This window comes from Onychomys torridus, chromosome 5 (assembly GCF_903995425.1).
Source record: "Onychomys torridus chromosome 5, mOncTor1.1, whole genome shotgun sequence".
Lineage (NCBI taxonomy): Eukaryota > Metazoa > Chordata > Mammalia > Rodentia > Cricetidae > Onychomys > Onychomys torridus.
In genome coordinates, this window is record NC_050447.1 from 63,024,883 (window position 1) to 63,077,741 (window position 52,859).

Here is a 52,859-nt window from a genome sequence, read left to right on the forward strand (position 1 = left end):
CTGAAAGATAATTCCTTCCTTATTGGGTGCATTGTCAAGCATTATAATACCACATAAATAAGGATTAATTTCTGGATATTTTCATTTTATTCCTTCGAATTATACATCTCTATTACACTGTCCTACTCTTCTGATCAGTGTCACCTTGTGATAAATTTTGACATAAGGAAGTGGGAGTAGCACTGTGTAATTCCTCTTCAAGTTCATTGAGGCTACTAAGGTTTTGTGCCTCCTCTGTATGAGTAATAGGATGAGGTTTTCTGTTTTGAGAAGAGCATTAGTAATGTGATGAAAATTGAGGTTAGTCTATAGAAATAAGCAAAGCAATCCAAGCTCCAAAAGAGTCAGATATTGCTTCCATATGTGGAATCTATGGGGTAATGGTGTCCTGAGCATTAAAGGGAGATACTAGATAAAAAGAAAGGGATTCAAGCAGAAGAAAAGGAGGGAAAAGTAAGTTTGTGTGATGTGTAGATATATTTCATCAAAGCATCCTGCTGCATGTACATATGAGATTTTCATCTTATGAAAATAAACTCATTTTTCTATATAATGAATATGTATTCATAAATATGTTCAACTTCAGAGAAATAACTCTAAATTATCATTGGATGATATCTGAATTCCTTCTCCAAAGCTGAATAATGTTGCATATGCATGTGCTGTAGTTTTGTTTGCTCATTCATCTCTTTATCCTAATGTTGGCTGTCTCCCACTATTATGAGTTTAGTGAATAAGGCTACATAAGTACTACTGTGCAAATATTTTTCTAATGACTTGCTTTGAAATATTGTGAACACAAACCTAGAAGTGGAGTATCTTATAGTATTTAATATTTGCCTTTCTGAGAAAAGAGAATAACTTTTAAATACTTAAACATCCAGTTATCAAATGCAGACTATTTGTGATATATATATATATCCTAATTTTCTCCCCAAAGCTGAGAGTTTATATATATAGAATAGGTATCTGTAAAGTAACAAAACAAATCAGGACAGTGCAGTGTCTCCTCAGAAACTGTAAAATATATATACAATATGATGTTAAATTTTGACAAAGAATAGATAACAAGACCATTAGTGGATGTCCAAAGCTACTTCTTATACCCTTTGTTGTGTTGAGGAGTTTCCAAGTTTGCTTACTATTTCACATCTGAAAGTTACATGTTACCAAGTGGTTTTCTGAATCAGTTGACAAGATGATGTTTTCCCCAATATGTATTACACTTCACAAACTTTCTATATAGGATCATCCTTGAATTTCTTTATAGATTCTCCTTATTGTGTTTGATTCTTGTATACACTCCTCAATTTGGAGTACCTATGTATTTTTAAAGATTTTTCACATCAGTATTGATATTGTTTTATAGTCTTCACTTCTGTAGAATTTGTGACTGGATTAGTATTAGGATAATGTTGGCCTCATGAAACAAACTAGGAATTCTTTTGGAAGAATTAAGCAATCATTGTTTCCAATAATTTTTAAAATATATTTATTTATTTATTTTTTTTCATTTTACATACCAACACCAGTTCCCCCTCCCTCCCCTTCTCCCGCCTCCTCACCTCCCTCCCACTCTACCCCCATCCCCTCCTCAGAGTGGGTAAGGCCTCCCATGGTAGTCAACAAAGTCTGGCATACCAAGTTGAAGGAGAGCCTAGGCCCTCCCCATTGTATCAAGGCTGAGCAAGGTATCCCACCACAGGGAATGGGTTCCAAAAAGTCAGTTCATGCACCTGAAATAAGTCCTGGCCCTACTACCAGGGACCCCACAAACAGATCAAGCCACACAACTGTCACCCACATTCAGTGGGCCTAGTTCAGACCCATGCAGGTTCCCGAGCTGTCAGTCCATAGTCAGTGAGCTCCAACTAGCACTGGTCAGCTGCCTCTGTGGGTTTCCCCATCATGATCTTGATCCCTTCTTCTTCTTCTTTTTCTTTTTTTTTCTTCTTCTTCTTCTTCTTCTTCTTCTTCTTCTTCTTCTTCTTCTTCTTCTTCTCCTTCCTTCTCCTCCTCCTCCTCCTTCTCCTTCTTCTTCTTTGAATGCCAAATGCTGTTTATTGTAGGTTAGAGGAGGTCTTAAATACAGGATTACAGCATAATTGTTTCCAATAATTTTTAAATGATCACTTTAATTCAAAAGGAAATCTCTCTGGTCTAGACATTTTCTGTGTTGGAAAATTTTTCAGTGTGAACTTTATCACTTGTTTTACTGTATTTCTGTTTACAGTACTAGTTTTGATGGATCAGGTTCAAATGGTGTGTGATCAAATAAGATAGATAGCACTCATACTTCAGTACAGTTGAACAACTGTCCTGTGCCACTTTGGAATATAGATGGCAATATTTTTGTAATTTGCTATATCTTTATGACAGTGTCTATGAAAAAGTGTCTATTGTATAAAGAATAATAGATTTGTTTGAGAATAAAGAATTTTCTCCCCAAAGATGAGTTTAAATATGTAGGACAGGTAGCTCTAAAGTGACAAAACCAATTAGGACAGTGAACTATCCTCAGAAACTGTGATGACCAGAGTGACCATCCAAACTCTCAGGTTTTTTGTGTGTGTTTGTTTGTTTGTTTGTTTGTTGGTTTGTTTTGTTTGTGGGTTTTTTTTTGAGACAAGGTTTCTTTGTGTAGACCTGGCTGTACTGTAGACCAGGCTGGCCTCAAACTCAGAGATTTGCCAGCCTCTGCCTCCAGAGTGTTAGGATAAATAGCAGAATCCTCTCCTAAATATGTGTAAAGAATGAAGATATTTTGCATAGTTGAATGCAAGAAAAGAAAGATCTATCTGTATGTCTCCCCTCATGTAATTTTGTGGGTGGAATTTCTTTACACAATGTAGAGATGAGTCATTTGTCTCTTAAAACCAATAACTCAGCAATTTGTTCATGGATATGGAAACTTGTTCTCAATGAAAACAGATTGGATCAATATCAGTAATTTAGATACATAAAACCTCTTAATTTAGCTTTTGAGAATGTGATAGTTCCCATGCGGATTAATAAAGATGTTTGTTTAATTCTATAGCATTTTGTCTCCATTGTGGCCTGTTTTATGTCACTTTCTGTTATTTAAATCAACCTTAAATTTCACCTCAATCTCCAAAATGCTCTATGTAAGAAAATATAATGATATGTTTCCAATTCTTCATTTCTCTCAGAAGTATAAAGCACAATAAGAAAAATCTATATTAAAACTGTAAAATATGGAAAGGAGACAACAGAAACAAAAATTGGGAAAATGAACATGGTGTCCTGATCACCTTCAAAGGGAACTGGGGATAATTCCATCTAGAAAAGTATTTAAGATTTTTGTAGGCGTTACTTCTAGAGAAATTGAGCCAAATAAAAATTTAAGAGAAGCAGAGGCCACCATTATAGAATGTTGAAATATTCTGGTGAGTCACATAGTGTATGAACAATAAGCCTTCTTCATAACAAAAAATTAAGAACACATCTCAGCTTTTATACTCTGGAAATGGTCATTAATCACTCAGTCTCTTGCAGTAATCTAAAATAATGTGTGGAGTATTCTTTAACAACATATATTAAATAATATCATTTGGGAGTCACTATGTGGGAGTTTCTAAAAATTCTCTTTTGTATAAAAATAAGTGGACTGGTGCCAATTCTTTCCTTCCAATTAGAATACTGTTGAAACTTATTCCACCCCCATGCCATTGATTACTGATTAGTCATACATTTGGAGCTATAATTTGTACTTGTTCATTGCCTTGTGAGAGCAGCAGAAGAAAGAGAGTCTGCTAGGTCAGAGCAGTGAATGAGAATGAATTCCAAAGCTCAGAAAATGGAATTAAATGATGGCCACTCCATTCCTGTACTGGGCTTTGGCACTTATGCAACTGAAGAGGTAACAGGGATGGGTTGGGGTTGAGACTGGAATAAATACAGATCTAAAAGAATGGAAGTTACCAATTCCTGTGCAGTTCTCGTGGGCTCCTGGTCCTCTGCTTCACCAGATTAGAGCTATACCATCTAAGAAGAGAGAGGCCAAGTGTGTATGTTCTGTACCAGGATTTGATCATGTAATCATTCACTATTCTCATCCAAAGATCGAATATTTTCCTTCTATTTTGATCTGCTTCAAAGAAAAGAAGAAAAATTAAAACTTAGTTATTATGACTATCTTATAATTATACAACATAACCATTTTATTTGTTAACCATTGAAATATGTTTATTCAACCCATTCATGCATTTTTATGTTTAATTACTTGGTTTTTGTTATTTCTGAGTTTGATATAAATTCTGGGTATTAGTCTTTATGAGATAATTGGCTGACATTTTTTCTCTATTCTGTTGATTATTTTCTTTACACTGTTAACTGTTTCCATTATTATGCAAAAGATTCTTGACTTGGTATACTATCATTTGTCTACTTTTGCTATTGTGTCCTGGGTCTTGGAGGACATATCCAAAAATTACCTATGCAATGTTTTAAAGAGATTCCTTCATGTTCCTTCTAGCAGACTTATCATCTCAGTTCTTATAATAATGTCTTTGGTTCATTTTGATTGATATTTCTAGCAGGTAGCAGATTTCAGTCCCATTTCCATCCTGTGTGTAGAGATATTCAGTGTTTCTACTTGTCATTGGTTGGAAACCCTGTGCTTTTTCTTATTCATGCTTCAGTGTCTTTGCTGAGAGTCATTTAAAGCATATAAATTCACTTCTATGAAGTCTAGTATAGTTCATCTTTTTTTTTTTTTTTTTGGTTTTTTGAGACAGAGTTTCTCTGTGTAATTTTGGTGTTTGTCCTGGATCCCTGGATCTCACTCTGTAGCCCAGGCTGGCCTTGAATTCACAGAGATCTGCCTGTCTCTGCCTCCCAAGTGCTGGGATTAAAGGTGTGTGCCACCACCTCCCTATTCCATTCATCTATGTGTCCATTTTCATACCAGTAGCGCAGGTTGTTTTAGTTTCCTACAAAACTGCTAAAAGTAGACATCACTTTTCTGGATGTACATAAATCATGGCTTTTTAATTTTTTCCCTTTTATTGAGAATAGATTATTGTCTCATACAATATATCCTGATTACCTTCTCTGATGAGAATTGAGAGATGCATTAATCTATGGCTATAAGGATAAGTCATTAAGAGTTAGCTCAGTTCTATATCTATTTAGGTTCTTCTTTAGGGCCTAAGACTTGTCTGATCACAGGTTCATGACCCCAATAAGGATGCCAGGTATGGGATTTTACTTGTGGACTAGGGCTTAAATCAAAAAACAATTAGTTATTCCCATAATATTAATGCCACCATTGTAGCAATGGGCATATCTTGCTAAGTCATTATTGAAGCCTGCAGGTTTGCAGTTATATAAAATTGATGATTGCTTTTTTTCTTCCAGTACTCATGTTAAATTCTTGACTTAAAATTAAAAAAAAAAAACAAAAAACACTTACCTTTAGATCTCTATGAAATTACAAGGTTAAGAGCAGTCATATATATTCAACTGATAAGTTCCCATATTTGGAACTTTCCAAAGTGTTTAATAAAACATGGAAATGTTTTCATACTGGTTTCATTACTTTGCTAGTCACACAGGTACCTGTAGGAGCTCCCAAAGCCATAAGGTGCATTCAACAGAGCTCTAGCTGCTTCTCTCTGAGGCTTTTCCTTTAGGGCAGCCATCATTTGTTTAACTGATTCTTATTTAAGGAATATGGCTATTTCTTGTCTGGAAAAAAATTTATACTGTTTCATAAAAGAATGTTTACAGTTATTTTATTTTTCTTACCCTTAAAATTAAAGCATGAAATAAAAGATAAATTTTAATTAGTGAATAATAAATAAATAAGAATATGTATGGTTCACCATTTTTTATTTTTTAATCACACCTGATAAAATAGACAATAATTTTAAATTTTCCTTTATTTATAATTTTCCTAAAATTACGAATTTTGTTGTAAAATCAGACACTTGAAGTTTTCCTTTGTGATCTGGATAGTTTCTTACATATAAATCTATGTCTTTTGAGGATTAATCTTTATTGTGCATATTTATTTGTTACATGTATATTATTTAACAGCTTATAAAAAGTTTAACATAGCATACCAGTCACTATTTTCAGACTAGAGTCTGCTAATATCTGGGAACTTAGACCTCTTACCAATGTTTTTATTGATGTAGGAAAGACCCAGTAAAACTTGAATGGATCCATCACTCCAAGCAGAACTAACTGAAAACATGGAGGGAATTGTTCCTTCTAAAAGTCACTGCTTGTACCAAACTTAATCAAGGAGATCTTTTTTAAAAATATATTTATTTATTTATTAATTTTTTTTCATTTTACATACCAACACCAGTTCCCCCTCCCTCCCCTTCTCCCGCCTCCTCACCTCCCTCCCACTCTACCCCCATCCCCTCCTCAGAATGGGTAAGACCTCTCTTGGTAGTCAACAAAGTCTGACATACCAAGTTAAAGGAGAGCCTAGCCCCTCCCCATTGTATCAAGGCTGAGCAAGGTATCCCACCACAGGGAATGGGTTCCAAAAAGTCAGTTCATGACCTGGGATAAGTCCTGGCCCTGCTGCCAAGGACCCCACAAACAGATCAAGCCACATAACTGTCACCCACATTCAGCGGGCCTAGTTCTGTTCCTTGCAGGTTCCCGAGCTGTCAGTCCATAGACAGTGAGTTCCAACTAGCACTGGTCAGCTGTCTCTGTGGGTTTCCCCATCAATCATGGAGATCTTTAAATACTATTTATATCTGTTTCTTTAGCATCTCAAGAAGAAGTCTATGGATTCCACCAAAATAGCTATAGATGTTGGATTCCGCCATATTGATTGTTCTCACTTCTACCAAAATGAAGAAGAGGTGGGACAGGCTATTCGAAGCAAGATTGAAGATGGCACTGTGAAAAGGGAAGATATATTCTATACTTCGAAGGTATCATATATACAGTGCATGACCGTGTAAATTAATGAAGGGGGGTATATTCAGATGACATAGTACAATTAAATCTGTAGTTGGTGAACTGTGTTTATAGTCCATCTTTTATTCATGCATGCTCACATATTATATTCAGTATTAAACATGGGAGGTGATGGCTTTTTCAGCATTGCTAAATTTAAATTTAAAAACTTAATGTGAAGTCCACTTACTTATCTGAGACTCTGCTGAAAGTACTATGATTTAATGTGAACTATATTATCAAAGAGGACTCTGCTGGGACAACATGTTCCCTTATATGCTGAGTGATTTTCCAAAAATTATAGTTATGAATATAAATCATATTTATAGATAAGACAGAATATTAGAAAATAACGCTTTGGGCATTAAATTAAGAAATAGCTGTCTAATACTATGTCCACAATATATTAAAATATTTAAAAAACACTTTTCTTTAGTTATATAAATTAAAGGAATACTGAATCTTCCCCCATTGAGTTCAAAAGGTGAGAGAATTATAATATTAAATTGCTCTCTAAGACACAATTATAGCACAAATTGATAATGTATTTGTATATCAAGAATTTTCCTTCAATTTTTAGTCATATTTACTAATAAAAGCCACACATATGAGAGTTTATGTAGATAGACACCACCATAAGACATTCAGGATGAAAGTGAGTATTTTTCTTGTGGTCAGTTTTTAAGCAGTTGAAAATTTCTCAATACCAAGTGACAGAAAGCCATTGATTATGGTAACTTATTAATCCAGCACAACTTCCATTGTTCATACTCTGTAGCTTTGGTCAACTTCTCATCGTCCAGAGTTGGTCAGACCCAGCTTGGAAAGTTCACTGAGGAAACTTAATTTGGACTACGTTGACCTCTATCTCATTCATTTCCCAGTGTCTTTGAAGGTAAGTAATTTATAATATCAAATTATCTAACTTCAGCTGGCGACATGGTGTTCATTGTGTGAGTAGATTGATTTAATACATAAAATTCATAAATCTCACTTTACTTATACAAGTTATAAAACAACAAGGTGTGGCTGCAGAAATGATGGAAGGAAAGAACTGATTCCAACAAGTTGTCCTTTGATCATCCACTGTGTTGTATACACACACACACACACACACACACACACACACACACACACACACACACACACACACACTGAAAAATAAATAAAATATTAAAAGAAAACTTAAAAATACTACCCAGGATAACTTATGTGAAAAAGTTTACCACATCACATAAATGAACAAAGCTAAGGAGCAGTCTTTGCAAATATCTCCACTTCGCCATACCCTTCCTCTGTATTATTAAAAGTTTGGCCAGTTTTGTTTCAACCATTTCTATTGATAAGGCCTTTAGCTCAAAGCTCATGCTCATTACTATTTGATGGCTTCCTGTATGTTCCAATATCAAAGTTCATCTTGCAAAGAAACAATTGACTTTTTCCTCACTTTCCTGACTTTCTATCATTCATGCACTAGGAACATTAAAGGCCACAGATTAGAGCCCTGATTGTTTATCCTGTGTCAAGATTCCAATTCACAATTGCCTGAAATCAGTGAAATGACACTAATGACATTATCAGAGAAAAAAATGGACATTACAACAGGGAAATGAGCAGGTGTATTAAAAGTAATGTGTCAACTAGTACCCTGAAGTACATAGAAATACATTGTTTATTATCACATATAACATATGAAAAAGCAAAGTGAAAGGCACTTTATTAATATATGAAAAGTTGTTCCATCTAGGTTAGGGGTTTAATTTCTAGCCATAAATTTATCTAGGAGCATAGCTACAGGAAGAGATGTAAAAATGGTAAGATCTCTAATGACTGCTACTGTTCCAGCCAGGGGATGATATTTTACCTCAAGATGAGCATGGAAACTTAATATTTGACACAGTGGATCTCTATGCCACATGGGAGGTGAGTGACTATAATAAAGACCACAGAAGAAATAAAGAAATAGAAAGCAAGAGAATATGATAGGTAAGTGATCAGCCCTTCTAAGACTCTGGGGACATCTCAGAAGGAAGGTCAGGAAGAATGTAAGAGCCACAGACAGAGAGAAGAATGCTGTCTTCTGGGCATGACACAGAAAATGAACACATGATCCCTCAGGAGGTGCCCACCCACCCTCAAATAGGCCTGCACAAGATTGAGTCTGTCAATAGTCAATCAGCAATCCTAGAAGGACTCATGGGGCCCTATGTTCCCTGGTGAACTAGCTACTGATGGTAGATTCTGAGGAAGGAGCAGTCATCAGTTAGGTATCTACTCAGGAACCCACCAGACCCCAACAGATATTTCCAAATCCATGATCACATCAATAATCCTGGTTAAATTCTAAAAGCCTCAAAACAAAAGAAAATGAATGTGGGAAAGAGACTTGCAGAGAGAGGGGACAGATAATAGCTGTGGGAAGGGGATTACTAGAGTGTAAGAGGATTACAGTATTCTAAAAGCAATATATATATGACATTTTCAAAGAACCAATTCAGTAAATGTTACTGAAAACAGCGGAGAGGTCCAGTTAACACATGTAGAAAAAGGATGAGTGATCTTTGCTGTAGACATTGTAGTCTTTCTCATCAATGTTCTGCTTAAGTTGTAGGGAAAATGCATAGTAAAAACAAAGTGAATGTGGGGAAGATAACTGTATCCTGCTTTCCTCCCTATACAGTAATCATGATTGCCTAAGGAGATCATAGGACTTTATCTTATTGTCATCATCTTTTCTGCCATTTACTTCATCAGTTTTTACTGATAAATACAAGTCAACTTCACTTTCCTTTCTTGCCACTCTTCTTTCTAGCAATACAGCTTTTTGTTTCTATCAGTCAGATTCCAATTGTGTATGTTATTATCCACCAATGTTTCCTTCCCAGGCCATGGAGAAGTGTAAAGATGCAGGATTAGCCAAGTCCATTGGGGTGTCCAACTTTAACCGTAGGCAGTTGGAAATGATCCTGAACAAACAAGGGCTCAAGTATAAGCCGGTGTGCAACCAGGTGAGCTCCTTTATCTCTTTTCCTTTAGACTTTCTTTGCTTTCTGGATGTCCTATTGACAGGTGTCTGTGTATTCTTCCTACTTGTTCATCTTTCTGTTATGGAGCAAAAGGTGCTAAGAGTTGAGCCTTTATCCAGGGCTCTTGAACATCTTGTATCTTTGCTTGGTAAAGCAAAACAATAATGAGGGGAGACCACAGTGTGGACAGTGTTTAGAGAAGTCAAGGCTAACATTTGGAGATGAAGTCATTAGTCACACTTCAAAAGGAAGATCCACTTATCCCTGAGATAATAATGATGGCCATAGACTGAGTCAACAAAGGATCAGTGGAAAGTACAACAATATTGGTAGTAGTTGAAATCCATACTCAGAAAATTGTAGTAATAATTATAGTTGATCTGGTGCCTGATAACATCTATTGTGTGCTGATTCTGTGATCTGAGATACTTTTCATAACTTACATATAGGAAATGTGAGCTGGGCAGTTGTGACACACACCTTTAATGACAGTACTCAGGAGGCAGAGGGCAGATGGATCTCTGTGAGTTTGAGGCCAGCCTGGTCTACAAAGTGAGTTCCAGATATCCAGGACTACACAGAGAAAGCTTGTCTCAGAAAAAAAAAAAGGAAGAAAGAAAGAAAGAAAGAAAGAGAGAGAGAGAGAGAGAGAGAGAGAGAGAGAGAGAGAGGGAGGGAGGGAGGGAGGGAGGGAGGGAAGGAAGGAAGGAAGGAAGAATGGAGGGAGGGAGGGAGGGAGGAAGGAAGGAAGTGTTCTCTGTTGGAAAAATGTGACATGGATGTATTGGGTACATAATGACATTATTTTCAAATATAAATGTCAAAGAAATAATACAGAAGTAATATTTTACATCAGTTACATAACAAATCACATTTAAACTTTTAGAACATTTGGGATAATGATACAAATATCAGTGTGTCTAAAATAGTGGTTCTCAACCTTCCTAATGCTCTGATGCTTTAATACAGTTCCTCATGTTGTGGTGACTCACAACCATAAAATTATTTTTGTTGCTGCTTCATCATCTTGCTTGTAATTTTGCTAGTGTTATTAATTGTAATAGAAATATCTGATATGCAGGATATCTGATACATGACCCCTGTGAAAGGATCATTCAACCCAAAGGTATCACAACTCACAGTTAAGAATCACTAGTTTAAACTGATTAATGTATACCATAGTCTATAATATAGGCAAGTACAAGTGTCTACACCTACATACATGTGTTTAATGTTTTGATGAACCCATTGAAAATAAATTATAGAAATAACTATTCACTCTTATTACAAAACACATCTACTACAAAGTTAACTGTTCTCATCAATTACTATATATGTTAGAGTATTAGATCAAAGAAACTCAAAAATTAGTGGAGTTGTCAACTTTAGCTGAAGGCAGTTGGAGATAATAACAAATAAACCAGAACTCAAATAGTCTAGCAACTAGTGGTGTCAGATTTGATCATTTAGTAAAGCTAGCCATAGCCATATCTCTTCTTTTCAAAGGTAAGATTTTTTTCCTTTTACTTGAAATGCATTTCCTTCTCACATAATGTATCGTGGTTACAGTTTCCCCTCCTTCTACTACTCTATATTACCCGCTATGTTCCCTCCCATATGGATCCATCCCCATTCTATCTCTCATTAGAAAACAAAAAGGCTTCTAAGGGATAATAATAAAATAAAATAAGATAGAACAAAAACTAACACATCAGAATATGACAAAACAAATTAACAGAAAGAAAGCAGCCCAAGAAAAGGCACAAGAAGCAGAAACCCACTGATTTGCACACTCAGAAATCCATACAAACCACTAAACTGGAAGTCATAATACATATGCAAAGATCCTGTGAGGTGTATAGTTTATCTATATATAGATAGATAATAGATATAGATGATAGATGATGAATAGATAGATAGATAGATAGATAGATAGATAGATGATAGATAGATAGATGATAGATAGATAGATAGATAGATAGATAGATAGATAGATAGATAGATAGGAGAGAAAATTTTTTTTAAAAAACATGACATTATGAGACAAGGAACCTCCAAAGATGACAATTGAATTTGTTTTCAGTTGGCCATCTACTACTGGGCATGAAGCCTACCCTTAAGAGTAGTTTGTTTCCCCAGTGAGAATACTTTGGAGGAAACTAAATTTTTACTTGCAAGTGGTTATCAAGTGCAGATTGATTCTGTGTTAGGGATGGGGCTTCTCTCTACTTCTTTCTGCTCTAGGACACCATCTGGTACAGCCATGCACAGGCCCTGTGCAAGCTGCCTCAAACTTTGTAAATGCATGTTGATCCAATTGATTTAGAGGGCATTGTTTTCTTAATGTCCTCCATCCCAACTGGCTCTTATGCTCTTTGCACTTGCTCTTCCACAATTGTCCTTGAACCCTGGGGCAAGGGATTTGATAGAGATATCCCCTTTAGGGATAGGTGTCCCAAGGTCTCTCACTGTCTGTACAATGTCTGGCTGTGGGTCTCTGTATTTGTTCCCATCTATTGCAAGAAAAATCTACTCTAATGATGGCTGATTAAGGCACTAATCAATGAGAATGTCATTAGGAGTCATTGTATTGCTATGTTCTTTTGGTAGAACAGTATCATTTGGCTTTACCCTAGGTCCCTAGACTGTCTAGTCTCAGGTTGTGTACCAACCAAGTAATGCCAGGTATGGGTTCAATCTCACTGAGTGAGGCTTAAGTCAAGTCAGATATTGATTTGTTATTCCCACAAGCTTTGTGCCACCATTGCACTAGTATAACTTGCAGGCAGGAAACTACTCTAGAACAAAGGGACCTGTGTTGGTGTTTATATTTTTTGTTTGGTAGCATACAGAGTATCCCCCTGTGCCAAAGATGCTAGAACATAGGAGTGAAGGCTCAGTGAATTGTGTAGGTGTTGTCTTCAGCAATGGGGCCTTTCTGTCAATTTGTGAAAGGCAAGTTATAGCCTTGGCAACAGCCTGAGTTGTTTGGGAATTCCTGTGGAACCCCTTTGGCCAACAATTCAATTAGATGTAACCCAACACTAGTAATGGGAGCTTCATTTGGTGTCAAAAGATGGCCAGTTAGGACTCTGTCACCCCTTATTTGGTGATTTCATTTAGGTCACATTCATGTATGTATTTATATGAAAATATATTTTTCAGGAAGTTTCTACTGTATTGGGTTTCTTTTCTCCCCTGAAAATGACCCTTAATTTTAGCCTCTGCTCCCTGTATTCTCTCTATCATTGCCCTCTCCCCTCTGCCTCCCCACTTGATGCTCCTGTTCCAACTCCCATTGTCCGTACATAACTGTATACTCAGTTTCCCTTTCCTAACAATATCTATCTGGACCCCCTACTCCCATACTCGATACCTAACTTTTGTGGTTCTGTGGCTTGTACCTTGGTTTTCATTGACTTCATAGCTAATATCCACATGTAAGTGAATACATATCATATTTGTCTTTCTGGGTCTGGGTTGCCTCACTCAGAATGATTTTTTTCTAGTTCCATCCATTTGCCTGCAAATTTCATTATTTCATTTTTTTGATAGCTGAGTTAATACTTGGTCATGTAAATGTTCCAATTTTTTTTTAAATCTACTTTTCTGTTGAGGGCCATCTAGGTTGTTTCCAATTTCTGACTATTATACATAGAAAGATTGAGCAAGTGTCCCTATGATAGGATGAAGTATCCTTTGGATATATGCCCATGAGTGGTATAGCTGCATCTTGACATTGATTGATTTTCATCTTCCTGAAGAACCACCACTCTAATTTCCATAGTGGTTGCACAAATTTTCACTCCTACCAGCAACGGATAAGTGTTCCTCTTACTCCACATCCTCACCAGAATGAGCTATCACTTGTTTTGTTGATCTTAACAATTCTGACAGCTGGAAGATGAAATCTCAAAGTAGTTTTGATTTGCATTTCCCTGGTGACTAAGAAAACTTGAACATATCTTTGTTTCTCGGCCATTTAAGTTTCCTCTTCTGAGAACTGTGTTTAGCTCTGCACCCTATTTTTAATTGGGTTATTTTTTCTTGATTTCTAGCTTTTTGAGTCTGTCTTTGTTAAATGTGTGAATGTGATTTCAAGGTTGACTACTCTGAATTGGACAAGCAGTAAAGGAGCTTATCCCAGGGAGGCTAATTCTCCTCTTCCCAGAAGTATTGGTTGTCTGTAGTTCTTTGTCTAGGGATGAAACCTGTGAAATTTCCCCCTTTGATGTTAACATATATAATAATACTGCTATTCACTCTTCTTGCTTGATATATTAATGTAAAAAGAATTTGTATATAAAGTCCAAAAAAATTACCGACTTTAAGAAAAGCTACATTTTTATTTCTTTCCTTTAATTGTCAGTACTGTAAAGAGAATTAATATAATAACCACCATCATTAGAGGACAATACTTTTCTGTTCTCTCTCTCTCTCTCTCTCTCTCTCTCTCTCTCTCTCTCTCTCTGTGTGTGTGTGTGTGTGTGTATGTGTGTGTGTCCCTCCCTCCTTCCCACCCTCTCTGTACTTACTTTAGTCTCCTTTTAATTCAGAAACTAACTCAATATCACTGGTAAAATTTCTAACAACTTCCTGTTCTCTTTCAGACCTTACCTCAATTGAATATTTGATCAAATCCTTGCCTTCATCTACTATTCAATATTCAAAGCTCTACAAATTTGTGGAATTTGTTATGTCTCCCATAGTAAAAATTGGTGTTTAGCATCCAAGATCTGGCCTGCAGGGTTACTGAATCTCAAGAATGTTACTTTTTTAACTTCCCAAGATAGATATTAAATTTATTTGAAGAAAAAAACATGACATGGTATTGATGATACTCTCAATTCAAATTTCATGCTAATTTGATTATTTTTATTCAGCTTCCTTTCCTTTAATATCTCTTTGATATTACTAAGGGATTTCATGGAATTTTTATGTTCCTATTCTGTTTATATACAGGTAGAATGTCATCTTTATCTCAACCAGAGCAAGCTGCTGGATTACTGCAAGATGAATGACATCATTCTGGTTGCCTATGGTGCGCTGGGAACTCAGAGATATAAAACTTGGTAATAAGAACAGCAGAAGTCATCTATAAGTCACAATTGTTAACATAGTCTTAGTTCTACAACAGTCAGATTTCTGGAATTTACTCTCAGTACAGGTGGGGTTACATTTCTGGAAGGTCTCAGAGGATGATTATCTGTGAGTCCACTGACTACATTTGAGAATTCTGGACTCTTGTGGCCATTTTCATCTGTGTTCAACCCTGGCAACAAATTTCTGGAATTTGTCTTTCCTTCTAGTGTTAATGAGGACACCCCAGTTCTCTTGGATGATCCAGTTCTTTGTGCCATAGCAAGGAAGTACAAGCAGACACCCGCCCTGATCGCCCTTCGATACCAGCTGCAGCGTGGGATTGTGGTCCTAGTCAAGAGCTTCAATGAGGAGAGAATCCGAGAGAACATGCAGGTTATGAGGAAGCCAGACACCAGGGCTCTTAAGCTGCATCCTTCATAAATGCCACATCTTTCATTTTCAATTTTAGAATTTTCAAATGTACAACAAGTTTAATAAATTAAGCAGTACATCTCTTACCTAAACTTGCGAGCTTTTAATTTATTGATATTGTATTATTTCTCTATAACACTACTTTAGAGTAACACCAATCTATTAGTGAACCATGTATTAAAATTGTAACAGTTAGTGATCATCTTTTTTCATGATAAAATTGATTGGAATTATCTACAATGAGTCATCTTCCAGCCAGCTTCTGAGTCCTTTGACCAGGAATCATTAATGTTTGGGAAATCCCTACTTTAAGTAATATTGAAAATGATTTTTTCTCATCCTAATTCTTCATGGGTAGGACATACAAATGCAACTGTATCCATGAAAATTTCTGAAGCATATTTTCAAAACTGTCTGTGCACTTCTCTGGACCTTTCACTTCATGACATTATTTCTTCTGAATCAAGTCAGCTTTCCTTCTTCTCCAGATTCCTTTGAAATCTTTGTCTGTCATATTACATGTTATGTATGATGATATATTTCCATTTAATTTTTTAATCTGGTTTTCAGTATTTTACTTGATGACTTTAAGAATTGGAGGCAACTCCTCAGATTGTCTCAGACTGACAAATATTCTTCATAAATATATATTTAAAATAATATCTCTTCTTCTATAACAGGTTTTTGATTTCCAATTGGCTTCAGATCACATGAAAATCCTAGATGGCTTGAACAGAAATTTTCGGTACTTTCCTGCTGATATGTAAGTAACTTTCATAACTTTTATAATTTTTGATGGTTCTCCACTTATTTTCTGAGGAGAACATATTAATAGCATGTCTGTCAAAAGTTTCCTTACTATGAGGAAGTCAAAGAACGGAGTCAGAGAAGACACAGATTTCTAGAATTCTCTTTCTAGACTCAGAGTTTTACTCTTAGACACAGCAAAAGGGAGTGGATACAGGGTCACCTTGATCTAATGCACCTTTCCCTCTTGTATCAGTTGCATTGGATGTGCTGGGTCAGCCAACATCATTGCTGAGTCTATATCCTTCTTGCAGATTTTTTTATTCCATCTATATCCTATGGATATAAATTCTGGATATTTTAATGTCACATTTTGAAATATTATAATGATCAATTTACGATGTCATCTCAAAAATCTGCTCAATTTTTTTTATAGATCAATGGCAATTCCATGATCTCTGGTACAGGTCAATAGCTCTCACCCCTCTTCATATGCAATTGCTTATGGAATCTTGCTAATTTAATGGCTTTAATAATATCAAACCTCTTGTTTCCTTTATACTCTCAGGACTCAGACAAACATTTTTCTCAAAAATTTCTCAATTGTTGTTGTAAATAAAACGCTATTTTACTCAACAGAATATCATTACTCTCTTTCATGCTATCTACAAGTCTATATAATTTACAAAAAGATGCATAATATAAAAGAAGTTAAGAAAGGAATTGCTTCTTGTGTGAAAATTCATTCATAACTAATTCAAATTAAGCACTATAATGTATGGGAAGTATTAGAATGCACAATTGCATGCAATCCAAAATTGTAAAGTGGGTTATTACCTATATTAACAAAATATTTCTAATAATTTAATAGTATTGAGAAAAATAATGAAGTGAGCACACTTATTCAAAGATATGGAAATAATGGCAAGAAGTCAGTAATAATTGCTCCTATTAAAATAATAAATCGGGGTTGAGGATTTAGCTCAATGGTAGAGCATTTGCCTAGCAAGTGCAAGGCCCTGGGTTCGGTCCTCAGCTCCGGGAAAAAATAAATAAATGAAATGATTTTCATTTCATCACTTTCATGCTACTATAGAGCAAATTCCTTGGACATGGAATTTCAGTCCCATCAATGAAATTCCTTCCAGTTCTGGGTAATATAGCATTCCCTGCATCATAAGCAGCTAATAAATAATTAATGATTGAAGACAACTGACAGTAAGTGCTATCAATTACTTCATCATTTAAGAGTGGTTTTTAACTTTTCACTACTTTTTAATTGGTGTTTGTGTGTGCATGCACACACCATGCATATGAAGTTCAGAGGACAACTTGCAGGAGTTGATTCTGTGCCACTACCATGTGAGTCACAGGGATCTAACTCAAGTCACCTGGGATGACAGCAAGCACTTTTACCTGCTGAGCCGTCTCTCTGTCCCCCAAAAGTATTCATTATTGTCAAATACATAGTTGGACTTGCCCAATTCAAAACAAGACAAAATCAGTTTCTGCTTCATTGAAATTTACAGTAAAAAGAAATGGTCGTCTTTTTGTGTTATAGAAAGATGTATATATTTCTATATATACATCTGGGTTCTCTATGTGTTAAGTTCCAAGGAAAATATATTTGAATAGCTCATTTGTTCTTCCTTAGATCTATTATCAAGCACTGTTTCTAAAAATAAGAATACATGTCACATGGCTTATCAGAAAATAAAGTTTTCAACTTGTGCCTCAGTGGCATAGCTGTAGAAATCTTATACTAGAAACAGTCATCAGACACAGTGTGCATTGTTCTTTCTCATTTCAGGTTTAATGCTCACCCCAGCTTCCCATTCTTCGATGAGTATTAACATGTAGGCCTTTGCTATGAGCTCATGTGTGCGATGCTGGACTCTCATATGCCAATAGCTGAACATCACCTTCAATCCATGCTGCTTAGAAACTCACCCTCAGTTTGAGCTATGTCTGTACACCAGGGAGCAAAAGAACTAAATTTTGCCTCTTTTCTATGAATAAAAATATCTTACTTCAGTCTCACCTACTCCTGTGTATAACCTTGAATGTTTTACCTCCTCCTACCCCATTAAGCCCTCAAACTGATTAATCTGGATATTTGTGCACAGTACAGTGTTTAAGAGATAAGAGCTATTTTGTTGACAATTCTAGAGTAGGTATGGATAAATTTCTTACCCTCTAGGGAAGTAGCAATTAGGAGGGTTATCAATAAGTGTTTCTCCTGACCTTCAAACAACAAGAAAATATACATGTGATCTGGTAAGGCAAGATAAATGTGAGAAGAGCAGCCAACAGCCCTGGAAGCTCAAAGATTGGAGCTCGAAGAAGCTGGAGAATGCAGTCTCTGTAGAAGGCTTTTGAGGGAGCCAAGAGGGGAGTCAGTCTGCAAAGGTCGTGAGTTCCTTAGGATATAAACTGATCCACTATATCACAAGATGGAATTTCCAGATGAGAGATGGAATTCCAACTAAACTCTGGTGTGTCCTGATTCCAATCCATACAAAGGTCCCATATAAGAACTCCCTTCTGTAGAAACAACTCAAGCAATTCCCTTGTTTCTTCCGAGATACTTTAAGAGGTCTGTGTTTTCAAATTGCTTATGGATAAATGCTAATGGTCTAGTGGCATGGCCTGGTATCCCAAATATAGATATATAAAGTATAATATATATGTATATATAACTTTATTACAAGAAACACTGTAATGAGGGACCTATCTGCAGTATCACTATATTTGCTCATTCCATTTGGATTACATAGTCTCTCCTCATATAATACCAGAAGATTATGTAATATCATAGCATACATATTATAAAAAATTTAATTTATATTATCTAGGTCAGAGCCCCACAGTCATAAACAAACCTACCATGATTTGCTGGTAATCTGAGCTGATTTTACTCCTTGTCGAAATATCCAGCAATGACTGTGCTCTTTTATGCTGGTTAATCTTTTCTAAAGATACTCTGGAACATAAAGATATCCAAGATCTGGATAATTGGACCAGACACAGAGGTCATCCCTGTTGACATTCTCTAGACAAAATAGCAATTGATATATATCTTTTGTAATGAAACTCAGCACTAGTGGCTTTCTCAGAGAAGGGATATTCTCCATGACTAGATGCAGTATTCTAAATGGTGAGTCAATTTTATTTTCCCACTGTATCCCACATCAGATGTCAATGATAGGGTCAGGTGATGACCAGAGGATTCTTGCCTAGTCTACATGGCTTGTCTATAAGGACTCAATAATTAAGGGCTTGCTAAATCTAAATGGTACTGTGTGGCTGCAGATATTATAGACTCTCATCACCCATCTCCCCTGAGCTTTATAAATTTATGTCTCCAAATAAGGCATATAATGGAATTTTGACCTGCTTGATCACCCTCAAGAAGCATGTTTAATTGGAAGATACATCATATCTTTAAGTAAATACTTACTATGTAGATGATAATCAAGCAGAGAATCCCATAAGTAGATCTCCCTCCTAACTCTGGCTTTGGCACTATTAGGTTCTAAATTTCAAGGACATTTACAAGCCATCATATCTTCCTTTATTAGTTTTCAAGCAATACTTTTTAAAAAGTCCCATGCTCACAAAGATGTTGTCTCTATGTAATACACCCACTTCCTCTCACTCCCATTTTTAAAAGTCATTCTCTCTTCTTACAGAATGGATTATACAACTGAGGACAGATGGCATCATATGTCTCAATGTCAACACACTGTTTGAAAGGAATCCCAGTGGACCGTTATAGGACCCATGCAAATATATAACCCCACTTTGCTAGTGCTAGTATCTTTGCAAGAGATCACATAGTTAATAAGCTTGAAGACCCACCTCCTTTGAGCTACTAAAGAAAATTAAAATAATTGCATCCAAGACAACGCCAAAACAAAGATGAGAAACTTCATCTAGTAAATGCCAATCATATCAGGAAGTGATCAGGGAAGAAATTCTAACATTTCTTATGAGCCCCCCAATTATACCTTCATATTCATGGGGAGCCATGTGCTTATGTATAAGGCCTCCTTCCTCCGGTGTTAGTGCAGCTCCCATGGAAGAGAGCCTCCTGAACAAGAGGCAAGTGCATCAAACATTTTCAATTAAGACAGAAACACACAAATTTGACAGAAATAAGTATGCCATATGTTCTTATATTTGTCAAACGTCATATTTGTCAGATGTTGGTATGAAAGGCATCTCTTATCCCTGACAGGACTGGGAAAATACAGGAAACTTTTCAGAGTCCAACAGCAAACAAGGTTTTTAAGTTCCTTGAATGAATGATACAAACAGAACAAACTCTTGACTTCTGAAAGTCAAAGACTGGAAGTCACACGATAAAACCATCACAACAAACATTTAGCTTTGACTTCCCACTGAATGAATGGAAGTGTTTTCAAATTGCAGGAGCCTCCAATTCCTATCTTAATGACACAAGTATCATCACAACCTAACCAAAGACTGTTAAAAAGCCTTCACATAACTGTAGCTCAATCTGCAGTTCCACTGTCACATTAACCAGAACCTGGACACTTTTCCATAAGTGATGGATTTGTTCCCTTGTTCCTGCCCATCAAACTGGGGAACCTTTTTGAGCTCTCAGATGCAGGACATCATTGTTACTATCTTTGTAATATACCTATAGTATGCTTCATTGAAGCATGATGGATGTGTGTTAACTTGATCTCATTCTATGCACTGTAAGTTTCCTCCTCATACAGGTCTCAGCTGCCAGCTCTCCTTGACCTGTATTCACTTCTCACATATACAACTGCCAACAATGGTGCTGACCTCCACCACTTGGATTGTATTAACCATGATGTAGTATGTAGTAACATTAACAAGACAGTCACTCACTTTTCTCACATAAACCCTGATTTGCCCAGAAATGTCTGGAAACTATACACATCTCCAGACCACACCCTGTAAGAAGCAGAGTGAACATGAACTTTCCAGGTGTGCCATATTCACCCACAGCTAGATAGTTCACTGAATTGGGTTACTGTTTTCCTCCAGAAGGGAACCACAGTATTGATGCTGGCGTACAGTGTTTTTCTATCGCCACCTAGTGGCATGCCCATGCTTCCTACAATGGTGCTGTTCTCAGGGAACTGTTCATACTATAAATCTTTTAATGTTCTCAGCCATTCTGACTTGTGGGGAGGCTTTGGGTGCTTTAACCTCATGAAGACATGCATGCTGTAGGTATAACAGGTAGATCCAAAAGGGAAATTAACCACCCTGGTTCAAGTATTCATCTCAACTCAGACAAGTCCTCTGAATTGAGAATGTTCACCACCAAAATATTACATTTATTATGTAATAAACTCAAAACTCCAGTGAAACAAGATTCCCTTATATTTTTTAAACTTTATATCCATCATTAATGGTTTATATAAATTTGATAAAAAAAATCCAATTTAAGACAAGACTACTAGAATATAAAATGTATTGTATGCATGTATATATTACTTTGTGTAGATTTATATTTCAATATGCTATCTTCCCTATCACAAAAGTAGAATGCATTTTCTTCCACTCATTCACATATTATTTTATGTCTTCAATATCTTATCATTTTTTCCCGTGGAAGCTCTGTAACCAATGCCAAATTTATTCTTAGGTATTTTGAATTGTTATCAAAATGAAAGTGCTATTTTCCCATTCCAACTGTAGATGCCAAGGCTCAAACTTTATGTGTTTATGTTGTATCTACTCAGCTACAAAGAACTCTCATAAATTTGAAGGTTAGTTCTTTACTCAGCTCTCTTTATTTCCTTTGATACTGTGTTTCAGATTCCAAGGCAATTTTATTTAACTTAGTCAATTCTGAATTTTCTTCCCAAAAATATGGATATGGTTTCATAAGGCTATAATCTTTTCACTAGGGGAGTGGAAACAAAAGGATCACAAGTACAGGGGAATCCTCAACTATACAGTGAGCTTGGGGTTAGCAGAGAACCTGTTTCCAAAATAACAAAAAAAAATTATATCATTGAAGAAATAAGACAGGACATTAAAAATTCCTGGAGACATTTGAAAATGAGAGCACATGGTACCAGAACTTCTAGGATACAGTCACCAGAACTTCTGGGATACAGCCAAGGATACATATCCAGATGGGAGAAAACATGGGTAAAGTAGCCAGAAAACTAGAACACTGAGACATGAGATTTCAGTGGTGTAGCTATATAAAGTTTCCCAGGGAAACCCAAAGACACAACTTTCATGAAAAAGTTCAATGTCAGAATACAGTGATGGAGCTGCCCAAATCACCCATCCTTCTGTACATAATCCATCACCCATGTTCCTGTAAGTGATCCCAAAAACTATATCATTGGTTCACCAATATAGACTTTGTTTTAGTTAGGGTTTCTATTACTGTGAAGAAACACATGATCATGGCAACTCTTATAAAGGAAAACATTTAATTGAGGTATTGGATTACAGTTTCAGAGGTTTAGTCCATTATCATCATGGTGGGGAGAATGAAGGCTGGGAGTATGGTGGCATTCTGGCAGACATGGTGCTGGGAAATTCTACATTTTGACCCAAAGCCAATAGCAAGTGAACTGAATGTCACACTGAATGAAGGAGACCTCAAAGCCCACCCTCACAGTGACACATATCTCCAACAAGGTCACACCTACTACAACAAAGCCACACCTCTTAATAGTGCCACTCCCTTTGGGGACCAATTTCTTTCAAACCACCACAGACTTAGACAGAACTCTTCCTTCTTTTATTGCCCTTTCCATTGAAGATAAATGGGATATTCTCTCCCAGAATAGTTACACAATCAGAATACTAAATAATACTTCTTGATTTTCCTCTAGGAGATTTTTGGATGCTTAACATCTTGCTCCAAAATGATAGAGTTCAATAGCCTCAAAGACTCAGCCTTAAAACCTAAGTGGAGGTTCTGAACACATTTTGAAGGTGAACATAACAAGATTTTCTCAGAGTTTATACATGAGATATGAGAAAATGGAAGTAAAAACTCAAAAATTACAGGCTTTATGAATGGCAAAATATAGTCTACAATACCATGACTGGGAAAATTCAGCAGAGAGTAGAAGATACAAGGGAGCTTGGTTTGAAAGAAACTAAATTTCAAATATCCCTTGGATGAAAACAGAGCTGTGGAGTATACTATCCGGCTTCCCACCTAGAGTGTTTAAGGGAAAGCTGGCCTATACATACTGATTTGGGGTTTCTTGGTCTATAAATGGCATTTAAACCCACTAATACATCTAAGGTCACTAGGGAAGTAAGTGAATGTAAAAGATAATCCAAGAATTCTTCTAGGACAAGTGAAAGTTAGGCCTCCTCTAATTTAAGGAAGTAATCTCTTTAGAGAAGTGGATGTAATAATGTGGGATGCACATCTTGGGTAGTTATGCATCTGCGGATGACTGTGGCTTCAGAAAGCCTCTGGGATGTAACAAAACTAGTCACAAGAAGGACAACTGGAAGCTTCGTGCTAAAAGTACCCATGTCCTTAACACCTTTAAGTCTTTGACCAGTCCTCATGACACTATCTCCATCTTTGGGAAAAGATCATCTGAAATGAAGGTTTAGAGCCTCAAAACTGACTCATAAACTTTACATTCCTAAATTTGTTCAAAATGGTTGTGCATTTTTGTCAAAGAGACTGCAAAAGGCAAGTGGCTTTTCAAAGTGTCCTGCTATATCCTATGCCTGTTTTCAAAGGGCTTGTTTTTAGCTTGGAGAATTTGTCTCAAATGTATTATTTACCACTTAAATATTAATGTCTCACTAATGTTTAATGGCTTTGAGATTATTTTGTGTTTTGTATGTGTAATATTCTTGTTTCATTTGTAAGATACTTGAAAGAGAGTTGGCAAGATGTCTCAGCTCAACTCAAGGGGAAAGAGTATGTCATGGAAACCTGACAGCCAGAGTTCAATCACCAAGACATGAGGTGGAAGGAGAGGACCCAATGCACTGTTGCATACATGTCCCCACAATCACATAAATCATAAACACAAAAAAATAAAGCATTTGAAAACACAATATTTGTCAAATTCAAGTTTATTTTTACAACTAAGGAAGTTATAACTAAGCTGGTATTATTTCATTTATAGAAAGACATTAGGTTTACCCCTCAACTATAGCTCTTGGGAGGAAAGCTTTATTTATCTATAATAAACCTATCAAATACCTATATATCTCAGACAGAATTGTTCAGTTCCCTTCACCTCAATTCCATGTACCCAACTGCTAATTATTCTAAGATGGTTGTCCACGCCTTTCCCTGTCAATGCTCAAATTCTAGTTTTCTTGAGCTCAGATCTGAGTGAGTCAGATGGAAAGAAATCATAGAAATAAAAGACAATAGTGGTGTTTTACATGTACCTCATAGAAGCAAACCTCATTGTCTTCAGGGTATTACAAAAAACACCATGCCCATCTCTCTCAATCCAGTTGAATGTAGGTTGACACACATTGACCAGAGGTGATGTCTGATCAGCATCTATGGCATCTCCCACACAGCTACTGTCAAGGTGATATCATGACAAAGGTGTTTATGTTAATATTCATCTGAATATGGATAATTAGGGTGGACAGCAGTACTGAAATGAGAAAGAAAATGTATAGAACAAGCTTAGACTGTAGAGAGAATGACTCTTCTTCTGACTGCTATCACAATAGAAAGTTTTTATTTACTGGTTACAATGTGTCTTTCTGTCACAAAAAGACTACACAGTAAATGTTTGTTAATTGTAACTAAATCATTTCACTTTAGTTCCCCACTTGGAAGGTAGGAGAACTTGAATATTCAAATGTACAAACATTCTTTTCCATCAACTACTTCATTAGTCTAGAAGCAACATCTTATCCTTTCTCTTTCCAGACTTTCAGTGCAAACAGAACCTGATTATGACTTGTGTACAGCATTTCTACAGATATTGACCCAAATTTATAAATGTGTGAATATATAAATATATAGCCAGATGTATGTATGTATGTATGTGTATATATATATATATATGTGTGTGTGTGTGTGTGTGTGTGTGTGTGTGTGTGTGTGTTGTATGTACATATAATTCAGTTCTGATAATCCCAAATTCCTAATTCATTCAGCTATAACTCATTGTTCATCACATATAACACACTATAGTTAATTAGAAATAGAAAGGACAGAATTATTAGAAATGCTTCTGTGTCCAAGTAGTTCATTATATAGTTTGTAGGTCTCTACACTTGAAAAATAACACAAAATATAAAACAATAAAAATAATTTATTTTAAAAGACTAATTTGATTTTTTGGATCCTTATAATGAGGCTACAATAAAATCTACAATCTACTATATAGTTGTCAAGTCTAGTGGCTTACATGTTGGTATAAAGTTAGCAATATTGGCTGACCTGCAGTCTGTGGAATAATAAATACAGAAGCCCATACGTAGCAATCCAAGCTAACTCTGATTGCATGTACCCTGTTAATGTAACAGACAGACCTCTGTAAAGAATTTGGGACCAGAATTCCCAAACCTCCCGTCTCACACTGACCCCATTAAGGCAACTCTTAACAACCATATTAAATTTATCATCATAAAATAAATTGAACAATGTTTTTTCCAAGGTTACTTACACATCAGCAGTAACATATCGGTAATTTTTGTTCAGGCTATCTATAACTGCCATCTCTTCTGCTGTCAACTGGAACTCAAAAACCTGTCATGAAAGCAGACAGATTTTAGCATGACCATATATTTGCCAATCTGAAAAACACAAGCTAATCAATCAGACTAAAAGGTGTGGGGATAATAGCTTCCAAAAGACATTTAAGATAATGGCAACAAAAAGAATTCAAATTACTAAGAAAATGATTCTCAGCCTTTTGGCTAAGATCAAATGAAACTATTAATGAGCACTAAATAAAATTTGAATGCAAATATATTACAATGTATAATATATTTAAACATCACTATACTACAGGCAAAATCAGATCTCAAAAGAGACTGGAGAAAAAACAAAACTGGCATATGCAAAGATTATAGGATCAATTTTATACAAGGCCCAGAGGAATCTGGTGATCACTATTAAAACATAGGAGTTAACAATAATCATCATGGATACAGTTGGCTTTGTATATACAATCAAAGAATGATTAGAATGTAAAAAAAAATACCCTTTCTTATGTAATTAGAAATTTCTCAAGTACAGATTATACTTTTTTTAAAGAGCCAGGATCTGGCTTAAAAAGGATGTCACTCTTTAAATTTGTAACACTTTAAGCATCAAAATGAATTTCACTAATTATTAAACCATCAAAATGAGTAGATCCTTAAGTACACATTCTTTAAAAATAGAGGAAGAAAGAGAAACAATAAAATAAAAAGTATCCATAATGTATTAGTTGATGAATCTAGGCAATAGGTTTCACTTTGTTATTTTTAACTAACCTCTGTAAATTTGAATATTATCAAAGCAAAATGAATGTTATCAAAATTTGATCAAAATTATTAAGTCTAACAGAATATATACAGATTCTTTAATGAACAAATTAAGATTTTATTTAATAATGTTAAAAGATGATCTAAAATCCAGAAATGTATACCTAAATCATATTTAAAAGCTTAACATTGTAAAAAATTAGATTATGTTTCAATACAGTGAGGTAGTATTGGGAAAAGGTGATTTTAAGTTTTATCTGGCCAGAGGCAGTCAATAATAGCCAACACATTTAAGTAAAAAGTACAAAAAAAAAAAAAAAAGCAATGAAACAAGCTTGGTGGTATAGCTCACTGCTAGAGAACTTGCCTAGCATGTGTGAGGTTCTAGGTTCAATCCCTAGTACTAATACTAAAAGCAACAAATCAAACATTGATTTTCTAATATAATCATCACAACAGAGAAAAGTAAACACAACAGTTAAAAGTCAATTTTATTGCTAGGATACTTTAATTGCCATTTAAAAATTATGTACTTTTATATTCATCCTTGCTTTACATAGCACTAAAAACTTGCATTGAAATAAAGACCAGTGGGAAAAAAAATTATCACTTATATAGAATGTAACAAAATTCATTATGCTACCCATATAGGAAAGACATAATATTCATTGACCACAAAGTAAAATCATGAAAGGTGTAACCACAGCAGTAAGGGAGAGATCTTAGTACATATGATAGATAGATAGATAGATAGATAGATAGATAGATAGATAGATAGATAGAAAGATAGAGAGGTAGGGTGTATGGACAGATGGACACACAGACAGATAGAGTAGATAGTTAGGTAAGTAGATAGATAGACAGATAGGATAGAATATGTCAGTAGGTAAATAGATGATAGATAGAAAAAAGATTCCTATTCCATTCATAGCATCTTTTACCAGTTGGAACTGTATTCCTACATGGGAATAAAAGACAAATGTCAAGAATATTCCTACTTAAAAATGTAGCAAATTTTTCTTAAAGTTAAACATTTCAAGGTAATTTTGATTTTATAATTTAGAAAATCAATAAAAATGAATAATGAAATGAACTAATGTTCTGATGGAAAAATAATAAAAGTGTCTGAATATAGTACAGATATTTAAAAAAACTAATGAAAACATGGGTAAACTATGGGAAAGATACTTCAACAAATAACTCTTAATCTGAGAAGCAAATATTCAGAATATATAAATGTGGTAAATGGATTGTAAAATGCCCCCTTAATACTTCTAATTTCTGAGGACACACACTTTTGTAACATGAACTTGCAAGTTTTCCCATTATGAGATCATGTCTCTCTTTCATCCCTTGAGGTTTGCCTAGCCTGTAACTTATAATGGCCTAAAGAGCACGAAAATAATGGGCAGTTTTAAGCCTAAAAATGTAAAGTCAAGTATCTAGTCCTAAACTGAGTTTGGAGCACACCCGCAATCCCAGCTTTTGGGAGGCTAAGGGCAGAGGACAGTGAGTCTGAGGTTAGCCTAGATTGCAGAGAGACTGCCTGACAAAGAGGTAGGACAAGAAAGAGGGAACAAAAGCATTAATTTCTTTGTTTTAAACTTATATATCGAAACTGGCTGACTGGAAAACTATTAGTGGTAACAGTATCTCCTTACTTGAAAATAAAGATAATCAACCCACAGAGTGAATCAATATATAAATACTATTCTCTATGAGCATCAAGAACACACAAAATAAATTTTTAATGTAGGCTGAAAAATCACATAGTTTGGCTCCCTCATTTCATGAAATGAATGAAAGGTGTTCATTAATTTAAAGATGAAACCCAGTCAATTTTAATCCTCTACAGCCATGAAACCAGAATGCTATTGTAGAGAAGAAAATGTTCATTCATGCACTTAAAGCACATATGTCAAGGAAATGCCGGGGACAATCACTAGACACAAGAAAATTGGAAGGCTATACAGAAGCCTTCAAGGGAGAAACACTATGCAAGAGCCCCAATGCCCATAGCCTGCTCTTCACCTTCATATTCTCCTTGATCCGCTTCTCATTGAAACTCTTGGCAACAATCACAATCCCACGCTACAGCAAATATTGGAGGGAAATTAAGGCTGGAGTTTGTTTGTGCTTTTTGGCCATAGCACAAAGAACTGGATCTTCCAAAAGATATGGAGCATTCTCATCTATCCTGAAAAGAAAGGAGTATTGACTGCTTATGGTCAAGAACTTGGGATTTCAATACTGAAATTGTTCTGTATGTGTTTTAGATATGATTTAGTTACAATCCTTATTACCAGTTCTTATATCGTTGGGTACCTAGAGCACCATAGGCAACCAGAACAATGTCTTTTGACTTGCAGTAGTCCAGGAGCTTGCTCTGGTTGAGATAAGGATGGCATTCTACCTATATGGACAAGACAGAAAGATGTCAGATTATAGAAAACCTCATATTACCATGAAAAAGAAGTGTTCATAAGTAAAAGAAGTGGAATTGAAAAGTCTGCACTATGTGAAATCTAAATAGAAAGTCTCAACTTCAAGTAATGGTCTTCTTTTAAAAGGTAAAAACATCCCTGAGGTGAACTGACTCTGGCCCACTGAACACAGATACATTGAGAAAAGATGAACTATAGATAGGGCAAGGAGAAGAAGCCCACTGAGCCTTGGATTTGAACTGCACCACAAAGCAAGAATTTGGTTAAAGACTCACGAGGGCAGGTATGAAGAACAAAAAGTAAGTTTGTAGGGATTCTGCTAGCGACATTTGGAAATATTTGGGCATCAAAGCAATGAGAGTTGGCAAAGGGATAAAAGAGCTTGCCACACATTCCTGGTGGTCTAAGTTCAATTTCTAGGACCCACATAAAGGTGGAAGGAGAAAGCCAACTCCACAAGGTTGTCCTCTGACCTCCACATATATACCACAGCATGCCTGCCTATACACACAAGAGAGAGGGAGAAAGAGAAACAGAGACAGAAAGGGAGACAGAGAGACAGACAGACATAGACAGACAACATTCATACACATATACACAAAGTAAATTTTTTAATTGTGTTTTAAAAAATCTCCAGAGAGCCAAGCAGTGGTGGTGTACACCTTTAATCCCAAAACTTGGGAGGCAGAAGCAAGTACATCTCTGTGAGTTTGAGGCCAACCTGGCCTACAGAGTGAGTTCTGGGACAGCCAAGGCTACACAAATAAACCCTACATTGAAAAACAAATACACACACACACACACACACACACACACACACACACACACACAAAAGAAAAAAAAAAAAAAAAAAAAAAAACACCCTCCCGGGGAAGAATATGCCAATTGGTTGTACAATGTCACAAGGTCGGCCCTGAAAACATGCATACAAATAACAAACATACAAAATAAGTAAGTTGTACTTTGTGTATTGTATTCAGGAATATATATGTATATACATATAATAATTACATAGTAATAAATACACACAGAGAGAAAACACAAGTATCTGTTCCTAAAATGCTGATTATTACAGTAAACCTTCTCTCAGGTCATTGATAACTATGGAAAAGCAACAAGGTTTACTGCATTATTTAGGAATAGCTGTAGTTCATTTTAACTACTTAATCAAAAAAATTACTTAGAGTATAATTCAATGAAGAAAAAAACAAACAAGTATCTTAAAATGAAAAAATTAACTTCTGAAAAACCCCAGTAATATAGCTAATTCAGGTAAAAAAAAGTATTAGTTGATATTTAAAGTACATTTCAACTATGTGGATATTTGTCTTAAAACATGACCCCCCCCACATAGACAATTATCACCTGACAGGATAGTTATAACTGAAGCAAAAGGAAACATCTGCTTTTAAAAACCGATCTAACTAATAAGAAGAGAGGGGAAGATGAGAGAGAGACAAAATTATGTGAATTACATATGATAGGAAGTTATAAGAGACTGCAATGAAATCCAGAGGATTGTTACAGCATACTTTGAGAACTTGCATCCTAAAAAACTGGAAAATCTAGAAGTAGACCAATCCCTAGACTCATATGTCTTACCAAAGTAAGTCACAACATATCAACAACTTGTTGAAATCAGTAATAGCCTTCCAACTAAAACAAATGAGTAGGAACCTAGGCCCAGATGGATTCACTACTAAATTCTACCACACCTTTAAAGACAAGTGTTCAGGCTAGCTTTTTGTCAACTTGACACAAGCTAGAGTTATCTAGGAGGAACAGTATCAGTTGAGAAACGCCCTCTATTAGACTACCTGTAGGCAAATCTATAGGCCATTTTCTTTATTAATTATTGATTTTGAAGGGCCCAGCTCACGGGAAGACACCACCACTGGGCAAGAGGTCCTGGAGTACATGAGGAAGCAGGATGACCAACCCATGGGAACAAGCCAGTAAGCAGTCTTCCTTTGTGGTTTCTGCTTCAGTTCCTGCCTCTGGGATCCTGCCTGAGTTCCTGCTCTGACTTCCCTCAGAGAAGGACTACAAGCTGTAAAATGAAATAAACACTTTACTCCCCAAGTTTCTTTTGGTCATGGTCTTTGTCAGAGCAATAGAACAAAGGCAAGGACTAACACCAATGCTCCTCAAATTCTTCTGTAAAACAGAAAAAGGGTGGGACATTATAAAACTTACCCCACAAAGTCAGAGTTAACCTCATATAAAGGAAGCCAGATGCCCTAGAAATGGACTTGGGAGCTGCCATGTAGGTGCTGGGAACTGAACCAGGGATCTTTGGAAGAGGAGCTAATGCTCTTAAACACTGAGCCATCTCTCCAGCCCCTCCATGGCTCTTTCATTCTTACAGTCTCTAGTCATTCTTCATTATTAGAGAGTGCAGCTTTCCTTGATTACTTTTGCATTTCTAAATTCTTGCATTCACAGAAGCTCTGTGGCCCCCACCCTTTTCCACAAAGACTTTACTAAGCAGAGATACAATCAGCATCCTCTGCTCCATGAAGTTTAGATAAGTAAGAGAAGAGGACTATGGCTAGTAGTAAAGGAAGAAAGGAATGAAGAGCAGAAGAAAACTATGGATACTCACCTGGTTGCACACAGGCTTGTACTTGAGCCCTGGCTTGTTCAGGATCATCTCCAGCTGCCTGCAGTTAAAGTTGGACATCCCGATGGACCTGGCCAACCCTGCATCCTTACACTTCTCCATGGCCTGGGGCAGGGAGAAGGTAGTAAAGAATAATTTATAACAGTGACTGTAGATGGTTATGAATGCAATGTCATGTTGCTAGAAAGAATACTGTCAAGAAAGGAAAATAAAACTAACTACATTGTTTTGTAAGAAGAAAGAAACCAGTTTTAAATATGGACAGGAGAATGAATAAAGACAGAATGAATGCCTTTGCTCTCCTTAGGAGTCAGAGAGATTATTTCAGATAGTGGAAAATATTTCTCCCAATACTTTTCCAGTAGTCTCTAACATATTCAATTATGCCTTCCTCTCAGCAGCAGCAAAATAACCCTAGTAAAGACCATGGGTTTCTTGATCTGGAGGTGCATATCTGACTCTCACATGTGAAGCTGAGACCTGACTCCCTTTCTTAACTTCCCCTCTGCTCTATTTTCCAAGTACTTACCTCCCATGTGTCACGAAGATCCACTGTGTCAAATAATAACTTCCCATTTTCATCTACTGGATTAAGATCATTTCCTGGCTAGAATAGAAACAGCCATTATAACCATCTCACCAATGTCATGACTTCCCCTATAACAATGCTCCCTAGTATACAGAGGGCTTCTCCATAAATTAGGTAGACCAGCACACCACAGTTTATATTCACAAAAGTCTTTGCATGTGAAGATGTAGGGAATATTTAAGGCAACATGTTTCTTTCGCTCTCTCACATCTATTACATGTGTTAATTCACAACATTTCCCAGATCTCTATGGTATCCTATTTGACTTGCATTACTGTTTAATACCAATGCCATTTCCCCTCAAGAAACATCTGTCTGTCACTGAGAAAGTCAGTAGCTGTATGGTCATGATCCCAGCAAATAAGCAATTGCAGTCTTGACATGATTACAGAACCAGTATTCCCATCACTGTTACTTTCCTTCAACATGTCAAAGGTCAAAGGTTAGACATAGCAGCTAAAAAATGTCCATCAAGGGACTAGGATACAACTTAGCTGGTAGGTAGAGTGTTTGATATAGTATGAACAAGGCCTTAGGTTCAATCCGCAGCACTGCATATATCAAGTATAGTGGTACATGGCTGTAATTACAGATCTCAGGAAAACAGAGATAGAAGGATAAGATGTCAGGGGGATCAGAATTACTCTCTAATAATAATTAATAATTGTTTATAATAAAAATTAATAATGAATAGTTATTAATATCAGAATAACTGGATTATTTTCTCTAAAAATCAACAATAACTAAGTCAGGAAAAAATACTATCAATAATAACAACTATCAGCTGTAGATTCTGGAACATACAGAAACTCCTCAGATGGAAGAGTTCCATTGGCAGCCCTTTCAATGGTAGACAAAATATAGACAAACTAGGAAGTATGACCCATTAATTCTTGGGGATATGGATTCTTTTCAGAACACTGAATTTACTGAGGAATCTATTTTCCAGGTCTTAAAATCAAACATCCTAATGAGCAAATATTTTTCTAACCTTAACCAATGTCTCTCAACATTTTATAACTTACATCTATCATCCTGCGTTTATTTGTTAGGTTTTGTTTTTTTATTCATTCTTAGTTCAGCATGTCAAAGGCCATACAAAGGGGACTGAATCATAGGGGAGACAGTAGTTAAGTGTCATTTTTTTTGTTGACCAAATAATGTCATGATGGGTAAAATTCCATTATTGCTAGACATGGACTAAGATTTGTTCCATTATAGATTATTTTACAAGTATTAAAACACATACATTTACCAAGTACTGGCCATGTACCAGGCACTACATTAATTCATTTAATCTACTTTTTATCTGTTAGTTGTGTTATTCTTATTGGCATTTACAGATAAGAAAATAAAGTCATGGATTTAAGGAACTAATCAATAAAAACCAGACAATTAAAACAAAAAGTTCAAAACCATTCAGTATGAGTCAGGCCTATTGGTGCACGCCTGCCATCTCAGCACTCAGAAAATTGAAAAAAGATAATCAAAATCTTCAATGGAGGCCAACATGTCAGCATGGCTAGGACTCATTCAAAACTAAGAATGTATGATCTGCTAGGGCAGTGCTCTTATCTAGAAAACACCACTTTATTGATTAAAATATTCTTTTGCTGCCTGCCACCTGCCTAAGTTTGTACAGTTTTCAAGTAGTAAAAGGAAAATAATTATAAACAAAAACAGGGGATGATGACACATATCTACAATCCTAGTATATGGAGGCAAGAGGATCTGGATTCAATGTTAGCCTTGGCAACGCAGAAGGTTCAAAGCCAGCCCCATTTTTTTTTAAATATTCAAGACTAAAGAGATTCACTTAAAAACAAAAAGATTAAAAGTAAAAAGAGCCCACAGTTTGACATGAGGATAGACTCAATCAAGTTTATTTTCAAGATTAAGTTTTACACTGGAAGATACAGATAAGGCATTGAATATAAATAACCATGAACCATGAACAAGCCATATTTGCTACCAATGGAAAAGGATGGAACAAAGGAAAAACCTATAAACAGACACATTTCTAAAGACTTTTTCAAATCCATCTATCTTATGTGATTTGAGTTGCTTGTTTTCCACATGAATTATTTTGAGTGGTTTCCATGATACATTCATTAAATTTTTATCAGTTTATCTAAGTCTAAATAAATCATCAATGAAATTAAAGGTCATTCGGACCACTGAAGTAAAATAGGTATGAAGATGTTGATTGCTTACCTTCATTGACACTGGGAAATGAATAAGATAGAGGTCAACATAATCCAACTGAAGCTTTTTCAGTGACTTTTCCAAACAAGGCCGGACCAGTTCTGGCCTGTGACATGTGGAAGGAAGCTGCAAAAGTGATAGAGTGGAAGTTGTGCTACATTAGCACATTGTCCAAATTTGTGGAATTCTTTTACCCAAAATTGAGACTTTTTCAACTGGTCAGAAGCTGGTGACCACAGAGCAAAAATACTCTGTCCAATTTTTAGTTTTCCATTGTCTAATCCATTAATGTCAAGTCTGATACATATTTGGGGTTTATTGGTAAGTCTATGGGACAATGAAAAGAAATTAATACTTGTGTGAAAATTGGATATAATAACAGCCATTCTCTGAGTTATATTTCACATGAGTTTACAACAGAGGTTTCTATCTTATCCTTTCATGCATTAGCTTAATGGGGAAAAGTTAATATTCCTATCATTTACATAAATGAAAGGAAATATTGCTGATACTTTAACACATAGTAGAAAAATACAAGACTCTAGCATTGTTTCATGAAATACTCAGGAAGCAAAATTTTATTCTTCTCATTTCACTGATGAAAGTGAAAAATGAATGTTAAGAACCTTAAGAAATATTGGTTACCCAAGAGATAAGATATGAGATGAGATAGGTCACCCAGGAAGCCTTAGTCTTATAATAGTTCTGTCCAAGTTAAATCACACTATTTTGAGATAAGAATCAAAATCACAAAATAATTTTTACCCTAAAGTTACAAATTCAAACATAAAGGTGAGGAGAGATTCACCAGCTTCCTCTGTTTTCAACACTGGTTAAATATATGTAATTAAAGAGTAGACTAATATGCCTAATTCGACCACTGATCAAATTATACAAACATCAACACACCAATTTCATTCATTTGCACATCAGCATACCATATATGCACAATACCTTTGAAGTGTAGAATATATCTTCTCTCTTCACAGTGCCATCAGCAATCTTGCTTCGGAGGGCCAGCCCTACTTCTTCCTCATTTTGGTACAAATAAGCTGCATCAATATGGCGAAATCCAGCATCTATAGCTATTTTGGTGGCTGCTGTAGCCATACTCTTAGGAACCTAGAAGAGCAACCAGAAGGAGTATTTTGAGAGCTGTGTATTACTGTAATTAATGGGACAATTCCCACGTAATTTATCTGGTAATCAAGAGAGATTTATTCTGGGATAACTTACAGTCAATAGGGATTGGTTACAGATCCAGGAAAGATAAGGTACCATCCAGGGGAGAATTCTGGCTTGGTATCCCATCCAGCTTCCAGGACCATGAGGTATCCAGAAGAGCCAAACACATATGCACCTCAAGTCTTAAAGAGCTCCCTCTCAACCATGCCCCTTAAGTAACAGTGGTTGTTATTTATATAATGAGGTTATAAAGTAAAGGGAGCCCAAGACAATGTACATAGCAAGAAGAAGAGAGGAAACAATGTTGGAAGTCTCTCCTGGAGAAGTCACATAGAACACACTAAATTCCCCTCATGTTGTACCTAGACAACACAAGTACACATTGTTTGTAGGAAATCTGTTGAGAGACTCAATTCCTAATTATTTAGCTGAGAATTTAAATAAACATCCTCTTTCAGCACACTCTGAAATTTCACTCTCCCAAAGGAAAGCAGAACTCCATAAACTCTGCTCTTTGTGCAGTTAAAAGAACATGGCCATTCTTCTCTATTATCAAATGATGAAATTAAGGTTGCCTACTATCAGCCAGAATCTAGTTTAGAAATAGACACTTTAACACATAGCAGGATGCTGTCTTAACTCATCCCCCAGCCATCCTATCTGCATGACTGAAGAAAATTCTAGCATAAAAATATATACTGCTGGGATAGAGATTTAATCATCAGAATTACTTTTATGATATATAAAAGGAAGTATTAAAGTAACTTTGCCTTGATGCTCAGAGGAGACTTTGAATTTGGGCATTTGCTGGGGCTGTTGAGATTTGAGGGTCTCTTTAAAATGGATTAAATGAACTTGTGGTACTACATAGACACAACCCTTTGGGAATCAGGCACAGAATGTTATAGTTTTAATCTTAATTGTCCCCTGATGTATCAAGTGATTGAAACATGAGGACTTTAACCTCACTTGTCATCAGTCAGTTCATTAGTGAATTTATAATTTGATGATAGTATTGGGAAATGGTACAAATGAGGAGGGACAACTCGCTGTCACTATAATGAGGAGGTTGGCTAACATTAGACATATCATGGAGTTTGAAGTGATATTTTGACCAATGCACATCTTATGCACCAATCAAATTAGTGCAACTGGCATTTCCCTCTTCTTCATATTTCATTTAGGATCTTTGAGCTACTCTCCTCCAGATATTAATAAAATAGAACTAGACCTGGCAGCACAGGTTGAGGCAGGAGATTCCTGAGTTCAAGGACTGACTAACCAACACAGTGAGACCTTTTCTCAAAATGTAGGGCTTTTTGTTAAGCCTGGAGATGTGTAGAATAACTTTACATGATAGAATATTTGCAGAGCATGTCCAAGGGCTTAGGTTCAATCCCCTTTTCAGAAATATATATCACTGTAAAATATAGTCATCATTCTATTGACATGCCAGAACTTAGTCCTTATCTATGTTTTGATACCTATGCCAAATTTAATAATCACTATTCTACATTTAAGTCAAAAATGTAGCTTTCATACATGTGGTATTTGTATTTTTGTGTGTGTGTAAATTTTTTAAATGTCCTCCAATTCATGTACTTTATAAAAATGACAAAATTTAATCCTTTTTTGTGGTTCACAATACTTCAGTCTCTCTCTCTCTCTCTCTCTCTCTCTCTCTCTCTCTCTCTCTCTCTCTCTCTGTGTGTGTGTGTGTGTGTGTGTGTGTGTGTGTGTGTGTGTGGTGAACCATTATCTAATTGCAATGTTGAATTTCAATACATGCTACCAAGCCATAGTAACCAAAGCAGCACCGTATTATCCTGCAATGACACCAAAGGAAGAAAGCACAGCAAACATTCAAATCATTAGTATAGGGACCCATCTTTTAGATATGTCCTCAAAGTAAAGAACATAGAAACTAAAATACATTAAATAGAAATATGTATCCTTAAGAAACATTTTTTTTTTTACTTTTTCGATGGTAAGATTAGAATGTGTAATTTTGAGATTATATTCTATTTTCAACAGTTCCTCCCTACAAACCCTTCCATGTAGCCCACCTTGCTCTCTTTCAGCTTGCTGCTTCTGTCTTCATTAATTGTCATTACATGAACATATGTAATACAGATATTCTTAAACATAAACTGTTCGGTCTGTATAATGTTAATCGTACATGTATTTTTAGAACTGACCACTTGGTATGGGATAATCAATCAGTGTCTTCTTCCCTGAAGAAGACTATTTCTCCCACTCTCAGCATTCTGTACTTGCCAGTAGATCTTTGTGTAGGGTTTGTTTGCAGCAAAGGGAATAACAGAATGAAGAAATAACATACAGATAGGGAGGAAATCATTGCCAACCATCTATCTATTCAGGTTCACTTTGTTGGCTTGATTTGGATTTTTTTTAAGGAACAAAGCTCCAAGAGACTACTGAAACACCTCTGGTTGTGTTATATTGGCATTTACAGAGGTAAATCGATCAAAAGGACTCTGACCATATCATTGGATTAACCCCTTGATTTCATTTCCTTGTTGAGGGGTGGCAGAAAGTAAGGGTGTGATCTATTTGGAGAAAGTAGGGACTGGGAGTGTATGCTTGGACTGTAGTTCCTTCCTTTACTTCTTTTCTCCCTACTTCTCTTCCACCCAAAACAGAAGAGCAGCTGCCTCCTCATACCCCATTCTCACCCCCACCACCTTGATGTTCTGCCCAGGCAAAGCTAGTCAAGCAACAGCAAACTGGAGCTTGAAAACAGTAAGCCAACACCAGGAATAAAAAAAAAGTCAAACCAGCAATTCCTTCTTTGGTTTGTTTGAGGTATTCTGACCACATTAATTCAAAAATAATGTGTTATCTGGAAAATTATTACTATCCAGGGTACATGAAAAACTCAGAAAACTTTGTAACAAAATTAGTTAGAGGGGAAGTGATCTGAATATACATCTCTCAAAAAAAAGTATGAAAGTGTATGAGACACATGACACCCAGTGCGACCAGCATTTATGCAGTGAGGGTGGTTATTAAGTTTTCTCTTTTGCACCTACCTACTAGAAACAGGCTTCTTTCAGACTTGAAAGTGAAAGTGAAGGCAGAGCCACGTATTACAGTCATTAACCACATGGTCAAACTCTCAGCTCCCACTAGTCCTGTCTGCTTTCTTCTGAACTCCAAAACCACCATCCTTACCTCTTCTGGGGCAAAGGTTCCAAAGCCAAGAACAGGAATGTGGTGGCCATCACTTAGCTCTGCACAGTGTTTGGGATTCATCGTGGCACACTCCGCTTCTATTTTCCTGCCATCACTGGGTACTGAGTAACAGGAAGATATACTGCAACTGTGGGATACAAGCTTAATCATTACTCACTTCCTGTCTATCCTTAAACAGGAGTGTGTGGGGAGGGAGGGAACACAGCCCACACGCCCCAGAGAAATGAAAGCAGCTCGATGATCTCAAAGGAATGAGAATTCTAGAGTAAAGTACTGTATACTAATAGATTATTTAGTCTTTAGCAAATTTTCTCATTATAGTCTCCCACAAGTTGTCTGATCACAGATTAACTGAACAATTATTGGCCATTTGTTACACTGAAAACCTTCCTACACCTGTTCCTTTGTTTGGACTCATGTTTTTCTAGCCACAATGAAGCCCCTTCTTGGTTATATGTTATAAAAAGAGTAAGACATCACATACCACACACACACAGTCACATTCAAAGAATTAAAGAAATGGGAGCTGGGTATATGGCTCAGTGATTAAAATCATTTGCTGTACAAGCATGAGGACCCCAGTTCAGATTCCAGCACCTACATAAAAGTCTGGGTATGGCTGTGCATACCTATAGTCCCAGAGCTGCCAGGCAGGGACACAAGAGGACCACTGGGATTCTGGCCAGCCAATCTGGTTCTAGCTCCAGCAAGAAACTCTGTCTTAAGCAAGTAAGGCAGAGAGTAACAGAACAGTACACTCACAATTCTCCTCTGGTCCATACATGTTCATACACCGCCCATACATATATTACACATGCATAAACCCACACATACATTAAATATATACACATACCATACATACACACACATACACATATACATGCAAATACATGTATATGTACACATAACACATCTACATCCATGTGCACACATACCATACCACATGTACACATGCACACATCACAAACATACACACATAGAAAAACACACACACATACATTCATACATACACCTGATTTGCACACAAATGTATACAATCACACAAAATCACTTTCAGCCATTGAAACAGACACTCATCTCTTTCACACACATTAGCACACAGTCGCATACACATTCAAACACACACATGATAGCACACTGGCATGTTCACACTCATACACTCACTTATAATCACAGACATTCATATAAATGCACACTTACAGAATAATAGTCACACACACTGAAATACTAAAAGACATTACAAATACACTACACATACTTCAAAACTAAAACACAGAGTGCACACATAACCACATACAGAAAGAGATTCCTACAAACTGACCCACCTTCTCAAATATACTCTCACTCCTTTAATCACTAACATGACACACACACATACATACATACATACATACATACATACATACATACATACATACAAACTAAAATCACAGTACACATATATTAGATTCTAGGAATTGAACTCAGGTTTCCAGGCTTGTATGACAAGCACCTTTACCCACTCAGCCATCTTACCAGCTCAGATGTTATCTATATATTCACTGCTCTCAGTTTAAATTTCTGTTTCGAAGAAGTTGATATCATCTTTCACTGTTAATACAGAAAACTCAAGCATCCCTAGGAGGTTTAATTCATACTTAAAATGTACTTCAGGTAACTACTTGTGTGTTTACTGCTTGTAATTCACAAGGAAAACCAAAACTTCAACATACACCACACTAAGTGACCCTCTTGCTCCATGGTTTCTACTAAGCCTCCATTCAGCAAGGCCTGAATTCCTCAAGAGCCGTAGTCATTGGGGACTATTTCCTCTTCTCATTCTTTCATTTGCATCAGATTCAAGCCATCAGTCATATCCATTCACTCTCTCTACAACTCTCCTCTAACTAGATGTACTGCTGTGGGAGATGTACCCTGTCATTTCGACTCACTGTCCTGTCTTCATAGCAGCTGTGTAGGACCAGCATGTTTTGCTTTTGCATACAGAGATTGTTTTAAATATAGCCAAAGTCCCTTCTGCTCTGTAGTAAATCTAGATGTTTCTAGGCTTCAAGACCTTGCCAAGCTGGTGTGACAACTCTCCCACAGGAATGAGCTCAGAGAAAGTAGGAGTTATTAATTATGTGAAGTGCAGGGAGTGTTGTGCTGCTGGAGACTCCAGGAATCAGTCTCTCATCTGCTCTCCTTCTTTCCTGTTCCTGCTTTCCTATTTCCTCCCTTTTCTTTTCCCTGGGTCCTTTTTGTTCCCCTCTCCTGTAAGCCTCAGAATTCCTTAAGTTTCTTAAGATGAACTTCTCCTTCCTACTCAACGACTTGTACAAAAAGAGAACTGAATCCTTGACAATCCCATCAAGCGTCACAGACCAAGCAGAAAAACAGGCCATCTCTTGACACTGAGAAGGCTGCAGGGTTTGGGTTTTTTTGTTTGTTTGGTTGGTTGGTTGGTTGGTTTTGTTGTTGTTGTTTTTGTTGTTTTTAGCATGTTCTAATCTGTACTGCCTGCATGACCTAAGTCAATTCTGCCCTGCCCTGATTACATGCTTGGTGATCTGGCTAGATTATTGTACACCCAAATCTTGTTTACTTTAGAAGAAAAGAGTTCAAAAGGACAAAAGACTTACAAAGCAGGTTAGCCAAAACCAGTTTGAGTTTAGATGGCTTCCAACTTCATCACAATTCAATCTGTAGATGCTTAACTCAGATATCAGTGGCACTAAACATAAATATTTTCCCTTTTCTCCCCTTCATTTCTTTTATCTCACCGTGACTTCTCCAGTGGGTCAAGAAGCAAATTGTGAACCTTTGTGTCTACTTCTCCTACTCTTTGGCCGAGAATAATTTTCCTCATAGCTGAAGTTCACCCTCAGTTGATGGTTCTGTGATTCCTCCAAGAGGGAGAAGGCACCATATGTGGGATCAAATTTGACAACCATTCCATAGTTAGTCATTGCTACATATAGAGACAACTGGTCAGGAGAACTTTGAGTCTGGGCACTATTTGACATAAGCTGTTGTTGGGATTCCGGCCACTCCTCCAGCTGTGTGACCAAACATGCACAGGTCAGTAGCCAAGTAAGGGGCCTTATATCTTACATCATCCATGCAGTACAGCATGGTCGTGCAATCTGCACGTGTGCAGGGGAATCCCTACAAAGCCAGTCACAGACTCCTCCCCTGTCTTCTGCTCCCTCCTCCTCCCCCCTCTCTCCCTTCTCTGTATGTGTCTCTCCAACAGGCCTGGCCATGCTCACTTCTGTCCCCCCTACCAATAAAGCTCTGATACTGGGTTTTGTTGTGCGGCATGACCTTTCTTGCATGGTAACAGTGTAGCACGAATTGTTAGAAGGTCTTATTAATAAAAACAAACCCAGAACCTGGTATTTGGGTGAATGCTGGAAGATGAGCGAAGCAGAACAAGCCACAGCCACCTCACCTTGCTGATTCCTCAGCTGATCCTGTTTCCTCAGACTGGAAGCCTCTGAGTCCTCATCCGAATGGATCTCAGCTGAACTGCTGCTCGAAAGCCTAAAGCTTAACCAGCTCTAGTTACTCGTCCTCACACCTTAAATACCTTTCTGCTTTCTGCTATTACTTCCTGGGATTAAAGGCGTGTGACACTATGCCTGGCTGTTTCCAGTGTGGCCTTGAACTCACAGAGATCCAGGCAGATTTCTGCCTCTGGAAAGCTAGGATTAAAGGCGTGTGCGTCACTATTTTCTGGCCTCTATATCTAGTGGCTGTTCTGTTCTCTGACCCCAGGTAAGTTTATTAGGGTGCACAATATTTTGGGGAACACAATATCACCACAGTAACAGTGCTGCTTATTATTTAAAAATGAACAGCTATACCTACCACATCAGAATTTACTCCAGAGTTATTGAAAGCCATCCATCTGGTGTTCAGATCTTCCATGTATCTGGGTCCCATAAAGGCAGAAGTGAGGTTGAGGATGTGTCTCAGCTGGTGCTGTCCTCACATGTACAAAGCCTTGTGTTTGATCTCTAGCACTAGATAAGCAGATATACTAGTTTATGCCTATAATCCTAGCACTCAGGAAACAGAAATTCAAGATTAACCTTAGCTACTTAGCAAAAGTAGATGACAACACTATGGGCTACATGAGACACAACGTCAAAAAAATTAATTAGATAAAAGAATAAAAGGAGAGGTGGCCAAGTTTATTGTGTTTTCTCCCACTTCTCCTTCTTTTAACACAAGAATTTGTTCCTTATTACAACCCAGAGTACTTCACAAAGTCCTTTGGCCTGAACTTGACCTTTAATCTGTGTACACAGCTAGAAACAGCATGGCATTTGAGATGATAGTGCCTGATAGCCACAGCCATAAACTAATTTCATAACAAAGTTTTCCAAGTTGGAGTGAACAACAGTGTGTACCCTGTGCCCAATTCCAGACTTGCTTGAGAAGCGTTCAGAATGGCTATGGACACAACACCCTCCCCCTAATTCATGAGCACTTACCTATACCAGTTCCAGCCTGCACTTGGGACAAACCCAGAAAACAGCTTATAGTGGCCAACTGTCTCTTTTTTGTTCCCCAATTTTCCACATGAGCCCAAAAATCAAAGTCTTTTGTTCTCATAATGGCCACAAAAGTTGGTGCTGATCTGGGCACATTACTACCTAGATTGGCACTTTCAATGATGCATGCAGATATCAAAATCTCAGTGTATTCTACAAATACATACAAATCTCTGTCAATTGAAACATATTTGAAAGGAAGTAGATAATAAAATGTCATAGCTGTGTTGACTGTGGCTGCTTTGTTGTTTAATATTTAAGAAATCACTTTTACGAACTCTCAACACTTTATGGTTTGGAGTGCTTCTTTGTTCACGCTTTAGTTCAGTTGTATGTTTGTGATGCAGCCCAAGGTAGCCTCAAATTACTACAGAGCCCAGGCTGACCTCAAACTCACCCACATTTACTGCTTAGCCTCCTGAGTGCTAAAATGCCTAATGTTCACTGTTTTCAAAACAGAATCTATTTCTTTCATTATAAGGAGTTGAACAGCATCCTTCCAAGCACACTATCCATTCTCCTTCTTTGACCTTTATCCTGGTTTTATTGTGTTCTCAGTATTTTGTTGTGAACAAGCTTAAAACAGGCCAACATGAGTTTCTTAGTTGGGGCTAGCCTTGGTGGTTTTACTTCTCTGATTTGAGAACTACACAAAGAAAGCCAAGGAAAGTACTATTTCCCAGGGACCATATAGATTTACTTCAGAAGTTGTAGTTCAAACTCACGTTTTCTCTTTCTCTTTAACAAGGTAGAAATGAGAAATTTTACAAAGTAATAGTCTGTGTGATGACTATTCTTGGTTGTCAACTTGACCATATCTAGAATAAACTACAATCCAGAAATGGAAGGCACACCTGTGAGAGACTTTCTTCTTGGTTTGAAGTGGGTGAATCCACCTTTGTGGTCAGAAGACACACACCTTTAATTTGGATCTTGAGAGAGAAGACATCTTTAATATGGCCTATACCTTTTGCAAAAGTCTATATAAGAGCACAGAAGAAGGAAGCTTTTGTTCTTTACCTGCTTGCCCTCACCTTGCCAGCACATCCATTCCTTCACTGGCATTGGAGACTACTTCCTAGGGATTCCAAAATATACAGAAGACTAGCTGGGACACCCAGCTTCATGGCACTGAGAAACTACTAGATTCTTGGGCTTTCCTTTCACAGCCAGCCATTGTTGGATTAGATGGACTGCAGCCTGTAAGTCATTCCAATAAATTCCTTCTTTATACATAGAGATTCATTCCATAAGTTCTGTGATTATAGAGAACCCTGACTAATAAACTGTGAAATATTATTTGTAAGTCTATGCTTAAATACTCAATTTTCTATGTCTTGAAAGACATTTTAATGTTGAAAACACATCTATCTGAAATCTAGCAGAAGACCTAAAGTGTGTGCAGGTTCCCAAGGAGGCCAGAAGAGGCTGTCAGATGCCTTGGAACTAGACATAGAAATGGTTGTTAGATGCTCTCTGATACCCCAGCAGACCTAATCCATCAGGCTCCTCCCTAAAACACTATGGCAGAACAACAGTTATAGCCTCCCTTCCCCCATCCATGTCTCCTATGGATCCCTCTTGACCTGCCTCCCCCTACTCAGGGCTGTGTCCCAGCCCCCAGTTTATACAGACACCCTCTGCTCAACCACAGGTCACACCCATCAGAAAACCAGGTAGCCTGCCCACAGACCTTCTTTGTTCTCTCTGACTCCACAGACCATCCCCTCCTGACCTCCATCTCTTGACTCTTCCCTGCATTCCAGCCTTCAAAACCAGTAAGCAATCCCCACGAACACAACAGCAGAGCAGGACAGCAAAACAGGCAACACACAGCCATCACACACTCTAAAAATCCAAAGATGAAACAGAAACCAAGGAAAAAACACTTACCCAACAAAGACAAAAGCAGAAATCAGCACCTAGACCGATAATCACTCCCAAACCCAGATGCCTAGATGCCAGCATAAGAGCAAAATAAATAACAGTCAGGACAATATGTCTCCACTAGAGCCACAGCAGGCCCTGAATATTCCAATATAGCTGAAAAAAGAAAAAGACCTTAAAACCAACTATGTGAAGATGATAGAGGTCCTTCAAGATGAAATGAATAAAGAAAGCCCTTAAAGAAAGCCAAGAAAAACCAACAGTTGAAAGAAAGGAATAAAACTGTTCAAAAATGTGAAAATGGAAATAGAAGCAATAAAGAAGACACAAACTAAGAGAAATTTGAAAATTAAAAATTTAGGAATTCAAACAGGAACTATAGAGGCAAGAATACAACAGAATACAGAGATGGAAGAGAAAATCTCAGGCATTGAAAATACAATAGCAGAAATTGATACATGGGTCAATGAAAATTTTAAATCTAAAAATTTCCTGACACAAAACATCCAGGAAATCAGGGACACTATGAAAAGACTTAAAAGTAATACAAATAGAGGAAGGAAAAGAATCCCGGCTCAAAGGCCAAGGAAATATTTTCGACAAAAATCATAGAAGAAAATTTTCCTAACCTAAAGAAGGGCATGCCTATAAAGGTAAAAGAAGCATACAGAACACCAAATAGATTGAACCAAAAAAGAAAGTCCCTCTGCATTGAGAGCTGCTGGTGGTAGCCAAAGACCATATACAGCAGATGACAACTAGAGTTCAAAGGTCAACCTATCAGAACTAAGGTTCTGTTAGAGAAAACCATTATGCATGGCATTATGAACTTACTACCTTTTGAATGAATTGGCTGTTTCTTGTTGTAAACTTCTTGTACAATAACAACTATGATTCTCCCCATTTACCATGCATTTCAATGTTATGTGTACATGTAATCTCGTGATTCCATCTCAATCAAGTTGGGCACAACTTTCCCTACACATTTGAGTTAATTGGATAACTTTCCCCAGCTGTTTTTATTTTTCATTAACATACATCTGGCCAGGGCCATTCTCTAGACAAAAGTATTTTAGCTAAGATACCTTTTTATACTTTTTTATACAAATGCAGATAGATAAACATTAGCTCATCTCACCCACAGATAGAGAAAATAACCATTAGCAAATAAATCCTGAACTCCTTACCTTCATCCCAGCTTATTTACACAAGACCCCAATTTAAGAAATTTACTGCTCACACTTCTGGGATGATGTTTTAGCAACTTGCTAGTTACTGAGTTAAGGCAGTTATTTCCCACTGACCAAAGGAGATTTCTGACAAAGCCAGGCGGATGATAGGTGCTAAGCTTCATTTTTTGTGCAAATTAAGTTTTAATCCTCCTCAACCAGGTGCTAGTCCTCGATTTCCTCCTTAGCAATTACTCCCAATGAAAGTGCTTTACTAATCTGAGCAAACATCCCCCTCCCTACCAGAAAGCAACTGCAGCCTGGCTGGGGGGGGGGGGGGGGCGGGGAGAGCAGTGCCTAAGAATAAAAGACAGTTTTACTTTACTAGCGACTTATACTGACATATATAGACCCCTAACATTTTACCTAACCACTTCTAGATTATAGTTTAAGCACATAAAATTACTTTTTAGAATTCCCTAATTGATCTTAGCCTTTAGTTGACCCTACTAGAGAACTGCCCCTTTGGGTTGTCAATCAAAGCTGACAATTATTGCTCTATGTAGGATCTTATCACCTCTCTCTGCGACCCTGAAAACTTCAAACCTCACATTGCATTGCCAAAGAATTACTGCTTGTGTATATATTATACCAGTCCCCCCATAACAAGAGAAGGATTTGGGTTTAGGAAAATAAAGTGAGTGGACAAAAGAACTCAGTGTGCTTAGATTCATTTGATACCCCTCTCAGATCAGTATCCTAGCCACTTGGAGTTTCTGTTCTGGACCCTGGTAGAAATCTACTCAGGGCAGGCACATGTGGAGAATTCGAATCCTTTGCCACATGATAATCAAAACACTAAACATACAGAACAAAGAATACTGAAAGTTACAAGGGAAAAAGACCAATTAACATATAATGACAGATTTATAAGAATTAAACCTGCTTCTCAATATAAAATCTAAAATCCATAGGGCCTGGACAGATGTGCTGTAGACTCTAAGAGACCACAGATGTCAACCCAGACTACAATACCCTGAAAAGCTTTCATTCACCATAGATGGAGAAAATAACATATTCCATGATAAAATCAAATTTAAACAATATCTATCTACAACTCCAGCCCTACAGAAGATGCTAGAAGGAAAACTCCAACCTAAGGAGGCTAACTACACCCATGAAAACACAGGAGATTAATAATCTCACACCAGCAAAACCAAAAGAAGGGAAACACACACACACACACACACACACACACACACACACACACACACAAGAACGACAATGACAAAATTACAAGAATCAACAAGCACTGGTCATTGATATCTCTCAGTATCAATGGTCTAAGTTCCCCAATAAAAAGACACAGTAACAGAATGGATGCAAAGACAGGACCCATCCTTTTGCTGCATCCAAGAAACATACTTCAAATCAAAGATGGACATTGTCTCAGGATAAAGAGTTGAAAAAGATGTTCCAAGCAAATTCCAAGCAAAGTAGTATAATCATCTTACTTTCTAACAAAACAGACTTCAAGCCAAAATGAATCAGAAGAGATCGAGAAAGACATTACATACTCATCAAAGAAAAAAATACACTAAGATAACATTTCAATTAACATCTAGGCCCCAAACACAAGGGCAGCCATGCTTGTAAAAGAAACACTACTACAGCTTAAATCACATATTGACCTTCACACACTGAGAGTGTGTGAATATTCCACACAATATCCCACTGTTACCAATGGATAGATCATCCAGACAAAAGCTAAATCGAAATATTGGGGCTAACAGATATAAACTAAATTGACCTAACATATATTTACAGAACATTCACCCAAACATAAAAGAATATTCTTTTTTAAGCCTCATGGAATTTTCTCCAAAAATGACCATGCACTCAGGCACAGAGCAAATCTCAACAGATTTAAGAATATTAAATAACCCCCTACATCCTATCAGACCATCACCAATTAAAGCTGGATATCAACAACAACAGAAACAACAGAAATCTTACTAACTCATGGAATCTCAACAACTCTCTACTAAATGAATAAATGGGTCAAGTCAGAAATAAAGAAATTAAAGAGTTTCTAGAATTCAATGAAAGTGAATACACAGCATACTCAAACTTATGGGACAAAATAAAAGTAGTACTTAGAGAAAAGTTCATGACACTAAGTGCCTACATTTAAAAAAAAAAAAGGACAAATCTCATACCAACAACTTAACAGCACATCTGAAAGCTCTAGAACAAAAAGAAGTAAGCACACCTAAGAGAAGATGGCAAGAAATCATCAAACTGAGGTCTGATATCAACAACATACAAAGAATCAATGAAACAGAGTTGGTTCTTTGAGAAAATCAACAAGATAGACAAGCCTTTATCCAAGCTAACCAAAAGACAGAAAGAATATCTAAATTAACAAAATCAGAAATGAAAGGGGGAACATAACAATAGACATCAAGGAAATTCAGAGAATCATAAGGACATACTTTAAAAAACATGTACTCCACCAAACTGGAAAACCTAAAAGAAATGAATAATTTTCTCTATATGTACCACTTATCAAAGTTAAACCAAGATTAGATAAAAATTTAAATAGACCTATAACCCCTAGTGAAATAGAAGCAATCATTAATAAAAGACTTGCAAACCAAATCTAAGAACATATCAAAAAGATCATCCACTATTATCAAGTAAGCTTTATCTTAGGACTGGTTCAATACACAAAAATCAATCAATGTAATCCACCATATAAACAAACTGAAATTTAAAAACAAAAAAACACATGATCATCTTATTAGATACAGAAAAGGCATTTGACAAAATTCAACACCCCCTCCTGATAAAAGTCCTGGCAAGATTAGGGATACAAGGGACACACCAAAACATAATAAAGGCAATTTACAGGAAGCCCATAATCAACATCAACTATAATGGAAAGAAACTCATAGACATTTCACTAAAATCAGGAACAAGACAAAGTTGTCAACTCTCTCCCATTCATGTTTAATAGAATGTTGCAGAAGATTTGTTACTGTTCATTGCTCTGAGATCACCAATAGAATCTGACCGTGGTTCAGAGGGCAGAGTCCACATTCAGCTGGACAGAGTGGACTATAGAATTTCCTGGTGGACTCAGAGGAGGAGCCAAGAGATTGGGTGGTCTTTTCCATCCAGGAAGTGGAGTAGAGAGCAAGTGTTATGTCTTTGTTGCCCCATGGATCTCTCAGATTTATTCCCCAATATTTACAGCTGAGTTTTATTTTTTTTAATAAAAAGATCAAAGAAATAGCAATAATATAATACTTGAAGATGTAGCTAGAGCTATAAGACATCTGAAGGAGATTAAGGGGATACAAATTGGAAAGGAAGAAGTAAAAGTATTGTTATTTGCAGATGGTATGGTAGTATACATAAGTGATCCTAAAAATTCCACCACGGAACTCCCATAGCTGATAAAAAACTTTCAGTGAAGTGACTGCATACAAGATAAACTAAAAAAAAAAAAAAAAAAAATCAGCAGTCCTCCTATATATAAATGACAAACTAAGAAAAAAAAAATCAGGGAAATAACTCCTTTCACAATATCCTTAAGTAATATAAAATATCTTGGGGCAATTCTAACCAACCAAGTGAAAGACTTATATGATAAAAACTTCAAGTCTTTAAAAAAAGGAATTGAAAAGATATCAGAAGCTGGAAAGATTCCCCCATGCTCATGCTCATGGATCAGTAGGGTTAACAGTAAACATGACCATCATACCAAAAGCAATCTGCAGACTCAATGAAATTCCCATCAAAATTCCAACACAATTCTTTATGGACCTTGAAAGGACAATTCTCAACTTCACATAGAAAAACAAACACCCTGGATAGCAAAAACAATCTTGAATAATAAAAAACTGCTGGAGGGATCACCATCCCTGATTTCAAGTTGTACTACAGAGCTATAATAATGAAAACCACAAGGTATTAGTATTTAAAAAAAAAAAAAACATGTTGATTAATGAAATTGAATTAAAGACTCAGCCTTAAATCCACACACAAGATTTTTGTTATAAAGAAGCTAGAAATACACACTGGAAAAAAGACAGCATCTTCAACGATTGGTGCTGACCAAACTGGATTCCTACATATGGAAGAGTGCAAATAGATCCATATTTATCATGCTGCACAAAACTCAAGTCCAAGTGAATATAAAACCACGTACACTGAGCACAGGGTAAAAGATCTAAGCTCATTTTCGGGTTTGAAAACCTACCAATCCTTAATCTGTAACATTTACATTGATGTCATGACTTGAATAAGCCCTCCTGGTGCCTGTGCTCCCCTTCAGGGTCTGAGATTCACTGGGTCCCTATTTTTCATCTCCAGTCCACCTGCAACAGACTCACCTTCTGGCTCATGAATCACTAAGTGTCCCATCCACCAGCGGCAATTAGATAAGTTTCCTCTTTGGTCGGTGTAAATGCTTCCCTGAGTCCAAGGAAATGACTGTTGAGCATGTGGCATCCCTCTGACACTCTTGGAAACAGAGGTACCCCCAGCCATGGTCTTTGGGGCTAGAGCTGGCCCTATTCACCTGACCCCATCTGCACCGAGACTGGAAGCTGCAATCCTGAAGTTTCCTTAAACCCAAATGAGCTATTGTGCCCCTTCTCACCCTCTTCCAGCTTCTGCCTTCTCTGTGGAGCTTCCGTCTTAGCTCTTTGGTTTTTTACAAGCCCATTCCTGATGCTTTCCTGTAGAGGAGAGCCCTCTACCAGAGCTCAGTTTTCGTCTTTCTTCTTTCCTCGCCAACAGCTCCATGAGCAGTGTGACTTTGTAAGCATTTCTTGCTCTGATGCTGTTGGGATATCGCTCTGTGTAAATAAAGTTTGAATGGCCAGGCAGGCAGGAAGTATAGGCGGCAAGAGAGAAGAGAATTCTGGGAAGTAGAGCTGGGGAACACGCCAGCGCCGCATGAAAAGCAAATGTAAAGACACTGGTAAGCCACAAGCAGTGGCAAAAGTAAGATAAGTCAGAAATGGTTAATTAAGATAGAAAAAGGTAGATAACAAGCAGCCTGCACGGCCATACGTTTGTAAGCAATATAATTCTGTGTGCTTTTTTGGTTGGGTCTGAGCAACTGTGGGACTGGCAGGTAAGAGAGATTTGTCCTGACTCTGGGGCCAGGTAGGAAAATTCTAGCTACACCTGACTGCCAGGATACCGTTCCTTTCACCTTTCAGAGCTGTAACACATTAAGGAAACCTTACCCCTCAGAGATGCAGCACCTCCACTGGGGAAGCCATTTCCCTCAGAGCTGTAACATTCCCACTGGGGAAGCCTTTCCCATCAGAGTTGTAATACTTACACTGAACCTGACAGAAGAGAAAATTAGGTATACCCTTGAACACATTGTCACAGGAAATAACTTTCTGAACAGAACACCAATAGCATAAGCACTAATATCAACAATTAATAAATAGGACCTCATGAAATTGAGAAGCTTCTGCATGGCAAAGGACACCATCATTCAGATAAAGCAGCAGACCACAGTTAGGTAACAGATTTTTACCAACTCCATATCCAATAGAGAATGAATATCCAAAATATATAAAAAAACTCAAGAAACTAGACATAAAAAACAAATAATTCAATTAAAACAGAGAATTCTCAAAAGAAGAAACAAAGGGCTGAGAAACAGTGAAAGAAATATTCAACATCATTAGACATCAGGGAAATGCAAATCAAAGCTACTTTGAGACTCTACCTTATACCTGTCAGAATGGCTAAGATCAATAATACAAGTGACAGCTTATGCTGGCACGGATGTGAAGCAAGGGGGACACTCCTCCATTGCTGGTGGGAGTGCAAATGTGTACAGCCACTATGGAAATCAATATGGTGATTTCTCCAAAAATTGGGAATCAATCTACTTCAAGACTCAGCTATACCACTCTTGAATATATATCCAAAGGATGCTAAATCATACCATAAGGACACTTGTTCAACAATGCTCATTGTGGCTTTATTTATGATTGCCAGAAACTGAAAACAACCTAGATGTCCCTGAACTAAAGAATGAATTTTCTTTTTGAAGTGTAGTACATTTGCACAGTGGAGTATTACTCAGCTGTTATAAAGAAAAGAAAAAAGAAAAAGAAACCATGAAATTTGCAGGCAAATGGATGGAACTAAAAAAAAAAAAAAAATCATCCTGAGTGAGGTAAACCAGACTCAGAAAGACAAACGTTTTATGTATACACTTATAAGTAGTTATTATCTGTTGAACAAATGATAACCAAGCTACAATCTGTAGACC

At 36.8% G+C, this 52,859-nt stretch overlaps 2 protein-coding genes across 3 annotated transcripts; one reads left to right on the top strand and one right to left on the bottom strand.

Annotated features, from left to right (window-relative positions):
• Window positions 1-3,790: 3,790 nt before the first annotated feature.
• LOC118583538 (aldo-keto reductase family 1 member C18) lies at window positions 3,791-18,088 on the top strand. 2 transcript variants are annotated; one of them, XM_036186928.1, is made up of 9 exons: window positions 3,791-3,880; window positions 6,756-6,923; window positions 7,727-7,843; window positions 8,794-8,871; window positions 9,834-9,956; window positions 14,937-15,046; window positions 15,284-15,449; window positions 16,169-16,251; window positions 18,046-18,088. In XM_036186928.1, exons 1-9 carry the CDS (start codon window positions 3,791-3,793, stop codon window positions 18,086-18,088), a joined length of 978 nt encoding a protein of 325 aa, XP_036042821.1. The 2 variants fall into 2 exon arrangements, with proteins under 2 accessions (XP_036042821.1, XP_036042822.1); XM_036186929.1 differs by lacking the exon at window positions 8,794-8,871 and having other exon boundaries at window positions 3,797-3,880.
• A 6,271-nt stretch (window positions 18,089-24,359) lies between these two features.
• On the bottom strand, window positions 24,360-39,130 carry LOC118583537 (aldo-keto reductase family 1 member C1 homolog). Its single transcript, XM_036186926.1, has 9 exons — window positions 38,929-39,130; window positions 35,503-35,670; window positions 34,558-34,674; window positions 32,284-32,361; window positions 31,737-31,859; window positions 28,991-29,100; window positions 28,719-28,884; window positions 25,883-25,965; window positions 24,360-24,859 (listed from the first exon to the last, which is right to left on the bottom strand). The coding sequence occupies exons 1-7, from the start codon at window positions 39,097-39,099 to the stop codon at window positions 28,779-28,781; spliced, it is 873 nt and encodes a 290-aa protein (XP_036042819.1). The 5' UTR covers window positions 39,100-39,130; the 3' UTR covers window positions 24,360-24,859; window positions 25,883-25,965; window positions 28,719-28,778.
• Between the last annotated feature and the right edge of the window lie 13,729 nt (window positions 39,131-52,859).

Bases quoted from the DNA above. Each gene is read 5' to 3' on its own strand.
- LOC118583537 (XM_036186926.1), bottom strand. From the start codon at position 39,099: ATGATTAAGCTTGTATCCCACAGTTGCAGTATATCTTCCTGTTACTCA. The intron at 32,362-34,557 runs GTAAGCAATCAA...TTTCTATTCTAG, and splicing joins ATTTCCCAGTGTCAATGAAG to CCAGGAAATGATCTTAATCC. The intron at 29,101-31,736 runs GTGAGTATCCAT...TTGTCCATATAG, and splicing joins ACAAGCCTGTGTGCAACCAG to GTAGAATGCCATCCTTATCT.
- LOC118583538 (XM_036186928.1), top strand. From the start codon at position 3,791: ATGAGAATGAATTCCAAAGCTCAGAAAATGGAATTAAATGATGGCCAC. The intron at 6,924-7,726 runs GTATCATATATA...CATACTCTGTAG, and splicing joins ATATATTCTATACTTCGAAG to CTTTGGTCAACTTCTCATCG. The intron at 15,047-15,283 runs GTAATAAGAACA...CTTTCCTTCTAG, and splicing joins ACTCAGAGATATAAAACTTG to TGTTAATGAGGACACCCCAG.